The sequence below is a fragment of the Apaloderma vittatum genome, unplaced genomic scaffold, assembly GCF_000703405.1.
Source record: "Apaloderma vittatum isolate BGI_N311 unplaced genomic scaffold, ASM70340v1 scaffold2845, whole genome shotgun sequence".
Classification (NCBI taxonomy): Eukaryota; Metazoa; Chordata; class Aves; order Trogoniformes; family Trogonidae; genus Apaloderma; species Apaloderma vittatum.
In genome coordinates, this window is record NW_009717491.1 from 1 (window position 1) to 70,524 (window position 70,524).

The window sequence follows — 70,524 nt, forward strand, 5'->3', positions numbered from 1 at the left end:
AGAGGGGTGACCGGTGTTTGTGCCGTTGGCAGCTGCCGCCTCACTTTTAAGAGCCATCATTTTATTGGGGAGCGTTTGCGTCGCGGTTATGCATTTCTTCTTAGCGATGGCTCTGAACGGGCCCTCAGGGGTTACTTCAGAATAGGTGTCACACACTCACCAGACCGTGCTAAGAACAGACCCTCTTTTTTTTTTAATTAACACAGGAAGAATTTGCATTGCAGTCACAGAGCTACTGCCCTCCACATCCAGTGCTCAAAACGCATACATTCTCCTGATTTCACTGTGACTTGAAGCTTCCCCTTTAGATTTTGAAGGCAACTGGGAAAAAAAAAAAATTACATGGTGGCAATGTTCTGCTAACAATTTTTAGAGAGCATTACTTCCTTCTGGAAAGGTCCCAGGGTTGTGTGAAGCCTCGCGGCTGAGGCAGCTCAGGCAGGAGTCCCCGGCCCACACGTGTAGGGCAGGGCTGAGGAGGTGTGAACAGTCTGAACAGCCACCCTGAGCACAAATTGGGAACTGGCCAGGAGCTTACTGGTTGTAAATGAGCTGTGGGTTTAAATGCTTTGCTTTTTTCTTTTTTTTTTTTTTTTTTTTTCAATGGGTAGAGAATCAGTGGAGTGAAAGAAGTGGGTGGTATGTTTTGGATAGTTCCTGAAGTGGAAGGAAAAGATCCATTCCCTTCAGATAAGTAGGGAACTAGACTGATAAATTCTGTCACAAGGGAAGTTTGCGTCTGTACAAGAGTGGTTTGGAAGTGGGCTTTTATAAACAGTGTAGATGGGAGACTGGGGCAAATGTAGGTTTGCCTTTACATTTGAAAAAAAAATTACAAGTTTTCCAGATAAATTGAAAATTGGAGGAGACTGCCATCAGAAGGGAATTGCATTTCTTGAGAGATGAAGTGTAAAAATACATGACTGAGGGATTTAGCACAGCAGACGCCGTCGCAGCGGTCAAAGCAGACTGCTTCCGAAAGGTGTGGGTAGGCAGGCAGAGGAGAAGTCTGCTCAGGAGACCACGATGTCAAAGATGGATCCCGAGGAAGGTGGCAGGCAGAGAGGAGTCGGATTGCCACAGATGTGAGCAGTGTGTCCCACTGAAGTTTTCCTGCCCAGGTGGATGACTTCAGTCTTGGTAACATCACGATGAAGAAAATTTCTGTAGGGTCAGATGTTGATGTGTCAGAGGGAGCAGGTACTGAGGGTATCCAAGGAGAAGTGGTAACTGGATTGTTAAGTGTTGCTCTGAAAATAACTTAATAAAATGATATTTGGGGATTCTGTTGTTATTTCAGTTGTTCCATCGATTGCTTCCTCTTAATTTACAGTAAAACAATGTTTTTCCTTCTGCAAATCTCGCCGGTTAACCAGCTATATAAAAGATAGGCTACTGTGTTTCCTTTCCATATATGGTGGGTAATAAAGACATCCTGTAGATTATGCATCACTTTTGATAGGCTTTTGCAGTTCTTGCCAATTGGAAATTGATAAATAGTGATGTTAGTGATGCACGAGAAGGAACGTGTTCCACTGGTTTATGGCTTCTCAGGATGTTTTATGTGTCTGCAGGGGACTAGATACGCTTGTATACAGCTGAAGAGTGTTTTAAGGAGAAATGAGTGTGATCAGCATAAAAGCAGTGTCTGAGTTTCAAAATAACAAGCCAGCCGCAAAGAGCTGGTCACTGAAGGACTGATACAGGGAAAATTTTCTGAACAGTGTTCCGTGTCCAAACCACAAAAGGGGAAAGACTGGGCTTCGACTGGGAGAAGAGAGGTCTAGTTACGGAGGAGTCAACATGATCCCTAAATTTGTTGATGGGTCAAGGGAGCTGCGATCAGTGAAATAACAAAAAGTAGCTTTGCTCACCTGATACAAGCCTGTATTGGGTTTGATCAGAAGGTGAGAAAGTAGAATCTAGTTTTTCAAGAGGCCGTATCAGCTAAAGGAGCAGGTTTAAGTATTGAGGGTGTTGTATGACAAGTAAGGTTTGACATGAAGGAAGGTGAAAGCATGGGAAGCTCTGTGTTAGAAACCAGGGAAGGAGTGGGTCAGGAGCTGGTGGGAACAATGATTTTATCTGAGGGACCTGCTGAGTTCCAGCCCAAACGCCTTCTGCTTCCCCCGGCAGTGGGTGTCCTGGGGCTGTGGAGAGGGAATCCAGGGCTGATCCCTCGTGCCTGCAGTCTGAATCAGGTTCCCTGCGTGTCTGAGCAGTGGTTGGTTATGCGGTAAATGGGTGCTGCCCATGTTGTCTTTTTTTGAGTTTATTACTCTTAAGTAAGGCATTTAAATCAACTGTGCATTTTTGGTAGTCTGAAAAATGTAAACACTTTACGGAGAGAAACATAAGCGTTAAGGTTGGAAATAAAATATACTTGTATCTTTTTAAAGGTTTATCTTTACCCTTAAATATGCTGATTGGGCTTATTCTTTTTTGCTTAGTCTTTGTGGGCTGTTAAAATCAGTTGCTTTTTCCCATCTCAAGGAAATGCATCTTTGACACTTCTCATGACCTGAGTCACGATGCTGTCACAGAGCCAGAAAACATCCTTAACGGTCATGGGTAAAAGAGCAGAGCTGCCGAGGGTGTGTGGTGGGTGGAAGAGGGAGGGAGATTGCTATGGTTTACTTCAGTTCCTATTCTATGGGTGTTTCAGACAAGCCATTTATTATAATTATCCATGGATATTATTATCAAGTTCTCATATGCAGTGGTTCTCAAGGCACTTTTTTTTCACATAACTTGGAATAAGTACTGTGTATTCAACCTGAACTGAATTCAGATGCTGAAATCATTGTGCAAATTATTGCAGCTAGAGCAAGGGTAAATAAAACATAGGTAAAAAGGTGTGGGGGAAAAAAAAGCCAAAAATGTACTAACATATAGTTTATCATCAATACTAAATTCTAATTAGCTAAGCCTGTTGGGTAAGGGGCTGCCGTTACCCTGTCCCTGTCTCCTCACCCAACACAGCTGCATGCAGAGGTGTCTTTCAGAAATTCCCAGTCTAGTAATTTTGCAGTTTCTGAGACAAGCTGACTGGTTTTTCTGACTGTGTTTTCCCAGCACAAAAAGAAAAACCCTCTAAGTTCATAAAGATTATTTTATTCTGTATCATTTGGAAGAGAAGTCTGAGACACCCACATTTTCTGAAATTCACAATGCCGAAGCATCTCGGAGCCATCCCTGAAAGAAGGCTTTGAATTCACAGCTGTGTTGCTATGGATTATGATTGATGGACATGACAAGGGGCAGTAATAGTGCATAGTTGTTTTCTCAAGCGCTTCATCGTTCACAAGCCGGCAGCATTAGTAAAATTCCCATGTGCAAGAAATTGGAGTAACAGTCGCTACACAGTGCCTGGAAGCGGCCTGTATGATAACCTCGTTAGTGGAGTGTGAAGTCTGAGCTCACATAGTCCGTTCCTTGGAAGCGTTTGCAAACTCAGTCCAGTGCTGTGGTAGCTACAGGCGCAGCTTCTGCTCCAGAGCTGGCTTATGGCCACGCTTTGGGGAGAATGAGCAGTGCCCCTTGTAGTTTGTTTGCAAAACATTCCGTAGCTGTGCCCATAGTAGTTACAAGAAACTAATCTTGCAGTCTTAATCTGCGAGAGCTGCAGGTGCACGGTCTGGTACAAATAGGATGGTGGCCTCTGGACCCCTCCCTGCCTGTAGCTGGCATTTGCTGGAGATGACCGAAGAGCAGAAAAAGGCCACTTTGGCTGATTTTGCTGGTAACCACCATCTGGAGCAAACGGGCTGAAGTGTTGCTGCTGCCGCCTGCTTTATGGCTGTGCAAAGCCTGGAGCCAACAGCTGGCAATCAAGCTTTGCTGCTGTTTTTACTTCAAGAAGAGTTTTGCCCATAAATGGACTTGAGCTTTGCGCTAGCAATATTTTTAGTTAAATAAGTCCTGAAAGATGATTATTATGCCAGGCTTGTGTGTGTGGTGGTAGAGGCGTTGTTTTCTAAGGAAATGCTTCAAGACATCTTTACTCTTTGAGGAACATCAGCGCAGCAAGCTTGTATCTGTACAAAATGAGGAGAGGAAATGGCAAGGGAAGAAGCAGACATTTGTGTCAGATTTTTGAAGGAGATAGTTTTTACACAAGGCAGTTAACGCTGTGGATGTCCTCACAGCTGCTGGTGAGAGGTGCCTTGGGGCCCAGGACACTGTTGCTGTTCTGGCAGAAGTGGCTTCCTCTCCTTTTTGATTCCACTGAACTGTCAACGTAATTTCTTTTCCATGCAGGAAAAGAAGAAATACGCGTGGAGGTAGGCGAACTGACCAGCCGTACATCACTAATTGTAGAAGTAAATGACAAGTTCAAATCCCAGCTTGAGGTTTGAACTGTTCTTTCATGACCCATCTTTGGCCAGGTAGAGGTGACGGGTGGCAAAGGGGTCACGGCAATTCCTTCTCTCTCCTAACCTTGGCCAAGGAGGAGATTTTCAGGTATCAGTGGGACGCTTTCTAGCTGAGAGGCACCGTTATTTGAAACTGAAGATAGCAGGAGAGAGAGAAACTTCAGGAGGAGGAGGAAAGGAATATTATAAGGCCGTGTTCTGATTTTGAGTGGATGATGCTGACAAGCAGTTGGAAGAGCTGAAGTTCAAGGAGCTCGGGTGAGAGGGCAGAGGACTCTGTCTCATCACTGACTGAGACACTTGGACTGGCGCTTGCAGGTCTCGGCAGCGTGTTCTGACTTCCAGGCTCGCCTGTCACCATCATGTGCCTTGCCTGGATGGAAACAGAGGGAAAGTTCTACTTTCTTAAGACAATCATGCGATTTAGTGCAGCTGGGTTTCAAAATGCTCGGTATTAAGCAGTTTTAAACATGAGGCAAACAACCGGCTGCATTAATTTCTCCCATCCATTTCATTGAAATCAAGTTAGTGATAGGTTTTGGACTTGCACCAGTTTTGCTGAGAGAAAAATTTGCTCTAAGTTGAGAGATTGTGTGCGTGTACGTGGTGTAGCTAGTACATAATACTCTTCCTTTAATGGGTCTAATTTATTGGAAATATTGAGGGATTAGAGTGTGAGAGGAGTCTAAATTTGGTAGGATACATTTCAAGATGTAACTTCAATTTAGAAGTTATTGTTAGCAAAAATAGTTTCCTGACTTTTTCTAGGACAACATGCAACATTTTACAAAGAAAGATAAAACATGTTTGAGTAAAAAAAACGTAAAAGGAAAAGCCCGCTTTGGCAGTAATTAGCGCTCGTGGCGTTGGGTGTGTTTCTCGGGACACTACTGAGTTTGCCTGTCAGGCTCTTCCAAACGACTCGTGTGAGCCAGCATTGCTTCCGTGGGGTTCTCTGTTCGGGTCACAAGGCAGCGTTTCTCACCAGGGCGCTGCTGTTTCCTCTTCCGACTGTAGTAGATTACAGATTATACTGGAACATGTCTGAGAAAAGGTCAGAAACGAGGGTGAAAGTCTTGGAGCTGAAGCTGGGAAGCTTTCCATTCTCATCCGGGAAACTTTTTGTCTTGAATGAAAGGAAAGCAAAATAAACTGCCCCGTTCTGTTTCTCCGGCCATTTTCTGTCTGCCAGTTAGAAAGGATTTTACTTTCCCCTGCATTATACGATTAGGGAATGTTTAATTGAGGAATCTTCACACTAAACAGAAGTAATGGCCAAACACAGTTCCTTTTGGTATAATTCAGCCTCCACGTGATTGCACAGCCTGGAGTCACTGCGTTTTTATTTACAAAATTAAAGATGTTTACATGTAGTGTTAATGTCAGTAGACTACGTGGTACGCTTTGAAATGTAGTCTGGTAAATACTGTAAGATCTAAAAGCTAATCGAGTGGATTTTGAATTTTAACGACACTGCATTACTAAGCTTTTTGCATTGGAGTAATGGAGGAAAAATGAAAAAAATCAACATTGAATTTTATTATGAAGCTGAGAGGTGCTCAATACCACTCCAGTTTTTCATGTAAAAGTGTATAGAGAAACTAAAATCCTTATGATCATTACTTTCCTACCAGAAGAACTGTCTAGGCCCAGTCCCATTCGCTTCGCTTACTGCCAGGGTGGGATTTCTATTTGCAAAAGAGAATCCCCCGGCGCCTGAGTGGGGAGACGTGCCGTATACAATTAGAGCTGCCAGGGAGAATTTAGTGGGTAAAACGATTTGATTTCAGTTTGGTGGCAAGTTGATGTTTGCATCCCTCAGGTGTTCGGTGTGAGGCTCCGTGATGAATTGCCACGCTCCTTTTCCCTCTGACAGGGCGAGGCGCTTGCCCACGTGGGCGGCTGTGGTACTGATGGACTAGAGCTACGTTTAAATCGGGGAAGAAGTGATTTGATGGCATTAGCGTGGTACTACGCGTGGGCCGAAGGGAAAAAAGAAAGCGATCAGTGGGGCTGCATCAACAGAATTCTTTCAGGATCCAGTACAGTCTCTTTGCATAACACTGGCTGCACTGTGCTCTATCGCAGATGAGCTCCTTGGGGAATGTGTCTGCTGTGCTGCATTTTGATGTGTATTTATGTCATCAGTAGCTGCAAAAATCAGGATGTTTTTCTTCCTCTCTCCTCAGAGATGATCTCTGACAGCAGTGCCCTCAAGTACTCCGTTCAGATGCTGACCAATTTGAAATCTGGCCTGAATTCATCAAGGCTCTTAGTTGATCAGAAGAGGACAAGTTTATTGTATTAATTGCTTTCAGTTGATTGAATGCTTTCCATACAGCATCACAAGCTCTCAAGTCTAGCACGTTTTCCCCTCGGTGTAGCTTTCCTTTCATATCCAAAAATTTCCTTGGAAAACTTAGAAAAGCGTGACTTGGTCACGTGTTGGTATCCGACATTCAGGCCTTAAGAGTATTTGATGGGCTTAACAATGACTGTAAATAAAATAACTGTAAATAAAAACCACAGCCAGCGGTACCCGAGCCCTGTCGGGGGGACGGTGGCTCCCGGCAGCTCCAGGGGGGGGCGAGGCCATGGGGAGGGGACACGGGCCGGCAGGACCCTACCTGGGAGCTGCTCCTGATGGCTTTTCCACAGATGTCCCGCTTTGTCAAAAAAAACCCCCAGTAAATCTTGTGAAGTTTATTTTCCTTATAGCATCTGTGTTTTATAACGGTGCTTTTAATTTGTTTTTTCTTTGTCTGCTGGGATTTCTTTTGTCCGGCACTTCCAGGCCTCCCTTTTTTCCTCGGTGGAAGCGAGCCCGTTAATGATGGCTGGCTTGGGAGTACCGCTCCCTCCGACTGACAACAAAGCCCATTGTTGTTTTCTTTCTTCACTTTTATCCTCAACTTAATCCGTTTTTCCTTTGAGTGTTTGCGGAGTAGAATGCCTGGAGAAGCGTGGCCAAGGTTGTGGGCGGCTGATAGGGAGCCGGTTTTGTCGCAGACTTTCAGCAAAATAGGTACGAAGGCACAACAAAGCTGATCGTATTCTCCACGTCTCAGCAGGCAACATTTCTGCAATATGATGCAGCACTTGTAAATAAACTTCTGCTCTCAGAGCACAACATCCTTGGCTTTTTGCAAGTCCCTTAGTAAAAATAAGAAGAGATTTACCAGCAGCTTAAATTGAGACATGAGAATTTTTTTTTTCTTCTCCTATTTTTCTCCAGTGGAAGTCTTAAAGGCTGAATTAGGATTAACTGTAGTTTTTTTGACTTGAGTTTAGCTGTGATCAGGAATTTGGACCTTGAGTCTGTAATATTTGAATGAAAATAATGCAACGCTTCTTTTTGCCTGTGTCCTGAGCTGTGCCCAAGCTGGAGAGGGAGTGCAGGCAAATGGGCAGATGGACACGGGGAAAATAGACCTTAGCCTAACCTGGCTTTAATGTATTCCCTGCACAGCTCTTGAACTGTCATCTGAAAATCTCTTTTGTGGCAGCCCGTGGAAAGACAAATACTTGCCCAAAAGAACTTGCCTTACACGGGGTCCTGAGCGCTGTTAAGGTCACGCTGTGGGCGATTACCCAAGGAAAGTGCCTCATTGCTTGGGATGCTCTCCTGGAAATGTTGGGACTGATTCTTGAAAGGGCATATTCGACATGAAATTGTGAGGATGATGATTAGTTTTCTCTAAATTAATTGCAATAGAAAGTACTCCTTGAATAGTCGACAGGATGTGATTTGTGTGTAGCTGTCAGTACACACCAAGTTAGCATTTCAAGTTAAATTGTCAGCGCTAACCGAAGCTGTTCAACTGGAGCCATGGTTCCGGGGTTTTAGTTCTTATTAATTTATGTATTTCCTTACAAGAATGAATATGTGGCAAAGTAACTTGAGTGCAGGATTCTGCTGCGTGAAAAACATTTGATATTTTTAGCGGCCTTAAACTTTGGCTTATTTGTGGCTTGTCCTTTGACAGTGAATCAGCAACTGCTTCAGCTGTAGAACTAATGTTGACGCTTGACTGCGTTCTTTGTGCTCCTTTGGCCTGATACGACGGTCCTGCGCACACGCAACTCCCGTTTGCTGCAGGAGAAGTTTCCTACTTGGAAGGGCTGGAGGAATGGAGGGCGATTTTGTCAGATTTCTGGAGGGTTCAACAGCACGCCATAAAATTGTAGCGGTTTAAAATGATTTATTAAACATAATGTGTGACACTGACTTTGTTCCAGTGACATTCAGAATATACAGTGCAGATTTTGCTGAATGCTTGGAAATCAAATGCTTGACCTTGGAATATTTTGGGGTGGTTTTTTTTTCAAAGAATCCCCATCTTAGATTTTGATCCTATTCAGCATCTCTAGTACATGTTTCCAATTCTCTCTGTGTAGTTCACTTTGTTTACTTTGGGTTTTCTTATGTGTGAGCCTAAACATTTGTAGGATGTTGTTGCTACAGTTAAAAAAAAAACTCCGAAGGCGTGACTTCATCCTGCAGTTTGCTGAGTATCCGTAACTGCCGTGGAATTCTTCACCTTTTAGCAGTATAAAGCCGCTTGGCCTTGGGTAGGCGGGGTGTCTGCAAATGCCCCGTTTCTCTGCGTGCAAACATTCTGTGGAATCATCTGAAGGCTTTGCATATGGAAAACTACACAATCTTGGGAGCAGAGAGCACTGAGTAATTAAATGTGCCTTGAGAGGGAGAGAGGGAGGACTGTTACAACACTGTCGTTTGCTTCAGTAGTTCATAGTTAATCATTATATTCCTAACAGGTAAAAGAAAACAAATTACAGCCATTTGGAGCCCCCTCCGTAGATCTCATCGGTGTTTGCTGCGTAGCCTGCGGTTGCTCGTGGTGAATGTGGAAGAGTGAAACACTTTCAGAGAGGCCTTGATTACATGCAACAGCAGCTCATTAGACAATAATGCAGAAAACTATTCATACTCCTTTCTGCAAGAACCAAGAACGCATTATGAAACTAATTGTAAAAAAAAAATTAGTTGTGGCTCAGTCTTAATTTAAAACTGAGCTCGGGTTTTTCTTTCCCCCCTTTCGTGTTTCTTTTTATTCCAAGTCCGTGCAGGAAAATTGCTATTAATGAAATCTGCTCTCGGAGGCTTCAATAGGCTTGTTATTCATTAAAGCCTTGCTATTTCTCTTAAAATGTATTGATCAATGTTCAGGCCAGATACTTAACGCAAAATACACATGGTAATTTCATCATTTTTGTTATTGTGCTTTTCTAAGATGCAGAGGTCTATGGACTTGGTAGAAAAAACAAATAAACCCCCTAAGCTTACAGTTATATAGTATTAAAAGAAGGGTAAAGGAAGCATTGAGTGTCTTTAGGATGATGAGACATTCATTAAGATTTTTCTGCCTTCCTTTTCCTATTTTCAATCCATCTGAAGTACCATTAAAGCTTTTCAAGCAGCTTCCTGTGAGAAACCCTTTTCTGTGCTGTTTTTCTTCCTTGAAAAAAGGTGGCTGCTCTTCAGTCAGATTGTATGGATTTGGCCTGGGATTTGGATAATATCTGTGTAGAATGCATCGGTTGTTTAGGAACCTAATTCCCAATATGGCTCCCTTTTGATTAAGAACAAAGCCAGCGTTTCACAGCATTATAGGAACACAGAAAAACAAGTTAATGATCTAAACCTTTTAATTCATGGTTGCTTGTCTATTTAAAGTACTTTTGATTCTGTTATAAACAGACTGGCCCCTTTTTTGTTTAACTTCTTTCTTTGGTTTCTTCACATTTCTTTCTTTACTGTCCATGAAATTTGTAGCTAGTTTCCTTTTCTAACTGAAGAATGAAAGGTTGTGACTACAGAATGATACAGAAAGTAGGAAAGCGTATCTAAACTGGGCGTATATCCAGCACGGACCTCTTTGAAACAGGCTAAATTTAGGGTTAGGGGATTTTTTTTTTGTTATGTTTTCACCTTCTTTTTTTTAAGTACCCATGTTTTGTTTTCTTCTGCTTCTTTTTGGAATGAATATGAAGTTTGTTGGTTTTTTAATACTTTCTTGATTTTCACACGTAGTTTGGTATGGCTTTATTTTATTGTGATTTTCCTCCGATCTCAGCTCAGCAAATTACTGTTATGTGTGCCTTTATCCGCAGAGACAACAAAAGCGACCTTTTCAGGACTTTCAATTACCAACACTGGATGTGGTACTTTAGGAAAATAATTCCCTTCCAGATATTCTTTCTCTCGTCTTTTTTTCTTTTTTTTTTGTTTTGTTTTTTTTTGTTAATAGAAAATTGGAATCCAGAGCTTGTTCTTGAAATCAAACTTGAGAATTTTTTGGTGAACTCTCAGGCAAGCAGCAGCAGCGCGAATAATTTTCCGTCCATGGAAGGGGACCCTAACCTCATATATAAAAAATAAATATTTTCTGCTTCTGTTATCAATTACTTTTTACTTGAAATGAAGATGACTTTTTTAGATATGTTTCTTCTTATGGAAGTTTACTGGGGTTTTTGTTTGAGGATTATTTTTTTTCCGGCAATGGCTTATTTAAGGCACTTAGAAATTATAAATGAAGCAGAAATTCCAGTAATGTATTTTATGACGTCTCTGTCCCATCAAGGTAAACTGAACAGCCAAGACACTTACAATAACTTCACAAACAATAATCCTGGGAACCCTCGACTCCTGCCTCTTCCAAGCTTGACTGTGGTGTTGCCTCTTGCTCAAATCAAGCAGCCAATGACATTAGGGACCATCACCAAACGCACAGGGTAAGTGGATCTGCACCAACCTTGCTTAATGTTATAATTCATGTAGGAAAAAATTGTGTTCCTAGGGACACTTAGTTTTATTCTTTATTTTGCTTTCAGTGTGTGTAATTTAATGCCAAAAGAAGGGGGGTGGGGGGAAGACGGGCAGCATCAGCTAAGTAAACAAAACTTAAACCCAAATCTCTAAAAGTTCAGGAAGATCCATTTGGGTGGATCGTTTTCTTGCAGCCTACCACATGGAAAATACCGTACACTGACGGCAGGAGAAGTTTCACACCAGGAATTGGTATGAAACTTAAGCAGAGCTGTATTTAATCAGAATAAATTAAGGTTTCACCTTTTTTTTTTTTGTAACGTTTGTTTATTTTGATTTCCAAACTTTTCAAGCAGAAATAATTTTTTACTATCAAAAATGAAAAGACAGTGAGCCAGGTTGAGCATAAAGCCAAAGCTTAATCCTGCCGTTTTCTTGACCTTATTTTTCCTCTGAAGTGACTGTTCTGTACTATGAAGTTCACTTGTGGACTTTTGTTCTGGAGCCAGGAGCACTTCGGTACTTCTCCCTGTGCTCTGATAATGCACTTCAAAATATTTATTGTGAAACCTCTACTAAACAGATGTATGCTATAATAACCAGGAAGACCCTGCGAGCTTCATAAACTGATATTTTTCTCTTGATAAATTTCAAATCTTCAGGTTTTGCGACTAATACATAAAGCTAGTGGGTGATTATATTTTTTTTTCCCCTCTCCCTTTCTGGTTGTTCAAATCCCTAAATATTTTCTCATTAAAAGCCTAATTAATCCGTTAATTTATAGGTGGCTTTGAGATTTTTAGGAAAAATAGATTGAATATTACATGTGGTTGGACAAAACAATTGAAAGTCCTACAGGTTCACAGCATTTTCCTGCATTTTGGCAAATGGGTGCAGGTGCTATCTTGCTCGCTTCAGTGGTTTCTTGCTCAAACCCCACTAGTGAGGTGAATTTTACCTTGTGTCTCGTGAACCGGGAATTATTCTTCAGGTGAGAGCTCACGGATATTCCCTCTCTCCCTGAGTAATTCCCATATTCTGTGCTTGAGTGTTCAGGACGTCCTGTAAAATCTGTTATTGTTCTGTTTAGCACACTGAGTGTGCACGATGACATTCTGAAGCTCGCATACGTGTTCACACATATATATGTGTATTTATATGCGTGTCTATCTACCGAGTCAGTCCTGCCCACACTGCTGTTAAGAGGAATTTCGTGAGGCTTGTCGAGCCAAATCGTGACCTGCAAACACACAATTGCCCTGAGCACAGAGGCCGCCTGCAGATAAGTTCCTGAACTTCAGAGATAATAATAAATGGAACTTAGGAAGCAGCAAAGAAACAGTATGAGGGCAATATTGTGGTTTAACTTCTCCCACACGTACATTTCAGTTGCTTATTTTTGCTTCTTTTCCTGCTTACAATTTAAACACGGGCGAGGGAAAAAGATTGCACTAGCAGTCCCATGAAGTTTGGAATTATAGAAAGGTGTTGTCTTGGATGAGGACAGGAAGGGAGGAAGAATCAGTGAGAGGTTGGTGGTCATGGAGATCAGCAGGGAATTATGGAGCCTCAAAGAGGGAAAATATCAAAAAGGTGACTTGAAGAGTCGTCAGAGAAGGACAGAAATATAATTCTGGACTCTGTTGGTAGGTTCTTAAAATGGAATGGACACTTGCAACTGGGTGGGACGAGACGTAGAAAGAAAATGAAAAGCCATCTGAGGGTCTCCCGAGGGAAGAAGGTGATAGGGGCAGTGGTGGGGATAATGATTTGAAAAAAAGCACTTTGTTTAGGTGGTAGTTCATGCAGTGGCCTTTACAGAGGCTGTTTCTTTAATGCCAGTGACACCGGCAAACTTTTCTACAACTGCTGCAAATGTAATGTCTGCGTTATTCTGTTTAATGTTTTATTTCTAAATATCTTAAACATATTCTCAGAATATTCATATTCGTAGTTTTAGGTAAATTTTACTATTCACAAACTGGCCCTGTTCTATTATCTTGCGTAATTATTAAAGCTAATTTAATTTAAAATATTCACTGAGGCTTATGTAAGGGGGAGAAACAACAGTCGTGGGAAATACCCTGCTCTGTAAATAGAGTTTTCATGAATGAGGATCATAATTTTCAGTGAAGCCCATGCAGTTGTGTAATGCTAATCCGAGAGCTTCCTTCATTTGTTCTGCATCCAAAATATTTGATGAAAGTACGTAAAATTAACATGAAAAGCTGTGTTTATAAAGCAGGGATTTAAGAAGAATGCCTAGGATCCGAGAAGGCTGGCGTGCCTAAAATGACCAAATTGAGACAGCAGCCTTAACTTAAACCTCCAGGGGGCAAAGCGTGTGTTTAACATATTTAACATCTGCCCTCATATTTCTGGAAACACATAGCAATGTAAGTCTGTACAGTGTAATATTTAGACAGGACAGGGACCATCTGCCTCACTCTGAGAAGTGTAGGAGGCGTGTATTACTGCAAATGGCAACAGACAGATGTATTTACACCTACATGGTCAGCACCTCTAAGCACTGCTCCGAGGAAACAAGGCTCTTCTTTGGGAGCAGCTGCTTAACCTTGTGATTGTGCAGCGATCAGAAAAGGAGATGAACTCGCTATCGGTTGGATTTTACAGGCACTGTTCAGATTCCTTTTCTGTTGCTAGACTTTGAAAGAATTAAAAATTTAATCTGTTGCAGTGCATTTCTAAAAATAAAAAGCAAGCCTAGAAGAACACCGTATAATTAGCTGGTCGGGATTCATCCCTTTTACTCGGGTTTAACGTATGAGAAGCCTCTTTAGTGCTGGACGCCTTAATTAAATTTCGCAGGTTTCATTAACCAAAAAGTGGAGCTGGGTTTTGTTCTGCTGGTATCCAGGACAGCAAAATATTTTTCAGGTACTGAAAGGACTGATCGGTGCTCTTAATATCATCTCCCTGAAGCAGAGCTGCAAAGCCTGTCGTTTTACTTGACAGGTGGAATGGCAGTAAATTTTTTAAAAGCCTTCACTGTAGCCCTATGGGAATGAAAGACCAGAATCTGGAGTTCGTGTCGTAACTGCACTCTTCATCACAGATGTTTTTTTCCCATGCAAATTTGTAGATTTTGGAACATTTTCGGATCGGTCGTTAAACTCCCTTACTTTGAATACAATTTGCATTCTCAGCACTGAGCATCTGGGAGCGTCACCCCCCTTCTTGCCATCGCTAGTGTTTCCTTGTTCCCTGCCCTCCGTTTCTTCCCCTGCTATTTCAAGTCTCTCGTCGTAATTGCCGCACCTTCATGAAGCACTTAATTTTTGTCCCTATATTTTGTCATCCCATTGACTTGCTTTCCCGTGGTTTGTACTGTCAGCACATTCTGAGGAGCAGAGAGGCTTTCCCAAAGGGGCTCTAGCACTAATGAGTAAGGAAACGTCTTATGTTTTAAAGATTAGGGGGATGTACGACCGTAAAAGAGCTAGATTTAATAAGTCTTTATAGATATAATTGTGCCTCAGTTTCCCCTCTCAAAATTTTTAACAGTAATGCTGCATTCCTTCTCAAGTCTGATGAATGGGTTAATTCATTGCTCAATTACAAAGAGCGCATAGAAAGGGGAAGAACTGCACGATCCATCTCATGCTCGTCTGGAAAAGGCAGTGAATCAGAATCTGTTAGAAGACAGCTTTGTGCTCTGCAGCAGCTTTATAAGCGCTCCTTGTGTTTGTGGAGCGAGTTGTTGTGAGCTTCCAGCTTGGAAGAACGTGGGGACACAGATGAGCTGCAGTAGGAAGGAGGGAAAGAAAAGATTTGATAATTGCCCCAAAACAAAAACGGTTGTAAAAGTCGCCTTCTCTGACAGCAGCATTTGTTTTCACTTTCTCAAGGGATATGGTCATTATATTTGTATCAAGCTTCACTCTCCAATCCATTAGAGCCGTAGTGAAACACCAGGATGTAACCTGCATTAGCTGGGTCTTGTCAAAACGGAGACATCCAGCGTGCCTCGTAGGAAAAGGAATAAACCTGACTTTCTTTCCATCTGAAAGATGTGGACTGTGTGTTTTTAAACTTGAAACCCTATCCGTTCTTCATCCCATCCCTCATTCCTCCCCTGATGAGGAAGGGGGGAAGTAGGTAAAGTGTCTGACGCAATGTTATCGTTTTTGTGTTTCTCCTTGCTTACATGTTCTGAAAATCTCTGACATCCATTTATTTTGACTCAGAGAAATTAATTTATCCCAGATTCCACTACTGATGCAAACAAAAATAAGGAGTGCAAAGACATGATGTTATGATACAATGAAGGAGGAAAAAGTAACTAAAAATGTCAAGAAAAAAAGATTTAAAAGCAGAGCTAAAGAATTCAGTACAGTAGTTCAGCTTTCCTGCATGCTGAAGCCAGAAATTCTCTTTCTGACACGTTTCTCAGCCGTGTTTTATGTCACCTTTAGCTTTTATAGTGCGCTTTGGTAATAAAGCAACTACTGTAATGGTTTGTAATTGATATGAAATACAGTTATTTGCACTAAATTTTGTTTAAATCTCACTCTTTATGAAAGGATTCTCCCTATGGCAACATACAGTGATGAGGGTTGGATTCTAAGGGGATGTCATGCAGCTTATTAAAAGCTTAAACATTTGTTTTTAAACATGATAACACAAAATCAAAGAATGTTTCCATTTTCAATTTGCTAAAACTCAGAATCAGGTAAGAAATTCAGAAAATTCAGATGGGATTTTGAATTGTAAATCATTTTCATTCCATAATTTTCCTTTGGAATTTTTCACTAGCTATGAGAATGGGGAACCTCAGTGAGTTTTTTGCCTCGGCGTTGCTGTTACTGTCACCGAGTGCAGCCATCTGGTGCTGTCTTTTCAAGGTTGGGTTATCCTGTAATTTGTCCATTCTCTCTCTCAGCATACTATCCATATTATGTGAAGAAAATAGTGAAAAACATTTGCTTATATAAATATCAGAAAAAAAAAAAGGTCATCTTAAAAGAAATTAGATCTCGTGAGGAGAAAGGAAATGCTAAGTTGTCTCTCTCACACGTAAGGCTTTTTATTGAGATTCTGCTGTAGTCTTTGGAAGTGTAATTATATTTACTTTGTGATGCAAGATTTTGTATCCACATTAAAAACAAACCAACGAAACCTTCCATGAAAGCATGTATCCACCTGGCTCAATTTGCAATTAAAACAGAGAGAGTTTGTGAATTTGCAAGTATAATTGGGCATGCACAGCTTAGTATGGTGTTCAAAAAACCCAAAAAGCCTGGTGTGTTCTGAAATGTTCTAATGAGCTCGGCTAAATGTCATTTGCCTGCTTTTTGTGGACAGAGAAACTGAGGCAGAGAGGAAAAAAACCACTTGCCAAAATGTCCATGATCCTAATTTAGACATTCTAAGCTCCCAGTCAGATTCAGCCACCCTCCAATGACTTCACATTCACTCCAGATACATTCTAGGTTTTAAAGATACTGGCTACGGGTTACGCAGAAGGCTTTGCTTTCCATTAAATATTTCGACGGCGAGATAGTTCTGGGCTGAGCTTCTCTTGAGCCGTTAGAGTGGTCTGTGACTCGGGGAGTGAATGTGTGGGTTATGTAGGAGATCAGACAATTCGTACAGGTCCTGCAATTTAACTGGGTTTTATCTCTCTTCAGGGTTGATACCTCATGTCTAGAAAGGCAGCTCGTTCTACCAAATGAGCTCTCTCCCCAGAAATGCATTTATTCAAATGCAAAAAGTTAAAGGCTAGTCCGTTACACAAAGTTCAGAAGACCTTTGGTACGGTTTTGGACTATATTCCTGATTTAAAAGCAGGGCTTTTTCTTCTGCAATATTCTGTTCTTCATTGGATTTTTACATCTTTGCATGTCAAGGTTTGTACGTTCACCTACATAGGTTTTTAAGAGGATGTCTTCATTCAGTGGCCGTGTGCTCATGTCAGATTTAGTTCGGAGTTCTTTTTTATCAGGCTGGTATCTTTTTAATTGTGTAGGCATATGGCTGAGTGCTTGGTACATCTTTCTCTGATAGACCTTTTCTGTTAGCTCATTGCCTGAAAATATTTTGCTTGTTTCGACTAGCCAGAACTTATCGCTGAGTCACAGCATGAAAAGAAAAATGACTTGTTGGCATTTACAAAATCAATTATTCAGCGATTTTGTGGATGATGTAACATCCCAAATGAGAATCAAAGAAGCCTTGAGCATACGAGCAGCTCTAAACTTACCTCCTGTTCCTCCTTTTTCATATTTTATGCAAATGTCGGTATGGCAATGATTTTTTCAAGGGTTATGTAAAAAACAAGGGAGATACCCATTAAAAAAATCACTAAAATTAATGATGTCTGATACCACTTAAAAAAACTGTACACTGTGCAAAATACCTGAACAAAAAATAAAATCCAATCATGGTGCAGATAAATTGTTGAGTGGCCAAAACCATTAAGCTCTGTACCAGGTGATTTTTTTAACGTCAGATACGTTTGAACTAAGTTAGGGTTCTCTCTCCCGCAGTTCCGTGCAAGCTTAGAATTGGAGGAATAAGATTACTGTGTCATACATTTGCTGAAGATTTTGATTTTAATGATGTGTTTCTATCCTAGGGCTGAGTAAATTCTCGCTGAAAGGATGTGCTTGTACCTGTCATTGTTTTCACTTAGAACTTGCCTCTTTTCAGTACATTTGTAAAACCGTCTCGCTCAGACCTTCAGTGTTTCATGGAAAACACCCACCCACGTATTTGTTGCTGATTTACTTTTTCTGTTAGTGTTGACTTGAATGTCTCCTTCAGGCTCTTGACTGCTTCCGTCTCAGATTTGTCAGGAGGTTTCAGGAAGGGGACCTAAACTGTGTCTGAACTTGAATTACAACATGAAAGCCTGCTTGCAAGCGCCGCAGTCCGGTTGTGCATGACAAGCCGGCCCCGTCCACTCCTGCCCCTGCTCCTGGGGGGCTGCCTTGGCGGGGGGACTGTTCACGTGAGCGGTTGTGTTTGTGAGCGCCAGCATGCCCGTTACCTCCGAGGTCTTACACCTCTTGCGGGGCATCATGATCGGTTCGGAAAAATTATTTTGTTTACCTTCGGCATAAATCTGAATAGCATGATATACAGTGTACTTGTTGGTAATTGAGTTTTCATCTAATTTCTGTGCATTTTTCCCCTTTACGTGAAGACCTTACCTGTTTGGAGCAGGATGTTTTTCCATAAAAGCTCCATGGTGAGTTCCCAGTTCAAACCCAGCATGCCTATAATTCATTTGCTGTCCTCACTGAAAATAACGCTGTGCTTAGACTTTTTAATTTTGGATTCTTCTTTTGGTTTTGGTTTTTGTTTAGTTTGTTTACCTGCATGGCTGATCCATAGGTGGAAGTGCTGCATAATTTCACTTTTAAACTATGGATTCGTGTTCACCATCAAGTATTGTCAAAGAGATGCACTCACTTTTTTTTTTCTTTTTTACCTTTGAGATGGCATTTAATTTTTAAGTAGCAGAGAAGTTGAAAAAATAAATTTTTTCCCAGGGGCAAAAATGATTGCAATAGCTTTCCAAAACAAGCCTCTTTTTTTATCGATATAGCTTCTTTCATTATTGTAGCACTAAATTGCTTACAGACGGAAACTATTGATGATGACCTCTCAAAAATAAGCCAGGTTAGCAGTGAGCAGACAGTAAAGTGTTGCAGCGAGAGAGCTTCAGAGAGGAGAAATGGGCACTGAAGGAAAAAAAAGCTCATCACACCTGAGAAAAAAATAAACCACAGTTCCATTAAAATCAGGTTATTTGAAAGAGCAAGGGGTTTTCATTTTAATATGTAAAATTTAAAAAGTACAGAATTAAAACCAGATTCTAACAAGTTTCCCTGTGCTGGGGTTGGTTCAGTATCCATGCAGGGCTTCAGAACTTCCGGTCACCTTATAATGAGATGGGGCTCGGGTGGTTGAAGTTTTAGGCAAGAAGAATGGAAGACGTTTGAACGTCTTCTAACTTCCTTAGGAAATTTAGAAACTTTCAGGTAGGAGATTCGTTGGGTTTTGGATTTTTTAAGTTTAGCTGAGAGTGCCTATTACCTGTGTCGAGCAGTATCTGGTAGAATATTTGTATGTGGCCCTTGTTTCTACTACTAGAAGGTTCTTCCACATCTGTCACCCCCTTATGTCTCTGTCCAAATAATCTCCTCGGCAGAAAGAGCTTCTTAAGAGCTTCGTTAGGATCTTCGTCAGAGAACGGGGAGAGCTGACGAGGGATGTGGGAGCAACTCCAAAGGCAGGGAGAGCAGAGGCACAACTTGTGACACTAAAGGAGAGAAGGTGACACTGCCTTATGCCCAGAGAATAGCTGGTTACTGAAGGAACCAAGAGCCATTTCTAAGTGTAGTTTACGTTGCACCCGAGTATTTCATCTGAGGGTTATCCAAGAGCTGAAAAGGCTCTGGAACAAGAGTTTTGGGGGGGGCTTGTCTTAGCAAACGGACGGGCCCGCTGCCCCCGGCGTGAAACAGCGGAGACGCTTGTCAACAAGAAATGGTTTTAGATTGAGGCAAGATTAAAAGGCTCAGATTAAAGAGAGGAATATATGAAATAGTCTCTGAAATTGTTGCCTGTCTTTCACAAGACTCTTCTGTGGTTTGTTTAATGCCAGTGCTAGCTCAAAAATATGGTCTTCACTAGCCTACAGAGAAATTAGGATAAAAAACACGCTTTGGGTGGGGGGAAAAAATCATGTTGTTTCCATTAAGGTCTTAATGAGACCTAAAATTATGTAAACAAAGTGAACAGAGATTTGACAGCTTACTGCCTGGCGAATAAAGGAGCCTACCATTTATTTTCTTGCTTTTTCTTGCTTTGTTCATGATTTGAAAACTGGAAACATGGCTTTCTTTGGTTTTGTGTTTTGGGCACAATGATAACTTAATTAAAACGTATGTGAGACAGATACACTGTTTCAGTAATTTTACGTGTAATTGCAAATTTCATGCAGTATTTTTTTCCTGATACTTTTGTTGCTGCTTCTATAGTCTAGATAAAACTTTTACCTTCAGAAATCATGTATGTTTCTGTTTCAGTGGGCTCAGCTGTGGGGTTGTGCGTAAGTGCTTGTGTTTTCATGAATCTGATGTGATTGAGCCTATTCGTTGGGCTCAAACGTTCATATTGTGCCACGTAGCCTCTGGTTTTCATAGTTGCCTATGCTTTTCACAAATATTTTAATAGTATTAATTCTTATTAATCCTTTCTTACATAAAGTAGGAAAATAATAAAAAATATAAACTAGTTAAAATATTGTCATGAGTTGTGATTTTTATGAGGAGCTAGAACAATACATTTCCAGAGATTATAGCAGAGTTTAATTCATTGTAAAAGTCAACAAGTGGTAGCACTGAATTGTTTCAGTAGCTCTTAATCTTTTCTTAGTGCATTGTCACCATGAGAAAACTTGCATGCTCTTGCTAAGTCTCTACATTTCTTTCTAAGAGCTGATAAAGTGATGTCCCAGTTTTCCTCTTTAATTTGCTCCTGTCACTTTTTGTGCCATTTCAGTAGAAAATGTTCATGTGTGGCTTTCGTTGGACACGTATGCACCCACATCTCAGTGCTTCTCCATTTAAAATGGAAATAGTACTCCCAAATTATGATAGAAAAGTTAATTATTGTCAACACCAACAGTGTCTCCAAATATTATGGACTTTAGCTGGAGGTTGGGATTGACTTGACCTTGAGTAGGTGGCTTTGTCTTTGACATTCACTGGTTTGGTGAATGTGAACTGGAGGTAACAGGAGTGACACGAATGTGGTCTTCAGCTGAGGCACAGCTCTTACTAGATTTATATCAGAACAAGAAACTACGAAATTTCAAGGTTTTCTTTACTACCGTTGTACTCCTGCTTTAGGTCTCTGCACAGGTACAGCTGGGGGTAGACCCAGGCAGGAAGAAGTACACACACGGCCTTTTTCTCCTCCTCGTGTCTTAACTGTAGTCGTGTTGTCCCTAACGGGGAAGATGGAAATGGCAAGTGTGGATGTGCTGGTCCCCTTTGCTTCACTTGCTTGGTTTTGGTGTCGATTCCCAACAACCTGCACTTCTTCCTGCATCGCAGTACGATCCTTGGAAAGTTAGTGTATTGTGAGGATTCTCTTAAATTAAGTATTTTTAAAAGGGAGGCCAAATGTGCCTTCATTTTAGTCCTTGGAGTGATTTATGGAGTGCCGTCAGGAGCACATAAAGAGCAGGAGTTCGGAGCAGTAACAAGTCATTCGACACCTACCTTCAGCATGACTGTTTTGTTACCGTTTACATAGCTGAGAGGATGTTTGCATCTACATAATAATGAGGATTTATAGTTTCTGAGTTGTTAAAATATCACAGTGATGTGAAAATGTATTTTTCTAACGGCATTACTGTTACAGAAAATAACTGGACTTTTGAGGTTTGCTGAAGGAAAGACGTTTGAGTTGGAATGTCTTGGTGAAAACTCAGGGATAAAGTAAAATTGTGGTAAAATGAAAGATCCCTTAGTTACAATGGTTTTCAGAATAGACTTGTTGACATCCCGGCAATTTTTTCAATTTGTTTAAACAAATACGATGCGCTAGTTCTTCTTTTGTTTGCTTGCGTGTCTTTATTTTTTAGCAGGACTAAGTTGAACCACATGAGTAATCGTGTTTTACAAGGTCTGCTCTTTCTGTCTAGAAACCATCATTCGTGAAGGGAAATGAACACTTAAATGCACGCCTTGAAAGATGGATAAAGACATCATGGCTATAGGACGTAGATCAGACCATTTCCTCTAAGGTGGTTTCTATCAGTATTTGATTGAGCTTAGGTCTTGGGACTAAGAGTGTGGAGAACCCTGCACAAACGTATTGTCAGGGCACGAGGTTCCCTTCGGCTTGAAGAAATTGAAGTCGGTTCTGTCTGTGAAAGTTTACTCCAGTTTGTACTTGAGAAGAGCATTTGCTCTCATTTTTAATTTCTCATTTTAAATTATTTTCATCACCTTAGGTTGCACTGAGTGAAAATTAAGAATGCTAAGAATATTAGGGTAGCATAGAAAGATTCTCTTTTGAAGAGTTTATAAGAGGAAGAGAATATGGCCGAAACATGTCTGTACTTGTAGATTATATCGGCTGATGAGTTACTGTCCTTCTGAACAGTCTTGTTCTGTATTAAAACAATCATTTATTGACTGAAGCATGGCTCAGTAAGTAACAAGACTCTTAATTAGTGGAGACGTTTATATTTTAATTTCTGAAGGAGTATTAGTGTATGAATATTTGGAAGGCAAGCGCTAAAATTAGTTATCAATGCACAGTTTGTTATGGAACTGGTTAAAAATACTGTTTCTGTGACAGATGACTACTTCAAAGTGAAAGAAATCTATTCTGAATTTTTCCAAACAGCTGATAAATACATAATATGTTAATAACAATTTAAATATTCTAATATAGACCGCCAAGGGCCACCGCAAACGAGATGATACATTTATAGTCAGGAACTTTTTGGAACACAGATTTCTGACCCAGTATTCTGTAGCTGCAGTTTTAACAGTTGGACATTAAGTGCTTTGTGGTCGTTCAATATCAGAGTTACTGACTCTAAATTGCAATTGCTCTTTTGAGATGGTCTAGCTCCTCCTGCATGTATGAGAGCTTCAGGACTGATCTAGGTCCATGAAACTTCGTCTGAATCGTTCCATTGACTCTGGTCAGTGTGATGGAATTCCTTTAGAGAAGCCTTTTTTTTTTTTTTTCTTTCTTCCATATGAAACCTGTGACCAGAGGCTTGCGATGTGTGATTTATGGCAGGTAGCTTAGCCCCTTCGTGCTTCAGTGGGTCCTTCTGTAAAACTGGCAGAGTAGTACTGTGCAAGGGCTGGAGAAGCTCGGTTACGCTTTCTGTAAATCCCTTCAGAAACCTGGCTGAAAATTCGGTTTGAGTCCAAACAATTAGTCTTTTCTCCCAGTGTCATAATGACCTCATATCCAGAGTGCTACCCCGAACGTGTTTGCTGCCCTAGGTGCACTCAAGTTGAAGGCAATTTTAGATGTTCCAAGTTAACGGGACTGATGGAGGTTCCATGTTTCTTAACCATATGCCGTATTTTCCCCGTGTCACTTTCTACAGCTGGTTGTTGGAAGGAAAAAAGTTGTTTGAGATCAGTGTGAGTTCTGCCATTTATTTCAGTGAGGCCAGGACTGAGCACTAAGGGACCAGACACGGGGCTTCTGCAGCCAGCTACAGGAGTCTAAAGTTAGAGAAGCCCAGCTTGTAGCATCATTTTGGTTTAACTTGCTTTTCTCATGTTATTTTTACATGATGTTGATCCATAATCTGTTCTTGCTTTAATATCGTTATTGGTTCATTCTGTTGAACCACTTTGCCTGTACACAAATAATTTGTCATTAACAGAAAACAAAGAGTAGTATGAATTAAGTGCCATTATTATTATGCATAGTGTTTGAACTGCTTTCTGCTGTTTTAAAATATTTTTCTGCTGCTTAATTCCGTCACGATACTTGCAAAGATTTGTTTGCACATACCTGTACGCACATACACGCTTCTCAGAATTGAAGATCGTTACTGAAAAAAGACTTGAGTTAATGTGATGGTGTAATCACAGGCTGGTAGAATGTAGAACAAGAAATTAATACAAGACAAAAGAAAAGGAGGGAGAGGCAGCAAGAGAAAGCAGCAGTGAAATAGAGAGGACAAAGAAATACAAAATAATCTGATTAAAAAATGGAAAAAAGGGAAGATGGAAAAGGAGGAATCCTGGGCAAACTTCTCAGACAGCTTTTCCTTTAAGGAAGGCTTGAAATCCTGGTTTAATGAGCTGAGGAAATGGGCAATGCTGTAAACATAGCTTTGAGTTTATACAAAGCCGAATGTTCCATTCCTGTAAGGAGGAACACTAAATGAAGTTTCAGTGAAACGTAATTATAAACCCCTGTATCTGCTACATGCAGATTGTGGAGTTTCAAAGGAGAATGCATCTTGGTCCCTTTTTACATGATATGATTACTGATTTGTTTTAACACGTAGCTCATGAGCGTATGCTTTCTGCTCCTTGTACTCTCCGCACGTTGCTCCCTCTTACCCTTTTGCCCACACCACGTGTGTCGTCGTGGTTTCAGTGGCATCAGGATGGTGCCGAGCTGATCAGTAGTTAGCGTTAGCAGCATTTGTAAGTCTCTTCTGAAAATGCAACACAATACCAACCACCTAGAATGACTGACCCAAAATCGGTATTTTCATTCCCAAAGGACTTAACAATTATAAATTTTTGTATTCACTTTGGAATTTGTTTCTATTCATTGTGAATATTCCATATTTGGTCTTTTAAATGGTCCAACTAGTTCTCCATTATGAGCCAGTGCTGTTCTTCAAGTTAATGAATTCAGTGATCAAGGGGAATTTAGGACCTATTGCTGAGAAACACTTAAGCATCTGTAAATCCTGCTAAATTTTCTGGGAAATGCAGATACTCACCATGTCTGGATTGATATCTTACGGTGACTGTTAAGCATGGGACATTTTAATTTTTGAGAACTAACTTTCATAATTTTATTTTGTTCTTTCTTGAAGCAAATCCAAACCAGCACCACAGATTTCCCCCAGTAAGTCTGTGGGAGGAGAGTTTTGTGTCGCTGCGGTCTTTGGATCATCAAGGTCATGGTTTGCGAACAATCCTGGTCTGAAAAGAGAAAAAGGTTGGTATATTGCAAAAATAGGGCTTGCGTTTAAATTTAAATTCTCTGTTTTATTTTCTCATTGTGGGTGAGAAAAAGACATCTACAGGCAAGTGACCTAAAAGAGTAAGGATCTGCTATTTCTGTAAATGTTTTTTCTGTTTCTTCCATGCTGTTGCAGTAGGATTTTCTTCTTGCCAACAGATCAATCCAAACAGTTTGTGGTGGAGTCATTGTATATTATCAGTTGTTACGGTAGCCTGGTGGAACATGTGTTGGAACCGCGTCCGCTCAGCACTGCTCCCAAGATTAGTGATGACACACCTTTGGAAATGATGACGTGCCCAAGAGCCAGCTGGACTTTGGTTAGGTAGCTCATTCCTTTTCTTTTTTTGTCCAGAAAATAGTCATGATCTTTTTTTTGGAAGGAGCGAATTAACTGCATCGTGATTTTCACCCATATTTTTATCTTAAAGTTTATCTTAAAGACACTTCAAGTTTTCGAGCCTAGCTTTTCGTAGACTTCTGTTGGCGCTTACGTGTCTGAAAGGGAGCCAACCGTTTAAATACTTCTGCAGACATGGAGCTACATAAACGTGTTTGCGGATCGGTAGAGATACTTATCAATTGGTGATTTGAAATGATCAGATTGTAATTTAGCTTTTTATATAAGGACTAGAAACAATTATTTTAATAGTGTTTAAGTACAAAATTCTGCCATGAGGCACGAGTGAGGCTTCCACGATGAAGCATTGCAAAGAATTAGGCGAGTTATCCTGTAAGTAGCTGAAGGTAGCATTTCTTAAGACAGTTGAAGAAATTATTCCTGACATGTGGAAGAAAGTGAACAAAAATTGATGAGAAAGTGTTGTCAGTGCTTTTGACGTTTTAAAATATTTTTCTATTGATTTTTCTTGGCTCCTATATTCCTTAGTGCTGCTTATGGCTGGACTGGATTGATCAATACTTGATTTACCAAGCCATTTAGGAATGGCCCACCCTAATTAAAATTACAACACAGACTTCTAGACCATTATTGTTGAAATGAGTAGGTTGTAATGGAATTGCAAATTCTAATTGGATCGATAGTCCATAACTTTGCACAGCTTTATTTTCACAGTTTGTAAATGCTCGATGACTTTACGGCAGCGAAGCAATGCTAGTTAACAGAACAAAAAAAGTTCCTCATCTTTTGTTGCGTGTTTATATAACGTCAGCACGACATACAGCCGTCCTAAATGGATTTCCCAAGTTAATCTAAACTGCCTTCATCTTTTTTTTTTTGCGCAATACGTGCTGCAGTCAGCAAACAAGTATTGTCTTGGCCTCGCAATCTGCACAATTTGGTCATGCTGCTCAAGTGCCTGTGGTGTGTTTGCAGTGTTTGAACAAGCTAATTTAAATAATTACAAACATTTTGTGAGCTTGTATAGATAATTACATGTGATGACAGAAACACTGATTTACTTCCTCTGTATTAGCTTAAATATTAATAGTCTTGTGTTTTACCTCAGAACTCCTCAGTGGAATGAACTCCAACCACCATTTAATGCAAACCATCCACTGCTCCTGGCTGCAGATGCCGTGCAGTACTACCAGTATCTTCTTGCTGGCTGTGAGTAACTGACAACTTTTTGTCTTGTCTTATGTGCCTTTTAAGCCAAGCGTGACTTTCTGAGTTGGTTTTTCAACCACTGTGTATTTCAGTACAACGTCCTACCCCAGAGCAGGGCTTCACGTAACCGGCGATGTTAGTAACGGTAGAGTAGCGAGGATACGTTCTTTTTACTATGACTCAAAAAGTTGTGAGGCTACTGCGGAGCCAAAATGTGAGGGCTTGGCAGGCCTTGCGAGACCCCCTGAAGCCTTCAGGGATCCTTCACCTCATTTCTGCTCGTGCTTTTAGCCGTTTCCTCTCATGGATTCAATACTCAGTGACAAGCGAGCGCGTCTGTGTTTTCCCTCTTCCCTGGAACTCCTGATTGCTGGGCTACTTCCAGCGGAGGCTCGGACAGCTGCTTCCCTTGGGAGCCTTGGATTTGCTTCCAGGCATGGCTGCCCACCTGCCTCGGCCCGGCTCTTACCCAGGCCCGGCATTCATGGGCAGCCGGTGTGCGTAGTCAGAAACATTTGTCTGTATCTACAACTGTAGATGCATAAGGTATCTGTAGATATTTTATATGCATGTGTATAAACCCAGATATTTTATATTATATTTAGAGATAAATGAGTATTATGTTGCGTTTTATTCTGACCATTCAAAATGAAGAAGAATATTAACAGTGAGTAGCAAATCTCTAGTCTTCATTGAGGTTTTTATCAAGATCAAAGCACTGTAACAGTTGAAGTTTTACAACCGTTGGCCCTATGTAGAGGTGGTCATGGAGAAGCAAGACCCTCTGTTCAGTTGTCCGTGCAGCTGATGTCACTATGTTTTGTGACACGAGCATTTTAAAATACAGCAAGTGGACATCTGGGCCAAAAGGAAGCGTATCTGAATGTGACGTCGGCACCAGGTTAGATCTGTAGCTTCTACCTGTCCATCTGTTGCGTGTGCCCTGAGCTCAAAATGCCATGGAAACCTCCAGGGTTGGGGTCTTCCTTTTTCCCTCAAAATGTGGAGGAAAGATAGTTCTAACACAGCACTGGGATGGACGTGGTTCGCTCTGCCTAATTCATTACCAGTTCAAATGCTGTGCACTTCAAATGGTTTTGCGCTGAAGCCTTTTTTGTGGAAGAAGAATCAGTGGCAGTTAAATTCCAACAAAACGAATTATTTGTACTATTTGAATTACAGTGAAACCTTTTAATTCAGGTTTTAATTCACATAATGGGAACTCATTGAAATGGGAGTGGAATGTAAAGAAAAAATAGAATAATAAACTCTAAAGACAAGAAAGAGTCTGGAGAACATAGCGAAACTTGCGTTAACAGAGAGGTTTGTTCATATCTGATCTTCTTTGAAGTTTTATTTGTCATCTGGGTTTATTCTACCTGCAGCTCCTCAATGGAGCTTCGGAAAAAATGGAGTCAAACCCAGATTCACACAAAAGAATCCAAGGCACCTGTTAGCTTTCCCTCTATTAAATACACACACAAGCGAAGTTGTGTGGCTCTGCTTACCTGTGGTGCTGTGATGGGTTGGCACTGGCTGAAGCCGCCGGTTTGATGCGCTATCGCTTCCGTCAGTAAGTTTAATTGCTGGCAAATGGCTAAATAGGGGGCTAGGGTGAATGTTACAGCTGTCTGCCACGTTAGTGGTAAGAGGAGTTCTGGCGCCGTTTCAGGGTCACTATTTGTATCTGTCTATCAGAGGCAGAATACAGCAGTTTCTCTCAGTTTCTGTATAGCATTTCTGCCGATTGTTTGGCTCCATTAAGTGTGCAGGGGAAATAAAAGCCTGAATGACCAAGTCACAAGGGGGTATGGATAGACCCTTTCTTTGTCCACACTCAGAACATTGCATTAGGTCTCATTATCCATTTATAATAAGTGACCTTTGCCCCCCGGGTCATTGAAAAATACTCAGTGTGCTTTTTAGCACAGAGTACCTCTGTCAGCAGACGGACAGAACAATGAAACGTCTGGCGGTCTGGTTGGAGGGCTGTACTGTGCAGGTTTTCATAACTATGTGGTTTGATGCCAAAACACAGCACCAAAATCTTCCTTAGTCTCTGCAAAGTGTAAAGGAGGCCAGTGAGACAGAATACTCTAAAAATACTGCGCTTTGTTATTTACACACAGTTCAGCTTTTTACGTTTTTAAAGAATCTCCAAGTTCTAGCCACAGCTAATAAGGAAGTAACAAGGAACCATTGTTTGAAGAAATATTTCGTACGACAAGTGTCCAAGACCTTTCTCCCGAGGGTATTTGTAAGTGGATTAGCACAGCTGTTTCATTGCTTTGAGGTCATCTGTGACATCTGCTGCAGAAACCTGGATCAGGGTACGCAATTCGTGTCTACCTGAGCACCTTATCACGGCTGTGGCTGTCACGGAGAGCTGAGAAAGTGCGGAGTGAGCGATTTGGACCTTTCTCTAAGTTCACAGTTTGTAAGGGAACTTGCACGTTAAATTCCACAACATGCCAGGGTTGATATCCTGCTCCTGACCATTTCAGAGTAAAAATAACAAGTTGTGAGAATCTCCTCTCCTTCTGACAGAGCAGATTTCAGACTTTTGTTTTCGTGAGAGTCCATCCTGCAAAGCCCCGGAGGTGTTACAGTCCTCAGGTCTCCAATGCTGGGTGTCAGGTGCTAGATGTTTCTTTCTTACCCTTCTTGGGACTGTAGTTGAAATGTCTGAAACGTGGGCAGTTATTGAAAACAAGCTTGAAATCAGACCAAAAACTGCCCCCCAAAAGTATTGAATAAAACGAGGTGTGATTTCTCTCCTCTAGCTCTGGAAAGGGCACCTTCACATTCCAGGCAAGAGTTTTGGCTCGTCAGGACCAATTTTTTGGAGACGACCTGCAGTTGTCAGAAGCGGGCCAATGACAAGAATTAATATATTAACTGGTATGCAGTACTCTTTGACAAATTGCTTACTAAATACATCAAAATTGATTGGACATTCTGTGTTTAAATTGACAAATGACTGCATTAGGGGAAGGAGGGAAATCCATTAATTACAGCTGCCCTCAACCATAGGAAATGTAATCGTATAAATATAGATTTTGTTAAAACAAAAGTCTCTACTTTACTGTAGTGTTGCTGGTAAGTGTACTTGCACCTCTTTGCTATTAAACCTCCAGTAGGAGGTTTTGAAGACAGATCTTTGCAATTGGCTTTTAGATAATCAAAGACCATTTCTGTTGTGTTAAAAGGAATGATGCAGTGTTTCTTTATCCTGCTCTGACCGCTTCTGGAAATTGTTTCTCTCTCAGAAAAATGGACGCGTGGCCGAGGCTTCTGCCGTCTCATTAATTGTTTATTCTAAATGCAATGTAATTCATGTTCCACAATGTTAGTACTCGAAGCAGCACTCTGTATTCTCGACCTTTGTTCCTGTGCTGGTCTCCAAGTTATACTTGCAGGGCTGTTTCTTATTTCTGAGTAAGAATTTGCACTTGAGTTAGGCCTGAAGTTATAATCAGTTTTATAGACTTCGTTAAGGGATTCTTGAAAAGATTAAGGTCTCTATTTGTAGCTGCCTTTGACTTCTGGCTGTTACAACAGATTTTCATTTCTGGACCAACCGTCGTACGTATCTTGCATTCTGCTGAAAATGGCTTTCATTAGAAGTCAAACTTAGTAACGACTCATCGTCTTCAAAGGGAGGGGTTGGCCTTTCCTCACTCTTTGTTTGGGCTAAATGATAACACAATTTATACAGATAATCTCTGCAAGTCTGACATCATGTTTGCACTTCCTGCTCCCCTCTAATGAAAGCCCTACACCCCGAGCAAGACTTTTTTGTCTCTAAGCAACACTGTGGGGTTTTATGGCCTATTTTATATTCTCTTCCTACATTCCACTGATGGAAGTAAAAATTCCGTACATCGAGCTCGTGGATATTGTGCAGTGGAAAGCAGGACTGAGAGTAAGAGTGGAGAGCGTATTAGATAACCGTGTGAATATGTGCCGTGAAGACGGATACTATGAAAAACAAGCTACGATGCGTGTAATCGTAGCCAAACCGCTGTTGCACCGAGCTGACACAGTGAGGAATCTGGTCATTCTGGTCTGCAGGCCTTTTTCTGTGCGCAGCAGAGCGTGGTGGTGGTCTGGTAATAGGCTAATGAACCAGGACCGATAATTGTATTTAGTCGTCTCTCGTTTCTCAGCCTCCTACCTCTATTTTTCTTCTTGCATTCTTGCATATTTATTAGCGTATACTTTCTCTCTTGCTAGCATGGAAGAAGGTATGTTATGGTATGTCCCCCACCGTACGCATAACCAGAGCGTGTGCCTGTGCAGCGTGTTCCGTGCGGAGAGAGCTCTAGCTCGCCATGTGTATGTTCAGTGTCTGTCACAACAGAGCTCGATTTCAAATAATAAAACTGATCAAAACCAGAGCCGTTCTGTACCAAGCAATTACGCTGTGGTGTAGTTACGAGGTGTTCAAAGCCTTTTTGCTCTGTTTCTGAGGTATCTCTGCCTGGCCACAGGTCGGACGCGAGTTTGGCGTAGTTGTAGTGGTTGGTGCTCTCAGCGGGGCTTCGCCGGTTCTGCAGTGGCCCCGCGAGTCCTTCAGAGCGACGCTGGCCCCTCTGCCAGCCTCCTCAGCCAAAGGGTCTCTACCCAAAGCTCCCTGGCCTTGCCTTGAAGCGGGTGAAGCCCACTCGAGTTTGTGTGAGCTGCCGTGCTGTGGAGCCTGGGGAGGAGTTGGACCGACCAGCAGCGTGTGGGTTAATGTTTCCAACTGCCCTCAGTTTTCTGTGCTCATCATGTAGGTGTTGCCTAAATACTGCCCTTTCAGATGTACCTGCGAGAGCCTTTCCGCAAAATTGGGTTGATGCAAACAGCAGGAAAGCGCCTGCGGTCGGTGAGAAGGCGATGGCGGCGGCGTGGCAGGAAGGCACACGGGGAAGAAGCTGTTTCGTCTGTGCTGAGTGGGCCGGTGTAAAAGCAGCCTTTGGGTGCATCGAGGGACTCCTGCTCAGCCGACTCTGCCAGTTTTCCCTCTCCCTGTTCTCGAGCTGAGCGTGGCAGCTAACCCTTGGGCAGTTGGCAGCGCCACCCACTGAAATACGGGAAGCGGCGTGTTGGTGTTTTGTGTACAACCAGCTCACAGCTGAGATTTCATGTAGTTACTTGAGTACATATGTTTAACTTTATTATCCAGATGGGAATTTTTTTTATATATTTTCTAGACTCTCAGTTTGCCCTTATTATTCTTTCTACTTGAAATGGCCTCTAGCTAGTGTATCATTTCCATGAAATTCTACTTCATTATTGCCATACACGAGAGTAATTCATCCTACTTTTTAAAGAAACTTCCTGGGCCTCTGCATCAGTAGTTTCAAAGGAGTTGTGCAGATGTCCTGTAAAAATCCAGTTCCCTGGGGAAAAGTTTATAATTCTTCAAAATTTTGACGACATTTACATAAAGAAAAAGTAGTTTCAGAATTTCAGAAAATTAATTCTTAAGTGTTTATCTTGATTCAAGTGTTCTGCCCAAATATTACCTGAAAATGTCAGTGCATGTGTATATATGAACATATAACTGCAAGTGATACCAATAAAATATGTTGTGGAAAAATTTTAGCAATTTTAAAAAGATTTCGTATTTGGGGTTTTTTACTGTGTTTAAAACCGTGGCAGATCGTAAGTGTATCTAACTGATCAATAAGTTTCTTTGTAATATATATTTTATTCCTGCAGTTAAAACGTTTCCAATGAAGCTGATTGCAAGCACGCATTTCTCTGACAGAATTGTTACATGTATTCTGGCAGTAGTCGCAAACAGGGAAAATAGAATTTTCAGGTTTGCTTCTTACACTTGGAGGCCTAACAGATTGTGAGCTAGTCTGGATCACCTTCCGGTTCCAGAAAAGATGTTTCTAATGAAATTGTAGTTCGTGGTATTTTTTTAAGGGAAAACTGTTTCACTGAAACTGTAACATGTGCTTCCGGCTCCCTGCAGGAAGCAGGACGGAGCGGTAAAGGGAAGCAAATTTAATTTCTGACTGACCACGGGCCTGGTGGGAGTGAAGAGGAACGGGGCGGATGTCGTTTCATGAAAAGAGCTGCGTCATTGCATATGAACAGTGGAGTAAATGATGAAATATTCTTCAGCTGCAATTGATGTTTGTGAAGTAATATAGACGAGGTGGGTAAGGATTAGCTCTGTACGGTGCACCGGGTGCTGGCAATGCACGTGAGGGCTTTGGTGCGCGCATGTACACCTGGGCACGTGCGTGGCTTCGTCAGATTAATGAGTACTTGCCCGTCTAATCCATATTTTATAAACTAAATGCTGGAAACAGCACTGCATATAGGAATTAAAATACTTTCAGATGTGTACAAACAACAATAATGAACAAGGGCACATGCTGAAATAGTTCTTTGCTGTTCTTACATGGTCATCTGGAACTTCTTAGAGAGGGGTCCATCAACACGAAGGGGTCAGTTTTCAAAGCAGTGTACAGGGATTTAGCCGCGCGACTCCTATTGACGTTAATGGGAGTCAAACGGGTAAATCCCCACGCACCGCTTTGAAAATTTACTACTAAGCCTCTTGACTTCTCACTACATACTTTGATTGTAACAGTAATCCATGGTTAACATAATTTTCCCGACAATAATGTCAAACATACTTTTGAAGTCAGTGAATTATAGAAATAGTTACCTCTTCCATAATTCTTTAAAGATGGCCATCAGATGGATTTCGCCAGAGGTTCGTGCAGTTGAAATTATTTTTTAACTCAGGAAAGAATATATCTGTTATCCCTTGGTACAGAACCAGTGGTCTGCTCACAGTCTGAGCATTTGAAATGTCGAACAGCCGTAAGATGCTCTGCCCTGGGAGTAATATCAGGTTCTAGCTCTGCCCAGCTTTAAATGTTCTTTGACTGGATCCTTATGGGAACATTCGAAATGGAAGCTGGAGTTAAGCACGGTGAGCGTACACTGGTCTTGCAGTGCAACCAGGAGTAACGGTGAAGTCTGGACACCTAATCAGCATCTTTGAAGGGAAAAAGAAAAAAAAAAACAGACAGGCTGTTGACTGTCAGACCAGTATAAAGTAAGGAGCAAGTAAAACAGTCATGAAAGCCTGGAAAATCTGAAGGAGAATTCCTGCCGTGATTGCAGACCTGCCTATTCCTTTAAGATTAAAGTGCTGATACAGAGAAAGGATGGTCTATAAAGCACCTAATAAACGGTGGGCAGCGTACAAATAATGAATGACTAAATCTGTAAGTCAGTTGGTGGTGTGAAATAACCGTTCGACTGGCTCAGCTTCTGGGGTTTTTTAGCTTAATTTTACTATGTTTAGGCACACAAGAATCTCAGAAAGTCCTAACAGGAAAAAAGTGGAGAGAAGTTCTGGGTACAAGCGGGTATTTTAATTTGCGTGGCATGCTCCTGCAGAAGTTTACAAGCTGAAAAATGCATTAAAACCAGAGCTTCGTTGAGTAGCATATAGCCACAAGAAAAAAATACATAGAGCATATCATCAAACTACAAACAGTTTATTTTAAACATGGCTGTAAGCATTCTGTCTGAAATGAAATCTGGTCTTCACTTTATTGTCAAAGTTGAACAGAGGTGGAGCCAGCAGGCTTAGAGCTGGGCGCTCGGGGGGACGATTTAGGAGCGCACGTGCAGGAGAACTCTCTGAGCGGTGGTTGGACTTGAGCTGCGCGGCAGATCTGACCACGCGATACCGAAAGCAACCTCTGACGGAAGTGAGATCACGTCTATAAGATGGAAAAAAAGGTGAACCTGTTGAATTGGAAGTGGCTGCCTCTAGACCTAAACCAGAACTGTCGCGTTCTACTTGTCAGGAGTAGCACAATGTAACTCAGGTGCCGGTGGTTCCAGAAGTAGCACGAAATAAATCATTCCAGTTGGGGAGCTTAATTGTAAGAGAAGTACTCCTGAAGCTTGTTGACAAGCATGCGATTACCTCAGGTCTCTAAACCGCCTATGATTGTTTTATATATAACTTAGGAACCACATAAAAAGCCTCAAAATCAGACATCGGTGTGTGATTTGTAAGAGAGCAAGGGATGTGTATTTTTGATTCTGCGTGCTTGTTTGCCGGGGACGTCCCTGCAGCCTGCATGTGGACACAGGATGGACTTTGGAGATAATGAATTAATTAAGGGTCCACTGTTTCTGTTTCTACTTGATTTTAGAATCTTGTTTCAGATTGTAAATTTGGGGTATTCCGTTAAAATAAAGGGAAGCTCTGGGTGTGTGCAGGCGTGTGTACGGCAGGCAGCACAGCACAAATAGTCTGTGTAGTCTGCAAACGCCTTTGCTCTTAATTTGGGCAAACATACATCCCTTAGAGAAGAGCACCTTGGGAAGCTCATATATAACTCTCAATTAAACTGAATTGTGTAAAGCTTATTTATATAAATGAGCAAACTCAAACCTTTTGGTTCAAGAAGTACAGAGGACTAAGTAAAGCTAATGATTTATTGTTCACAAATTAAAACCAGAAGTGTGCGCACTACAATTGAGCTGTAGTGTTTCTTTGTTCCAACACTTCCATGCTGTTGAAAGATGACAATTTATAATCTTCAAATGAAGAACGATTTGTCTTAGGCCTAGGTATTTGTTGTATAATTAGCCCATCTATGAACAAAACCACTGTTTGTTAATTCCAATATTCATCAAGAATATGCATTTCTCTGGGTCTCGCTCACGTGTAAAAAAGTGCAGATGATTGGAGGTTAATATAAATTGTTTATTTTCCTTATTTGTTGCTAAGTATAATGGCAAATCTCAAAACAATGGGTTTTTTTCATACTTAATCATTGAACTGTGTGAATCACGGCCTGGAGTAGCAGAGGAAGGTGAGCTCAGCTGTATTTCAGCCCTCGGTTTGGCCTGTGTTGGAACTTTTGTCTCCACAGTTACTTCTGTGCAGTTTTCTTCTTGGCACAAACAGTTATCGCACAAATAACTATATTTGTAATGTGGTGGGTTTGTTTTTTGTCCAGATTGTTGCCTCTAATAATCTTTCTGCAGCATAGTAATAAGATTAATCCTGTAAGTGCAGAGAACAGAGTCTGTAAACTTAAAAAATTTACCTTAGGTTATGGCTGAGCGCTTGCAGCTTCGATTCTGAGGGCAGAAAATGAGCTGACGGTGTTCAAGTCATGGCAGAAGATGAAGAAAACCAGGTTTTGCTGAGATTGTTTTTCTTCAGTTAAATGTGGGGTGGTTTGGTAGAACTAGTCAAGATGGAGGGTCAGGAATGGGTTCCAGTTTTAGAGATGATGTAGATTATTCTTCATTTGAAGGAGGACAGAGATTGAAGGTGCTACTGCTGTTCTCAAGCAGCTCAAAATTTGACCCTTGCCAAATATTTATGGCAAAGCTCTGATTTTTGCTGTAGGTAGCACTCCAGTTTTTAAGAAGTGACCTTGAATGCTTGCTTATGGAGTTTTTTGCATTTTTAAGTGGAATTTAGAGACTCATGTCCTGTTATACTGCATAAACAGGAGTTGTACGTTCTTACCTTCACCTTGGATTTTTAATAAACACTCATTTTCTTTGTACCTTTTCACTCCACAGGTAACTACAGTTTTCCACATGTTTGTGTATTTCTAGATTAAAAAACCTCAGTCGCATTCTGATCTTTGATAAATGCTTGTAGCAGATGTTGATGTAAGAATAGCAAAAAGTAGGAAAACTGGCATAGCTCAGGCACAAAGCGCCAATGTGTTAATTTAGGAAGGTGCAAAAAACCTGGAATTGCCAGTAAAATATCTCTGCGCTCCTTGTCTGTGTATGTGCCACTTGTGATATTTTCCCCAATGAAACAGAAATTGCAGGAGCGCAAGAAAAAAGCACTACGTGCTGCAAAGCTTTTGAAGAATTTAAGTGTTATTGTTTGCTATCCTGCGTTGTAGTGAAATTCGTGGAAGTTGAAAAAACTCCTTGTTACAGCATAAGAATAGCCTACCTGATGTGTAAAGGGCTGCCATAATTTCCAGTGTGAATTCTGATTTTCAAAGATTTAAGCTGGAAGATAAAAGATTACTTTTGAGCTCAGATTCCTGGGAATGTCCCTCCAGGCTTAAATTAATCTCGTCCTGGAACTTGATACCGATGCAAGAGGTGCGTGACCCAGAAATGGAGGCAGAATCGCTTCTATGTATTTACAACGTGTTTGTTCCTGTAACTTCAAGGCTGTTTTTAACTTGGGAAAAAACCAAAACAAAACATGTGTATCCATGTAAGAAGCAGCCCAACGATGGCAAAGGGCTAGCAAGGATCACTGCTGGGAGAAGGTCGTGACTCGGTGGGCGTTGAGCTCGCCTTGCCCGCGCTGAGGCTGAGCCCGGCGTTGCCTGCTATCAAAACCAGACTCGCTTGAAATGCCTGCTTTTGTGATAGGTGTGGTACAGAAATGCTGTTTTATTAAATAGCAAAATAAATTACCGAGGTTTGACCTCGGCTGAGGCTTTATCACTGTTGCCCTGCCGGTGAACTCTAAGGCAGAGCTTTCTCGTGGAATTCGGCATGTCGTCACTTTGCGGTAGAAAGAGTTAACGCTGCGCTCCCCAACCGCACTGAGACACCTGGTATTGCCAAACGGATGCAGAGCTGCGCTTCCTCGGGAAGAGGCTTACAGCGTAGGACCAAAACGATTCTTAAATTCGAGTTTCTTACTGTAAAGCCATCCTGAGTCCCTGGTAAGGGTATTCCACGAGGGAGAAATCCCCAAAGCGGGGAGGATGCTGCTCCCTGGGCTGGCGTTTTTGCAGCGAGTCACTGAAGAGTGGTTTCCCTAATCTTGACAGCTCTAGTAGATGCCCCTGGGATAGAAAGAACCAAAAAAAATTCAGAACAGTCCATAAAGTTCCTGTTGGTTTGAAAGCAAAAACATCTGCTGGAGTCATGAACAGTTTGTTAGCGGAGTTCAATAACAGGAAAGCCTGCAGTTGATCAGCTGTGCCCTCAGCAACAGGCATGGCTGCAGTCAGGAGGATTTATTGTGGGGGAGGCGGGAGATATGGGGAAGATTAGGGCAACAGCAAAATGTGTCAAAAGTAATGGCTTTGTTTCGTCGGCTTCAAATATAAACTTTACCCATAAGGAAGAAGTGTGGGCGTTGGGGTTTCGTATTCAGATATTTACTGTGACTCCTCAGCTGTCTGTGATCCAGGAAGGCCACGTGTATTTTCTTACTAGGAGTTTGCTCCAGGCTGGACAGACACGTCTGTAAGTCCCTGAGTGAGATCTGTCGTGGCTGCAGTGAAGGAGATGAACGTTGTCCCTGCGTTCTCCCAAAAACCAATGAACTCGCGCTGCCAAAGTCATGGTTGGGGTTGCGGGGGCGCGTAGGGACACCTGCGTGTAGGCACGAGTTGTACCGATACCGATGAATTGGACAGATGTCTGATATCTCGTGGGAAAAACTTGTAAGAATCCATCCTCACGTGTACAGCACTCTGAATAGTTCTTTGGTAAGTTAGGCCCTGACAGAATTTGGGGTGCTGTGGGTTCCGGGCTAAGGCCGCTCTGCCGTACCAAGGTCTTAGCAGTGGCTCCACAGCTGAGGCTGGGCTTCGATACCCACTTATAGAAACAAGATGAAAATCCCTTTATTTCATATAATGTATAGAATTATGAAAACTCTAGGCTGTTTGTATTAGAGAGGCGCCGTTCTGTATTTATGGTTACAATTGTGTCTGCTTTGCCATTATAAACTCCTAGTATTAGGGGTTTACAACATGGCTGTAAAAAACGGTTGTGGATGGAAACTTGACACATAAAGGTCAACCCTGTAACAATATCATTTTTAAAAATCAATTTTAAAAACTTGGAGTCATTTTTAGATTAGGTGGATATAAAAATATTGGTTCTAATTTTAGGATCGTCCAGTATCTTAACATTATAGCATAAAACTGATTTTACCCAAGTAAAAATGGCGTTGTTGCATTTGCTGCTTCTAATTTGCTTTTGTGGTGTCTGCTCTTCCCTCAAATGGTTTCTTGGTATTGGACCCAGGCCTGCAAGAGGTCCCTGACAGTGAGCAGGTACAAGAAAATGAAGAATTCCTCCTGTCCTGCTGTCTGGGGTGCTTGCCTGCATTTTGCTTTTCCTGAGCACTTTGAGCTTTCTCAAGTGCAAAGTTCTAGTTAGAGCAAGGTAATGCTACCACCGTCGAAAGGCAAGTAGTTAGACTGTAAACTTTACTAATGTATTTAAATGATACAAGGACCAGGCATCATAAAATATTAATCTTCTTTCTCTTTCTTGTGGTTGCATTTGAACACTAAATGGTGATTTTCCCTAAAGCTGTGTGTATATATGGTAATCGTTTTTCAAGTGGGTTTGGGTATCATGGAGTGTATAGAGCTGAAGAACTTGACTTTTTCTGTTGTAGTGAGCCCACATGAAGACAAATTAGAGCAGTGATAGAGGAACGAAATTAACTTTTGTTTTGTGAATTGAGTTTATTTGTTTGTACCAGGTTGAATTCCTCAAGGCAGATGGTTGTCAGCTGTATTGGGCAGTTCAGCGTGTTCATTAAGTACTCAGCTTAAAAGAAGAGCCGGTTAGGTCATCATAGTGGTTGTACGTATACATTCAGCTCAAGGAACGGAAATCTTGTCATCACTTTTGATGTCAGTATTTGAGCTTTTTCCATGCTCTAGCATATTGTCACAGGTTTAGGAAAGTATCTGTGCTGTATCAATAACTTACTGACAAACCTCTTTTAAAAAGCATTTAACAGTAAATGTGACTTTTCAATTTTCTGCTTTTTTCAGTGGTCCCACCAGGGAGCCCTGGACCGATCACTCGACACGAGTCGTACGACAGCTTAGCATCTGACCACAGCGGGCAAGAGGACGAGGAGTGGCTCTCACAGGTACGCCCTGGGCTGGCGCGCTTCAAAGGGAAGCAGTATCTTGCTGGAAGATAAATTCACAACTTTCCTCAGAATGGAAAGTAAACTTCCAGTTGGCCATGGACGTTGCAGTGTGAAAAACTGACTTCACTCCTCACTTAACATGGTACGAATTCGATGGTCTTTACATTTTCTAGAAGCTATAGAGGGTACATTACAAACTATATCAAGCCCCCAGCATTACTGGCACAAATCACACCCTTGGGAAGTTCAGGATGAAGTAGGAAGTTTAAGTTGGCAACAGAAAGTTCCCTGGCTGCCTTTTTCTCCTGACATGGTTCTTTTCAGACCTGGATAAAGGAAGCTGGCTTGGCAAACCGGTGGTATCTTTTCAGTTGCGACCTGCGCTCTGCTCACTGCATTTTAACATCAGAATGGTGGATTAACTGGTTTACTTCCTTCTTTTTCTGGTTATCAGCTGGTGTGTTTCCTGCTCATAGTTCCTTTGAGTTTTGGCTGGATACAAATATTATAGTGTTCTGAAATGATCATGCTTGATGGAATATTTTTATATGAAGTTAAATCTGTGTAGTTTTATCTATTCCTATTCTGTTTCAGTCAAGCTTCTCTTTAAGAACTCAGTACATGCTTGACCATTTGGCTCAAAACATAACTTCAGTTTAAGAATGTACATCTTGAATAATACACTGAGAATTAGTTCTTGTTAGAAATAAAAGGTTAGAGTTAAATAAATAAGTAAAATTTACAAATGCTCTGAATTTACCAGAGCAGTTACGGGGTACCTGATACGTGGAATTCATCCTGACAAGTTAGTTGGGTTTCCTCTGGTAAAGAACAACATTGTTATGGGAGTGATGCATTAAATGTGTTGCTGGGGTGTATGGCATAAACATGAAATATTCATGGATGTGATTTGTTTCTCCCACTGGTGAATAAATCATACACAGCGTTTTCCTAAAATGAGAAGTTAGGTTTCCATGTGTACCGGTCGGGGAGCAGCGTTCATTAGGGAATCTATTCATGTGAATCCACTTACCTGGCCTGAGTTTTCAGATGTGGCTGCACGTTGATCTGTCTTGTTTGCTTATGCTGCCTCTAATTTGCCAGAGCGTAAAGATGATGAAACTACTCCGTCAGTGCAGTCAACAGGAATTTTATCCCTGACCTCACTGGGGCCAAGATTTCACCTGTAGATCTCCACCTGGTCTCTCCAGTGCTGTTTGGATAGTTTATTTTCTTTTACTGTCCTTGTGACTATGCAGTGTAGTGAGCAACCTCAGGAAAAGGAAAGTGAGGTAAACCTATATTACGGGGGGTGGTTTGTTACTAATTCTTGGAAGATACAAGATGTCAAAGGCATGGTAAGACTGCCGAACTTCGTCACATCTATCCCTGTGGAAGAGTAAATATAAGGGAAGAAAAAAAAAATCCCAAGTGGTGTCAGAGAACACAGATAATTCAGAGAATGCTTCCAGAATGTTTCATTTTTGCTAAGTGAAAAGGGCGATGATAGCTCTTTTGAGCATGAAGATGGGAGCGTTCTCTGAGCAAGCCACTTTAGATTAAGCCTAAAGTGCAAGTATGTTTTTCAAAATTAAAGTGTTGTTATCAACAGTAACAGCATGCAGTGAAAGAACACTGCCCTTCACTTCAACTTTTCAATTAGAACAGTGGGTAATGTGTGCTGTCAGTGTGAAGTAGATACAATATGTTTGTCCTGCACACAACAGGAGAGTGAATAGGAACATCTGGCCGTAGCCTCAGTAAAATTGCAAAGGCATCTGTTTACCTCTCGGCTCTGTGACACTGATGGTTTCAAGCTTAAAATATACAGATTACTTTATCTGTGGCCTAATTTACACTGCCACATAAAAGCTACTTGCCTCAGAAACGTCTACAGTCAATGTGAGTTACGCTGAGATAAATGCAGAGATGGAAATAGTGCTAAATAGGCTGCGCATTGTCGTCTTGCATTAGCGGAGAACTTAGAACATTATCCAGTGTTTGAAACTGCTTCTTAAAGAGATAAGAATTGCTACTGCTACACATCTGTCATATATATTAAAATATTTTTTTCATTAATTTCCTCACTAAATTGCTGATCATTGCTTCAGCAGAAATTTATAGGAATTTACTGGTCTCTTTTTCTCATCTTAAAAGTGTGAGTTCACCGGAGCTTAATATTTTTGTTTCATATTTCCTTTTTCTGATCTTTAAAGGCTCTTTTATATTTTAATAATTGTATTACAGAAGATGTATGCTTTGTTTACCCTTTTATTTACAAGGCCCAATTCTCCTGCTCATATGTGTTTCCCGCATGGTTACTGTCTTAAATTTTCGTGGTTGTTTGCATTCCTGTAGCTGGCTTATTTAAGAGTTTGCCAGAGCTGATACTCATCCGGTTTATAGTTATCAGTATGCAAAGACATTTAAAAAATATTTTGGATGCGTCGTTTACTGAAATCACTTATTTTCAGAAGTTCGTATCTAGGCTCTCACTGGGAGCTAATACCTAGAGGAAAATGTCAATATTTCAAATTATTATTTGTTAGGCACACCACCTGTATTCTCTGTGCCTTTTGGCAGTGGTCACAGAAGTGAGAAGTTCCCATGTCGCTGTTTATCTCCACACAAACATACATCTGGACACATATCTCCTGTACATCTATTATATAATACATGTGTGGTCGTTTATTGCAAGCACACACCCTCACCTCCGGTATAATTGCCACAATTTCAGTTAAATGCCTATAAATGTGTGTGTGGCTGCCCTTCTAAACCCCGGGTGTTGCACATCCCTGTCTGTGTGACATCTGCGTGGTACCGCATGTGACCCGGGCTGCTCGGTGTCCCGCAGTGTTGCTCTCTGCTGCGGGTCTTGTTGCTTCCCAGCAAGATGGTCTCTGCCAGCAGAATCCTCAGCTGTGCCAACAGCAATTACGAGCTTTGCTTTGAAACGTGGTTCGCACTGTACACGTGTGGAGCAGCGCCGTTTAATGTGTGAACTTCTAGAAAGCAGCAGTATCGGAGCTGCAACAGCTTGCTTTCCAGAAGGGCATCCTTTGCCCTGCTCAGGACTGAGGTCAGCTGGGAGAGGTCGGCTTTTCCAGTTCCTCTCTCTACTCCGTGTAGATGGAGACAGAAATGTTCCCATTTGCTGCCACCAGAGTAGCCTTTTAGCATTCAGGTTATTGCGTGTGTTTTGCTGTGGCAAGGGGAGCAATGAAGAGGGTCAGGTGAAGTGACAGCCTGGATGGAGTGTCCATCTCAGAACAATTTAACAACTGGGGCTCAGTGCTCTCGAGTTGGTGGCTCACGGGCTTTCAAGGTTCTGCAAGAAGCTCTTGGCTTTGCCTCGAGCATCGCTCTCGAGCAAAGGCATCCCGAGTCTTCCCTGGCTCAGCGCTCCTCTAAAGGGCTGGCACAAACCACTCCTTTTGCTCGAGAACAGCGGGGTGCTGGGGGTTCAGCACGTTGAAGGAACCGTGTTGCGGTTTTGTGTGAAGCATTTTCCCATATTCCCTTCTGACAGGTCGAAATAGTGACCCACACCGGGCCTCACCGGCGCCTGTGGATGGGCCCCCAGTTCCAGTTCAAAACAATCCATCCCTCAGGCCAAACCACCGTCATCTCATCCAGCTCCTCGGTGCTGCAGTCGCACGGGCCAAGCGACACGCCGCAGCCTCTGCTGGACTTCGATACAGATGATCTTGATCTCAACAGTCTCAGGTAAAAGTAAAATCAATTCCCAAGCTGTTTCACATTTGTTGTGTGAATAGCTTGCCTCGTGCTTAAATGAGGCCATCTGTGTAGAACGTGTAATAGTTTTCATCAGGCTTGTCCAGATGAAAGTCTTAGAAGAGCGGGTGACTCGACAACAAGAAGAATTCGGCCAGGCCAGGCAGCTTAGATTCCTCTCTGCTGCCCCTTCTTGGGTAAATTACGGTGAGAGACAGTAGAGTCTGGTGGCCTTGCTCAGCCTTGTCCTGGCTTTCACAGTTTCTGCATTGCTTACGAAATTCATTTTCTCAGGCGGGAGTGGGAGCTTTGTGCTGGAGATTGAGATGCTGACTGTGAAGCGGTCAGTGTGTTGGAACAGTAAGTGAACTTCTGGAATGTTTTATCCCCTCCCTTTCCCGCCCCCCTCCTTGCAATTCTTTTTCATGTATTTAATTCATCTGCTTTGGGCCATTGCCTGATTTGGAATTGGGGGCAGGGGGGTGAGCCTGGGGAAGGGAAGGAAGGAGAGCGAAGGTAAATGTGGGTTTATATTTACTGATAGCTGGTGTTTTTGTAAAAGTGCTTTATGCACCACGTGTTTCTGTGTCCTGCTGGTAGCTCTCCAGATTTAGCAAGTTTCCTTGCTTCTGACTCTGCATGTGATTTGAAGTCCAAAGTTCTGTGGTATGGACTTGGATTGTTTGGGACTCTGTCTGAAAGTCTTATGAGTAAAACAAGAGCGATGGATACTATGACTAAGCCCGTTAAAACTGGGCAGATTGTCCTTGGACTTAAAATACACGGGTTTGAAATGTGTGATTTTTCCTTGCGTGCAATTAATCTCACAAGTAAGGATATAGCTGTCAAAAGCATTATTCTTTTTATTTTATGTATGTATACATATGCGGAAAGAAAGCAGAAACTTTTAAAATATGAATATAGGTATATTTTACAAAAGGAATAGACAGTTACAAATGTGTCTTTTCTCCTAAACCGGTAAAGAAAATGCTGAAATGCTGCAGTTCTGGAGGGCAATAAAGGCTTTTTAACCAGGGTCAGCTTTTTGTTTTGAGGGTCTCTGTGAGCTCCTATCTGAGACAGGATTTGAGGGTACTCACTTTGTGCAGAGCCTCAATCTATCTCTGCTTGGATTATCCAGATCTAGGCTCCACAAAGAGGAGAAGAACAAAAGTTTTCAACAGTTGGCTTTTTAAAACTAAATAGTTGCTTAATTGGTTCAGCTGATTCAGGTTTGTGGTTTAATTATGGCCCTGCTGAGCAGCGGTTTGACACAGGTGGTAACTATAACTTCTTGTACCCAGGATTCAGCCCGTTCGTTCAGAACCTGTGAGCATGCCGGGCTCGTCGCGTCCAGTTTCTGATCGCAGAGGAGTTTCAACAGTGATTGATGCTACCTCAGGTAGAAACATGTTGATTTCACGTTTTCTTTGATATTCGCTGAATTCGTCAATCTTGTCCTTTTTCTGTCCAGTAACACTGGTAACGTGTTTACTAACCATTGTCATGTACTTAAAAGGATATCGCGGTTTTCAGCTGCAGAAAAGGGTAAGTGCTGTCTTATACAAATACTTCCTGAAAGCGATGGTAATGATGACTTTTTTTCCTCTTACCGCTCAAATCTGAGGTCACGGCGTTGTGCTAAGATACGAACACAATATTTACATTATGTTTAACATGAGCTGTAGTATGCTAAAAACTGCCTGAACTAAAAAAGCAGAACATTTTCAAATACTAACATTGAAATGCTTTAATTAATGAATGCCTAAAGCATAGAATGTTGCAGTTCTGTCTCATTTATAAAATAGCTTTCATGGAAATGTAATCATAAACGTAATTGATTTCTGTGAACAGTCAAGACAACAGGGTAGTTTATCTCATGTTTGTGTAATAGGCACATTTTCACTACTCTGCTCTAAAAGAGCGTGTAAATATAATACTGCAGTGGTTTTGTTAATATCAACACAGTAATGTATGTACTATAAAGTTTTCTTCTTTTTTTCTCAGTGGTGGGGTATAGTCTGTATAAAGAAACGAGGACAGCAGAGCTTTATGTTCTAGTGCAGCTGTATAGCATCTGAAGGGTCCACACAGCAGGATTTTGTCAAATAAAATCTCTCACAAGTAGAATTATTAAACACACAGCATTAGTCAAACAGTCAAGTCAGAGAGGATTTTAATCTTTAGTGATTTGAAAATCCCTGGAGACTGCTGATTGGATTGAGGTTAAACTGTAAAACGAGACTGTAACACATACAGCAACTGGTTTCTGAAGGCTGTTTTAAAGAGAGTTAAAATAAAAGCTCCTGTTCCAGACTCCGTTTGGTATTGATAGAAATTCTGAGTCCAAGCTATTGCATTGTTTGCCAAATTAATTTATTTTGGTATTACAGGATGTTTCTTAGATGTGTTGATAACCGAGTTCAATAATAGCTATGTTTACTTTAGATATTCAGGATTGTCATTATAAATTCCATTTTCAAATATTTAAAACTTGCTACATTAATTCACGTTCACCTTAGACAAACATCTGATGCTGGCTATTCAGAGGGAGTTTTATTTGTCTTGTTACATGACCAAGTAATTTTGAAAATAATTGTTTGATACAGAAGGAAACATAAATGCATTGTTTACCACTTTTTGGGACTAGTTCATCTATGCCTGTTACCCCTAAAAGGTTCGAAGCTTGAACTGTGGGAGTGCTTCTGTCTGTATCTGACACTTCAGATTCGGAGTGATTAATGGCCGAGCCGCTGGGCGCTATCAGCAGCGCTGTGCCAGCTGATACAGAGAGAGATCTGGGTTAGCAGGGTGCCTTGGCTTTTTTCCCCTCATGTGTCTCAACGGAGCAGTGCCGTTACCTTATGGCAGGGAGGTGTAACAATTCTGAAATGGAGCCGTAACACATTCTACGGCTCTTATTCCACCTACGATACAGACACTGAACCACCCAGGACCGTGCTCCTTCCGTGCTCAGCAGCCTCTCCTGACACGTGGATGGGGCCTAACGTGAAACGGCTCATAGGAAGGTGCCGAAGCTCTATGGTGATGCCTTTAACACGTGTGTCCCTCTGAAAGTCGCCAAAGTCAACTCTGTACATTGTTACGACACTGGAATTATATTTACTGCACAGCAGTGACTCGGTTTTGTTCTAACACCTCATAAGTCTCTTATAACCAATACGTGGGTTTTGTTAGGGTCGCGCTGATAGCTGTGCTTCATTTAACTTCGCTGCCAGACAGTTTGGAGCTGAATTGATTTTTGATTCGGGGACTTCACCATCTATTTGCAGTTTTCATATCGCCTGATGCCCATCCTTTCCCACCCAGAAATCGTTGATCCCAAGTTCGGGCAGATATGCCGGATTACACGTGATAGTAGAGGGGTGTGAATTCTGCTACAGAGTAAAGGAGACGCGAGGTGGAAAACATAATTTATTTTTTTTTTGAGGTCTCATGCTATTCTCCTAACAGGGCCCAGCGAAGGGCAGGCAAGTATTTCGTGCTTACTTTCGTCTCTTCCCACCTTTGAGATGTGCAGGAAATTACATTAAACTCAACTCTGAATCTGAAAGTTTTATTTTAAAAGCTGTTCATGTACAACAGTGCATTTTTTGTGTTATAGTCCACTACTGTAAGTATCCCCATTTCCTGCTCTTGCCAAGGCATGCCCTAAATGGCTTAAATTCGCCGTGGAAAAGAAATCTATCGGAAAATAACATTTTTAGGTTTGAAGGATTTTTAAGTAGGTCATAAATTTTTACTGCCTAAGCTGAACCAGGAAGTGATTCTTCAGTTATGACCCGTGCGTTGGAGCCTGTCGCGCTTTATGAAGATGCTTATCTGGTTGTTTGATGGCCTGTTGCTTAGAGATACAACCAGCGTGGCGCCTCTTCTTATCTAGCTCCATCACTTGTTCTTCCTATCAAAAGATTTCAAGTACATGTTTATCATCTTCCATTAGTCTTCTGCCATTCTCGAAAGCTTCCTTCCTTCTCCCCCCTTGGTGACGACTCTGTTGTTGCTTTTCATAATAAATTTGCGTAACTTTTTAAATCATGATCTTCACGTGCCTGTGAAACTACGGTATGCTAATAGCAATATTTTCCCACAAGATCGTTTGCCAAAGCCCTCATTTAAAAACTACAAAACTCTTAATAGTGTTATCAATAATGAAAATTTGCAGTGGCATTTTCGAGGTGGATGGTTGTATCTGTAAAGATTACTTGGATTAAAAAAATTGCGTGTTTTTAATGTGGTTATTTCAGCTTAAAATCTTCCTAAGATATTCATGTTGTGGGTTTGGTTTTTTTTAATCAAATCTTTAAGAAAAAGTTGACAAAAATTTAGTCACCTGAAGCTACTGGACATTTGTCCCTCAGTGCACAGGTTTTACTCATATGCGTCGTGGAGAGAATATACCCTCAAGGATTAAATGCACTGTAATTCCAGATGCTATTCCAGATTGGCAGTTAGAAATGTTAAAGGGACATCACCGAGTTTAAATCCTTAAAAAGCAGGAAGCCCTTATAGTAATGCAGCAAAAGACCCACTGCTGCGCACAGAGGCAAGTGCTCGTCTGTCCGTCTGTGTGTCTGTCCTTTCCGAGAAATGCTGAGGTCGTCGGCTGGTTTTGTGAGATTGAACAGAAGTGGAGTAAGTCTCAGTAAGTCAGGTTACATTTAAGATTTTATTAGACACGAGAGACGGGAGAGAAAACTTATAAATGCCCTGTCTGTAGGAGATGCTGCTGCTGAAGGTCACACTCTTTATGCAACAAACCGACCAACCCCGAGACAGAAATCTGTAGTGCAGCAAAAAAAATAAAATAAAAAGAAATTATTGCTGAATGAGCTGGCTCTGTTTCAGAAGACCACTCTACAGGCATGAGTTGGAAACTTTACATTACCTGTATGCACTGAATGCTGGTCCTTTCTTTGATGCAATGAGCATTAGGTACGGTTTTCAGCTAGCTGAGGATATCTACAGACTGATGGAGATGAGGAAACATAAGCATAGGCTGGACTTCAGTACTTCCAGGCACCTTTCTGAATTTTTCTACTCTAACCTGTGGATGAAAGTGCAAGTAATATATATTACATACCTGAAAAATCAAACCTGATAAAATTCTACTAGTAATAAATAATGCAGAAATTAAAGGGTGCAGGAAGGTTAGGGTATCTGTACGGAACAACAGCTCTGAACTTCCAGAAATAGAAAACCTCTAGAGAAAGGGGTTTGCAGCAGTTCCTGATCACAGTAAATTTGCTCACACAGCTGCGTTGAGTCTGTAAGGGCAAGCGTTTCCCTTAAACTGTAACAAATGTGTTGAAGGGCTCAGGTACTCAGGTATGCTCAGTCATAGCTGTTAATTCAATCCTGCTCTGCTAAAAAAAAAAGTGTGTGCATCTGTGTGTGTGTTTATGAAAAGCCTTGTGTATTCCCTCATACAAAGAGGTTTTTGACGTTTATCCATCAGTCAAGTAATGATTTTGTTGCATTGTCAGCAGAGTAGAAGAGTGTTGACAAAGAAGCTCTCTGATCTCTGTTTTGCATCAGCCCTTTCCTTTCCTACTTGGAGGAGATCTCAGTTTCTTTCTTGCTTGGGACAAATACAGAAGTTAGAGTGAGAAGGATTTTACCGAATTAAATTAAATTGCAGAAAAACAAGATCCTAAGGGGTTTTTTTTTCCTTTTTATATGTGAGGTGGGGGTAACCTTTATGTTCTTTTTTAAAACCTGGCGTGTGCTGCCCTTCCTAGGGCTGCGTGCATCATTTTTTAATGAAGATAGTTTATTACTGTTGTATGGGACTCTGACAATGCTAAGCTTTCATCTGGTTACTTCAATCAATGCCCACTTAAAATTGGCTTGTAATTTAGTACTTCCCTTTCTTTTGTGTGTGACTGGCTGGTTGTGGGCAGATAGCTTGTCGCCTGCAGAGGGTTTCATGAACAGAAAAATTGACTGGGTTTTGTTGGGGAGAGAGGCTGCCTCTCCTCCCTTTCTATCCCCCCCAGCCTGTGAAGGATCTTTGGTTGTTCATCCCCACACCTGTGAGGTAGGGACTGCAGGACACTGTCCAGCAATGCTCTCGCTTGGAATTTAATAAACACTTCTGCTGTCACACCTTAAACCATCTGAGCTCTTTTCTGTTGTACGCGCGATCAAATATTTATTCCCAAATGCTGTACAGCAGAAAGTGCTGCCTCGGAGTAGCGGAGATCAGTTATTCAGGTAGTAAAGATGTGTGAATGCAGCTGGCAGATGAAGTCACCAACATTACGAATTCCCAGGCTGTCCTGACTGCCACGGGCAATAACTGACAGGCCTGAGCGGTCGCTGGTTTCCCGTTACGGGCGCTGGTAGGGCCCGGGGAGCCCTGGCGTCACGGATACTCGAGCTGCCCTGCTTGAGTGGAGCCGGCCAGTGCTGGAGGGTCCTTGTTGCAGAGAGATGTAATCAATACGGGCTGGAGTCCTTGACCTGAACCTGTAATTACCTGGCTGGTATAAAGGTAGTTTGTTGTTGCAGATAGAGATTGTGCTCAGATCCTCCAAGCATAATGCTGAGCTTTGAAGCCAAGGGAAGAGATTTGGCCCTTGGTCTGTTCTTCACAGCAATCGAGAGCTTTTAATAATGGTCATATAACAAGCTGTTCTTAGAGGGCATCACCTGTTTAGTAACAGCACAACTACCTACCCAGCACTGCTTGTTTTGTGCTTTTGTATTCTCTCAGCTTAAATTTAAATGAGTTTCGATTATGGTTCTTTCCCGGAATAACTTTCAAGCCAATTCGATGAAAACATCTATTTAAAACATTTGTATTACTTATTTGAAAAATATTTTATGTGTTATTCCTAGAATAGTGATGGAGTGTGGGATACACTCGGGTGGTTTTTCTGTTTTCTCGGAGCACTCGTATACACTCATATTCTCTCCATCCCGTTTGTTTGTCTTGCTAAGTGTGTGTGTGTGTGAGCTGCATAATACAAAATACTCATGCTTAGCATTTTTTCAACTTGATTTATTTCATCTAATTTGAGAATGTTATCTGATGATTTTTGAAGAGAGCCTTAAGACAGAACTGACTTCAAGAGGCTCCAAGATGCCAGTGCAGTGTACATGATTACATCTAGAAACAGCTATGCCCTATAGACTGTGGAGATGTGAAGAGAAATTAAAATGACCTGACACTACTGACTGGGCACTTGCTGCTGGATCGTTGCCTGGCTTGGGAAAAGACTCAGCTGCAGGGTTACATGGAGTAGCATTAATGTTTTGAAACACTGGTGGGTGTTTTCTGTAGGCAGGAGAAGTATACTGGAGAGAACGAGCATGGGAACAGTGACTGAAAGGCAGCAGAAATCGCTGTATCCTGATTTATTTTTCCCTCCCTGTGATGTTTGTTGGGCGGGTTAGTCTGTCATGGTGTTGGTTAGTTTCATAGATGCAAGTGAAAATGAAAATTCAATGATTTCTAAATGCTGCTCTGTTAGGTTCAATTTGACTTTAAGCAACTTAAGTTACTCAAGGTGCTTAAACCCTCAAAGGCTGATCACCTCATTCATCTTGCCAACGTGGTTTTTGATAGTTCACAGGAAACTTGGAAAAACCAGAAACCCACCAACGACTTCCACGTTGATGTCACTGCAAGGTGATAACCACAACTGCAAGGTAAAGGGGGTTTTCTTCAGACGTGAAGATAAGTTGCAGTGAGGCCTGCGGGGGCCGCGTTAATGGTCACTGGTGCCATCTTCTGTTGCTTGAAGACAGTTGTTCTCGTGTCACACAACCCGCTTGACGCATGTACCCGTGGTCCATTAATGCAGACAGTGTCTTACTGCTTACGCCTTATGTACTGGCTTTCGGGTGGGGAAGCCACCTTTGGTTCATATAAGGGTTTGTCGGCTGAAAAAATTGCGGTCTGCTAGAGCACAGGCTGGTCCAAGCCTATTAACACCTTCAGGGGTTTTTTGGGGGGGGGAAAATTCCAAAATGCACAATAAGTGTTTTGTATATCAGTAGTTAGCACAAATTCGTTTGGAATGCAAGATTGCCTTACATACTCCTTAACTTTCTTTCATTAATGGTTGTTAACGTTCTGTGTAGGTAGCTTTAAAGCTCTGAATAAGTGGAAAGTGTTGATTCTAATCATATCTGACACCACAATCTTCTATGGAACAACACATGAGCTGAGATTCCCGATGGGCTCCTGTAGGATACAATATTTATTATAGCTTGAGATCTGAGAGCTCCTAGCTACTGTTAAACTTACAAGAGAGCCAGAAACCTCAGTGTCTGTATTTGTGTTTTGATAGATTGCACAGAAATAACACACCGCACGGTATTTGCAAAGAAGCGCAGTCATTAACATTTCTGCTCTTTTTATACAGCGCTTAAAGGAATCATTTGACCAATCTTTCTGGTTTTATGAGTTTATAGTATATCCTAAGCTCATCTATTAATCTACATTGTTTGAAATGGTCTTAAAATGGTATTAGATGTGCAAGTTGGCCACCAGTGCGATACCAGAAATAACTTTCCATTTGAATCGCTAATTTTTTTCTTTCTTGTATTTCCTGATAGAACAGATAATACGTTGGGGTTTTTTTTTTTCAATAATGCTTTACTGTGTGATAATGAAATGTTTGACACTTCTTCACCTTTCCACTGGTTCTTTTCTAAGTCGGCGTGGGTTTAAGGTCTGATTTCAGAGTTCATCTGGTCCAACCCACTGCTCCTGGAGGAAAAGACTCTACACACACTGTGTCTGGTTCTGTATGGAATTAGCTTTAAACAAGAGCATCAGTTCTCACATGTGGGTTTGGTTTTTTTTAATGTGATGTCAGCATACGCACCTATTTTCACCACCTTATTTAATCAAAATTTGGCAGGTTTTAGCTATTGTTCATTGGAGTGTAATATGAATGAGCGAGCAGAAGTGTGGGTGTAGGTATACACCGCGGAAAACTGGGCTATTTGGCATGAAATTAGCCAGGCGTTTGCTCTGATTTAAGGTGGAGTTTAATACCTGAGGGTGTTACAATCACAACCTCCTCACCCTGTCTTCTCGTTGCTGCAGTAAGGATGTTCTCTGCTGGAAACAAACATTTACATCTAAGTTGAAATATGGTCTTTTGGTACTCACTTGTATATGTTTTATTGCCTCAATGACGTCAGAGGTAAAAAAACAGATGGAAAATATTTTGTTTTTCTTAATTATCCAATGCTGTGAAGTACCCGTCGACTCGCAGTCGGCTGGGCTCCTCCCCCTGCCCTGAGCTCCAGCCCTGGCGTCACCCCAGCCAGTTTTTAATAGCGATTTATCTGCTGCTTCCATGACTTTTAACTTTTGCTTTTTATTAGACCCAAACCGAAATCGGGTGCCGCTGAGGACCCTCGCTACGGGTAGAGTGTCACAAAAAGCCAAAGCTGGTGCCAGCGAGCCGTTGCTGCCGAGAGCAGCCAGTGCATGGGGTGAGCCGGGAAGGGGAGCGTGGGGTGAAAGGAGCCCCTGTTTGTCACCCTCCTCCTCCTCGGCTGGCTCTTGTCTGAGAGCACAGAGGTGCTGGCAGTGCCTCCAGCTGTGGGGGCTCTGCGAAGAGGAGACCTTGTGCAATCCTGACCGCTGCTGGGGACAGCCCGCCCGGGGCTCGCCTCCTTCCAAAAGGAACGCGGAGTCTTAGAGGGAGCACGTAAAGCCAAGCGCTTGGCGTACAGGAACCTCCTGCTGCTGTTCCCCTCGCGAAGGTGAAAACAAGCAGGTCACAGTCAGTAAATGACAGAAAGCAGGCTTGGGATTATTCACATCATTAGCACAGGATTTCTGCAGATAAGAGAAGTGGTGTAGGAGCCTCTGCTGCCCCGAGGCTGCCTCTGGGTTACTGCGCGGGGCGTGGTCCTTAAAAATGGAGGGAGGGCAGGGGAAAGAAAAAGGTGCCAATATGACTAACATATGGGTTTTGCTGGAGTTTGGCCACAGATTTAAGGCCTCCGAGTGGATTCCTGGGGCCTTCGTACGCTCTCCCAAAACCAACACGAAAGCCTTTCCAAATACATTTTATAAGCTGTGTGATTGTAATATTCCTATCGAAAATCCCTTGTCCCTGGGTCAAGTGGGGTGCGGGCCCTCCTCTCCCAAAATCCCGGCCTTGCCAGCTCTCTCTTCCCTGACATTTCCCTCCAGCAAAGCACTTGTGCTCTTGTGCCGGGAGCGCTGCGTTGAATACCTGGAGGGGCGTCCGGCACAGCTGCTTTCGCTTGAGCTCACATCTGCTCGCAGAGAGCGGGACCTCCGCGCACTCGCCTGCCTGGGCTTTTGTCCCAGCCACAGCTGGCCCTGGCTGCACGCAGCCCACCTGTATTGCTGGATAATTCATAGAATTTGCTAGGCTTTGGCAGAGAGGCCAAGTGCTTGCTCCTGAGTGTCTGCATGGGTTGGAGCATTAGTGTAGGTAAGTGGCTCTGTCGTTGGCTTTTGGGGTCCTTTTCCTTTGCCTCAAGGTATGCGGCCGCTGGTGGGAGAAATGCAGCACCAGGACTGGAAACTCTCTGATTTGTAGTCACTTCTGATGGCAGGACCCTGCCAAAAACTCCCCTGTACCACCACAGAAAAGGAGGCCTCTGGAAAGATTGTACCTGGATATTTTTGCCTCGATACAAAAGAGTGGTAGAAGCCACTTGTAGTAAGGAGCTTGCTATCTCTTTGCTGCCAGGGCCATTTCTATTAACTGAATTTGCCCTGTACTGTTTACAGTGTGAATGCTGTGAGCTATACTGTTTGCCCCTCACTTAAAATGTATTTTAAAAGGAAGCATAACATTCTCTGAACTTAATTGTGATGGAATGTCAAATTTACTAACTGACTATATATCGTCTACAAGGTTGTGTTGTTAATGGAGCTTTTAGCAAACAGAAAGTTGCTGTGGAAGAGTTGGGAAAAGAAAGTCTTTTGGTTTTGGTGTTACTATTTAAGCTTAAAAAACCCTGAACAACCAAAACAACAGCAACAAACAGTATCCAGTGAAATGCTTACATGGAAGTACATTTTGCCACTGAAGTCGGATAAAAAATTCACTGTATCATAATTGAACCATTTCCCCCTTGATTTGTGTCCAAAATATGAGGGAAAATCTTGCAGCAGCATTATGCATTTTACAAAAGAACATATGCATGCATTTAAATCATTTACATTTCATCTTTGCCTTCTCTTATTTTTAACCCATATTACAGTGAATGACAGCATGTTTGGAAAACCGAGGCTGAAAGCAAAGTTTAAACTTTCATGCGCAATAAGCTAAACTGTAAGCAGCGCTTCAGTATTTCATGATTTTATTTCAAAGTTTTGCTGATGCCTTTTTCTTTCTCTCCAATGAAACGTGTGACTGAAACTTTGTGAACCTGGCTTGCAAAAAGAAAAAAATACTCTGCGGTAGGTTGTGTGCTATTCCTACAGTGCCTGCAAAGAAAGAGGAGCCATCCTTAGTGAAGCGGGTGCTCAGGAGAACGTGCAGCCGTGTGCTCCAAGGTCAGGGTTCAGTGGGGCTGTCGGTGGTTGATGGTTAGGCAGAATCACGTATTGTCACGCTGTAAAATCCTTTTTGATGGGGCTGAGGAGGGGCAGCAGCCCTGCCTGCTGTAACACCCTGACGTGAGGACTTTCCAGCACTACCCTGCTGTACGTTAAATCCCCAGCTTCTCGCTGATCTGCTTGTAGAGCAGGTGGCTGAAAAAGGAGTTGGATTGTGATACGATTTTTGTTGGTGAATGTCATCGGTAGGCACCGCTTTCCCATTGCTATGAGTGGACAAATAAAATTCAGCTTTATTGGCCTAGTTATAGCCTTTTAATAACACTTCAGTGAAAGATTGTGCATGCCATGAAGTGCTGAACGCCTGCTCTAAAGTGATGTAACGTGACTGAAGTACAGCGATCTGTCACGGGGGTGGCAGCTCTGACGCAGGTGAGGGTGTCCATGAGGGGACGGGCAAGCTGGGCTCTTGAGGGCAGCGATGGAGCCTGAGCGCCCTGCAGACATACCCAAATCGTGCTCGGCAGAGGGGTTTGTCACCTTCTTTCCAGGCTGACTCCCTGCAGAGCTCTCCTGCCGGGGCGGTGACAGCACCGCGGTGCTGAGACCCGAGCGAGCTCTGCATGGAGCCAGCTACGGTTTATTAAAGACAGATCAACGGCCGCCAGCCCACAGTCGGGGCAGCCGAGTTTGGACCCGTTCCTGCGTGCTACCACATGGGGCTTCTGGGATCGTCAGTGAGAGTTCGGCACACATATAGGCCGCAGGATTTGTTTGTAAACGTAGATTTGAAAGGTGGATATTTATGTACGCCTCTTAGATTCAGAGCTCAAAATGCAAGTAACTTTCATCCCTAATAGTTTGTTTTCTTCACCTTCCAGACTGTCTATAAGAGTTAAAGTTCTTCGTTTATTTTGCTAGTGAAGATTGGCTTATAATTGAGGATATTACATGGAGGACCTGAAACTTAATTGTATATCCATCCTTCCATGTTTAAAACCAAGTCAAGAAACTAATGGGGTTACAAAAATATTGCTGATCCTGAAGCAAATACAGTTGGAGAACATATGCTTTGGTTTTACATTTCTGCCTCTAAAAGGTGACATGTCCTGTGTTTGTCATTTAATTTAACATTCTATATATTTTTAAACGGCTGTATGATTTGAAATCTCCAGATGCCGGGCTTTATACTAAATGAGGTTGACAGTTCAGTGATGTGGAAGGCCATTATCTCACCTTTGTGCTTCGAAACTATAGCCACTTGCCTTTGCCTGTTCATAATGCATTTACCGCATTACAGCGGAGGCATTTTTAACACCTATTGAAGGCATGAGGTAGGTGTATGCCGTGCTGATGAGTGCTCCAAGAGAAGCGAAAAACAAGAACCGATCTGTTCTTCAAGTTCATATTTCTACCATTGTTTGCACTGAGGATTCACTAAATGACCAATGAACTCCAGTAGTAAATTCTGGCTGGGTTATTCCGTATCATATATTACTTTACACTCAGATTTCACAGTGAACAACAATTATCTGTATTAGTTCCCTGGTACTTCGGTGTTGTCTTTAATATGCCGCTGGAAAGTGAGTGTAAGGCGGTCGCGTGGCGGTGGGAGCTTGATGAGGTGTTCCTCAGGTGATGGGTGTAATCAAGACAGCATGGACTTCCAGACCACGGAGTGGGAAGACCACTGGATTTTCACACACGCGGCAGAATTGTTTCCCTAAATGCTGTGGTCACTCGCGGTGACTAATGTATCCTAAAGGAATATGATTTCATCAAAAAAAAAAAAAAAAGATTTAAAGATAAAATAGTAGCATTGTAGAGGTTTATCCTGAGGCTGATTTACTCATAAATATTACTCCCATTTTTAAGTGGATTTATTGATGTTATATGTTCTCTCCTCATGTTTAGTCATTAGTGAAAGGGATTTGTGTATTTTCACAGTCTTCTGTTAACATAAAAGCACCAACACAAAGTCTTAGCAGCCAAGAATGCAAGTTTAAAAATGTTCCAAGAGGTTCCATCTTGATGTTTGGGGATCGATATAATCCCCGTCCTGTAAATGGAAATCCCTTTAAGAATGTACAAATTCCATATGTTTTGTCCTTTTAAAGGGAAATCGGTTCCATTTCTTCAGATTATCGTGGTTTCATTTTAGAGGATAAGAAATACTCATAGAAGTACAAGTCCCGATGGTCCCCAGCTCTGTCATTGCCAACTGGTGCTCTCTGTAAACCAATAAACTGAAATTCAGGCTTTTGTATCCTGTTACCATTGTCCTGAGTCAGCAGGTCTCGTATAGAATCATTTTTCTATAAACTTGGAATATGGATAATCATTACTTGGACTGTTAAAGTTCAGTAATACAAGAATAAGTCATAAATATGTCACTTGTATCTTAAAAGCTAACCAACTAGAAACTCCCCCTCTTGTCTAATGTGGCCTCCAGTGCCTTTGATCACCATTTTCTCCTCTTTCTCAGCACCACAGCTAACTTCTTAGTTTTCCACATCTTCCTTTGCCGTTGTGACAGTGTTCTGCTGCAGATTACAGCTGTGCTCGGGCACCATAAGGTTTATATGATTAGTCAGCATTTGGTTTCCATATATAGCAAAAGTACGTCTGGAGAAAATATTCTTATACATATTTCCAGGCAATAGGATCAAAGACCTCTCTAGGTTCTCAATTTTAATTTATCTCTTCTTGCTCGCTCTATAGGGAACATCAAAAAGAATCCACGTTTGCGGGAGGGAAGGGAGCCTTTGGCCGGGGAGCTTTGGGAGCGCCCTTCATCCCGGACAGCTTCAAACCCCGGCCGTTCTTCCTCCGCAGCACCACCGAGCTCTGAACTTTGCTTTTCATGCCTGCGTGTTCCTATCCAGGTGTGACTCCTTTCTTCTCTTGAATCCCGTGATCTCTTCTGTTCTGATGTCCTTGATACTCACAATTACTCCTCACCTCGGTTGGTCCCAATTGCAGCTGCTGAGCACATCTTCTTCCTTTGTCACACCATTTTCTGTAGGTTTTTTTGGTAATAATCACCACAACCAACCTCTCTTCATACTCTTCATTCTCTTCAGTATTTGGTTCAACACGAGAAGCTCATCCAGCTCTCAAAACATGCAGGACACTTCTGAAGCTCCGTGTCTGCCGGCAACGGTGCTTTAAGTTAGATCTGTGCAAAGAGTCCTGTGCACAGGTTTATATTACTCTATTAGGTGCTGTATCTATGTCTGTATTTTTCCTGCAGCTTGGTTAGATCCTTTTTTTCTCTATCTTCCATTATATTCTTACGGCAACAATTCATAAACTTATATTTTTGCGGAACGCGGTAGCGTAGGTGCTGTTGGAGGCAACCGTAGGTTGTTAATAAGTATACTTTAATTACACAGATCTGTACAATGTTTTCATATGAAGAAATTTTCTGAAATATTAGAAAGTGTAGTAAGCCAAGATAATTGAGACCTTTTTGCATCACGTTTTTAGAAAGGCCTTTTTTTTTTCTGCTGATAGAAGATCTGCGTTAGGAAAGCAAAAAAATATAATTAGTTTGATTTCAGTCATCTGCTCAACATTTCTAAGCTCCTTGCCAAATGATCCCAGGTGTGGGATTGCAGCAGGTAATTTCCTGCGCTGTATTTGTGCGGATGATTTTCTGTGTTAGAAGATGATATCAGCTCACCTGGCCTCTCGGTGACAGAGAAATCCTTTGTTTATTCATTTAGTAGGCAGATTAACCCTAATGAATATGGCTTCCTGGAAATAGATACAGGGGACAATGGCAAAGTGAGGAGTGGGGAGAAATGGGGCAAATTCCCTTTTCTTTCTTCACTTTGAAATAAGGGCAGCTTTCAGAGCAGGGGGCTTGAGATCAGAAAGGAACGTGAAATATGTCAGCCAGAAATTCTTGATTTTTTTTGAAACAAAATCTTGTCTTTTATGGTTCGAAAAGGTGCTGGGGCTTCCTCAGTAAGTCTGGTACAATTCTGCCCCATCGAATCTGTTCAAATCCTTTGTCCTGTCAAGAAGCGCGATGAAGTGGGCACCTGGGATACTTGTGTGGCATTTAAATCCTCATGGTTGGAGGACCTGAGAGTGCGTTTTATGTGGTGACTCTGCGCTGTTTTGTGGGATATGGAGGCAGTTTAATGATTATTTCTGTGAACTAGGGGTTCATAACCTAATTTTCCTTGGAAGTAGATTATAAATTGTACTGGGCAGATGGAGAAAAGTGTTGGAGCCCTAATGGCTTCAGTATTTTATTATTTTTGTTTTGTGTGATTCTCTTACCTTGAGCTGAGATAGAAAACTTCAGGAGAACGTTGCAGACGGTGCAATTTCTCGTATTCTTGGTGCACAATGTGCGCACGTGTTCCACTCAAGGTCTGTAGGAGGTTTCTGAAAGGCTGTACCACTATCACGCTTATTTAAATAAACGAGGAGTAATTTCTCCGATGTTGCTGACATGATGTTGGACTGTTGTTCATAACACGGTGTGAGAATCTGCCTGGAGAAGTAGCGGAGGTGAATCCAAAGCCCAAAGAAACCGAGGGAAAGATGGTCATTGACTTTGGGGGTATAAATCAGGCTCGTCGGGGTGTTACACGCAGACTCGCTGCAGTATCGCTCTATTTGTGTTTGAACAGCATGAATAAATTAACTTACTCGGGCTCAAAGAGGGAATAATGTCACGGTGAATTAAGTTGCGTGTATGTTAGTATTTTATGTATTTTTTTAATGTATACGTACATTAAATAGTATTTTAGATTAGGGGAAAGCGTTTTAGTTTGCTAGCTGAGATCACTGCTGTAAGCTTCCAGTCAAAGTGTAGACGTAAGTCCGATGAATGATTTTGATGCGTTTGAGAGAGGAACAATTTCTCGCATTTTTATGTGACTGGTACTGGAGATACATTATTCCCAAGACATGGATGTGTAGACACAGATGTGAAACTCTCTTAACTTCCAACCAAACTTTTCCAGATCTTATCACTATAATTTATTCTTTACTCTCTGTAGACTAGAAAAATGTCTTCTTTCACATAACTTTATACATTGGAGGAAAAGGAAAGTTCTCTTCTGCCACATGGTAAGTGTTGAAGATAGGAGACTGTTGGCTTTAGCACGCTGACTTTTGTAGCTGCCTGTAAAAACTCTAGTTTCAGAAGGGAAATGAAAAAACAGAATTTACCTTTCCACGAAGAACAAAAGTTTCCATTGATTCTTAGTTAGATTGCTGAAAGTATAAATGTGCAGGAACAGATAATTTTTGGGAAGTACACATTTGTACACGGTTATGTGTGTATGTGTACTGGACAGCAATAAATTACAAATGAATTTGTTTGCTTTGTATGGAGATTGTTTTATGCTTCTTAAAGCTACTATTTATATAACCTTTAACCAAACAGAGAGTAGCCAAAGTATTTTTGAGAGTGAGAATTGTTTTTCTGGCTGGTGTGTGTAACAACTTCATTCACTCCAATCGTGCGGTACGGCACACACTCGTGCTGTGCAGGAACTCACCACAGTGATATGCTGACAAGTTGCCAGCATTTTTTTTTTTTTCCCTCCCCTTGCATGTGAAAGCTCAGAATAGATACGTATCACGTTAGGTGTCATTAAAATAGAGCTTGTGATAACTAAATAATAAATTTAGTGGTACCTAATTACTTTCAAAAGATGTTGACACAGTTGCAGAAGAAGAATGTCACAGATTGCCTTTTGAAACAGAGGAGACTTGTCTGTATTAGCAGAGTTTTTTTTTCCATTTAGTGAAAACCAAAGGACAACAGTCATTATACGATTCTGTACTTTAAGTATTTTCATAATCCAACATAAATTGGCCCACCCAAGGATTATGTCTGTCTTATAAGGATGTGTTTATATAGTCGTTGGGTGAAAGATTGCAGAAGTTGAACCACTAGTTTTGAAAGTCGAGCCAGACCAGGAAAAATCAGGATACAATTTGGCACTTATGGAGACTAAATGATTTCCTTTTTAGCTGCTGATTTCTACTGGGAAATGTATCCTTGGACTGAAAATTGCATCCGGAAAAATGTTTATGTAGTGTTTTTCAAATGACTGATTATTCCTCTAACCTTTAACACGCACTGTGTGTGATTTTCTTCCTTATTAACTCTTTCACAACCAAATGAATTATTTCCTAGACTGTAAATAAAATTTATATATATATATTTCAATTCATGCAATATTTTAATACTGTAATAACACGGAAGGAGGCAAGCCAGGATTTTTATTGAGTCAGTAACACAGGGAAATCCAGCTCATCTTTACTTTCAGGCTGTCCTGCTATGACAGTAAGGCAGGCAGAGCACACTTAACTTTTTGTATTGATTGCTGCAGAGGAGAGCAAAAATGTTCTTAACGTGCCGTTGGACACCGTTTTGTGCCAGCCAGGGGAGATTTCCCCAAGACCTGTGTCTGAGGTAGAGGGACTGTGCTGCCAACTACTGGCAATTGCTGCTGAATGCAGTGAATGAATCCGGCGTAGGTTTGGGGTTTGTCTGTGGGGGAATCGGTTGGTGCAGCTAGAACAGAAGAAGCCGTTTTAGAGTCGCTGTAGCGTCGCACGCTCTGCCTGGAGTTAAAACGTTTGTGGTGTTTTCATATAAAGACAGAGCATAGTTCACACCAGTCACGCGGGTTGGTGTCCTTGTGCAGGACGTCTTCGTGGGGTGTCGTCCAGAAAGTCCCAGTTTTCACACAGCCTGTGCCGGTGTCCGTGCAGGAGCCCGACTGTTCGGCGCTTCGCTGCACGAGGAAGCTGCGGGCCACCCCGTAACCATCCCGGGGAGGCCTGAGCCACATGTCTTCAAAAGACATCTGAAGTGATCCTACACGGAGCGGATCACACGCTAACAAATGAGTGGGTCTGAAACCGGAGTTTTGGCAGAGCTGCTGTAAATTGTGGTTGGTGTTTTCCTCTGTAGAAGCATGCAGACATTCCCAAACAACTCATCCCGTTTCTGTAAAAAGTACCACCCGGCCCGTCACGAGTAACATGCTTGGTTCAGATTGCTTGAGTGGAAAAGAGGACTGAAGAAAAACATCGCCAGAATAGTCTTATAATCGCCGCTCTTGATGGCCGTGTCTAAAAGGACGGGTTTGTGTCCTGAGAGAGGAAGCAGAGCTGGAAAGAAATGAAATTCCAGCCCCGCCGCTCCTGATGGATTCGCACAAAGATGTCCACTTCTCTGCCGCTCCCTGGGGCCCCGCGCTGGTCACCGGGGTGATCTGTCTGTCCTCCTGACACCAGCTGGGGGATTTAGACCTTGAAAAAGAAAAGCTGATATTCCTTGTGGCGATAGCATTGGTCATTCTTGGCTTGGTGTGGATAAGGGGAAGTGCCTGGCAGCTACTATTTTCTTTTATCTCTTCTTCCAATTATTTTTGATCGTTTTCTCCTGCAAAGTTTTGTTTTCGTGCAGTTCAGGGAGGATTGGTATTCGTAAGCAAACAGAGCCCTGCTTACCCCAAATAGCTTTTCACCCTGAGCGGTGATTCCCAGGCAGTCCTTTTCATTCGAGGTAATAATGGTTTTAGGAAATTTGTAGAATGTTAACAGTCAAATGTCTTTTAACTACCTATGGCTGGAGTGAAATTTGGCAGATGGCAGAGGAACCTTGAGTTTTACTTCTAAAGCCTAAATAGCTTGACAGCTGCTCAGAGTCCCTTGGATTTATGAGATCTGAATGTTGGGGTTTGGGTTTTTTTTTTTCATGTGGAACCCAGTAGAGTCTCTGACAGAAACCGTTGACCCTTCTTTGTGCTGTTTCTTTACTGTCTCGTCAAACATCTGGAAAACAGCATGTTTGCAGTCATTTCACAACATAATTTTGCATTTACATCATGTGTTATCTGGTAAAAGTTTTCTTGTTTTTTCAAGGAGAAGGGGGGAAAAAAAAAAGGGAAAGAAAAATCAGCAACTTGAAGGCTGCCGTAAGGTCAAGTGGTGATGCTGCCTGTACTAAACATGTGTTTAGCTCAGAAAAGCCAAGGCAGTTCCCAAAAATTTGGTAACCATTATAGTACTTCCTAAGTCAGTTCCGGATGTCAGGCCCGAGGTGGAGGGGGAAGGGGCCGCGCTGTGTTTTCTATGGCTTTCCACGAAAGGGATTTAGCTCTGGCAGCCGATTCGGCCGAGGAGCACGTCACGCAAGGCCGAGCTAGACAGGAAACGCTTCTGCGAGGGCTGTTTTGAGAGAGGATCAGGAGATCAGGCAAGGAGCTGTGAACTTTACGTGCAGCCAGGGGCAGATAGCATTGCACCAGCCACCTGAGGGCTTAGAAATAAGAAAGGAAATTAAAGGATCATTTAAGTGGAGTGGGACCAGACAACTTAAATGACGATTTTCTTCTTTGAGAAAGGAACACTGGACTATATTGAATTCTTTGAAGTACAGAAGCATGATTGAGGCAGAGAATATTTTTGTTACATTCCATGCTCTGGTTTAGCAACTCTTTTAACATAACCTGTCTCTAACATTACTGAACCGCCTATTTATAGCGCTCAAACTGAATACTTTCCATGCTCCTTCTAATCATCTGAAATTAGCTACTTAGATAACTTCTAAATTCAAACGCATATTAATTAGCATAATTAATTAGTAAGCACGATTAATTAGTAAGCAGGTTATTTCCTTGTATCAGGAGTAACATGGAGTAGTAAATGCTTTTACGTTGCTCACAGTAACCCCTTTAAGTGCAATAAAGCTGAGTGTGAGCCTGGAACCCGTCTGAAGTTCATGATAAGTAAGCAGCAAACCCCTCAGTTTGGCCAGAAGCCTTTGGAGGTGCCCTTCTTTACCTCCCAGCTAAAACTTAAGCTGTTCTACAGTTTCTGTAGTCCAAAACTTCATGGGGAAAAAAAATAGGCAAAAGTAAGTAATTCCGGTCTGTTGGTTCAGAACCATAGAAGCTTCTCCTTCAGTAATGCTCAGGGTCGGTGCTGGAGCCTGCTCGCTGGGTGGAAGTGATTTTGGACCTCCCTGAGCTTTGCAAGTAGCAACAGTGGAAGATTCTTCTTTTTCTGTGATCTTTCCATGTATGGCCACAATCACTTTATCTACACGGGCCAGGTTTCCAGGTACCATAGAGATGAATCTTAACGGGGAAAAAACTATGGATGGCTGCAGTTGTGGTTTTGGAAAAGCTTGCACTGGGATTTTTGTTTAACAGCCGTTGGACAGGAGGATGCTTAGTTTGCTGATTTGGGTGCCAATACTTAGTATGGTTTTACAGCTCACAGTTATTTCATAGTGGGACTGGCATCCAAGCTGCTTGGGGAAAAAGGAGAAAGGTTTTGGGTGTGCGTTCATCTTTTTCCTGTGATGTGTTTGGCAAACGTTGACGCGGACTTGGGAATTTGGACAATTTTAAGGAATAATAATGACTATTGAAATATTAATTGTTTCTGCAGTTGGAACATCATGCAGTAGTTTGAAAGGGATCGGACGCAGGGAGTTCACCATGAGTATAGATAACCTATGCAGATGTTTTCCTTTTAAGATGACATCTGTTTAGTTATGTTTATAAATAAACTTTTAAAACAAAAGAAACTGGCAAAATAATTTCCTCTTCTGTTGCAGTAATGCAGGAGGTGTCTCAGGAATGCGTTATCTTCTATCAGTTTCCCTTTCCTCTTTAGGTTTCGTTATAATGCTCATCTTTTTCTCAAGAAATAGCAGGACAGCACCGCTGGGTATCCATTACCAAGTTTGTTTCCTTGAATGCTTTCTCGTCGGAGGTAGAAGCAAAATGCACTGAATTAGTCGACCCACGCTCAAGGGTGACGGCACGTCTCTTCTTGACCAATAAAGCACCCTTCATACAGCGAGAACAATTTGTGTGCGAGAGGCTTTTAAATAATTTCTCCGAATGCAAGTCCTGCTAAGCCTAGAAGGTAGTGATGGTTCACTGACTTCTTATTTTTATGTAGGCTGTTCTTCCTTGAGGCCACTAAGCCTTCAGGTTTCTCCGAGCCTTTAGTGGTCTGCACTTCGCTGTTATTCTTTCCCTGAGAGTGCTGATTAGTGACTTGCGGTATGGATGCTGATTTATCGCAGCCGAGAGTTGCCCCTTGGGGGCTGAGCAGAAACACTCATGAAGGAGCCCTGATTAAAAAGAGTGGTAATGAAGACAAATGGTTCAGAGGGAGTCAAGAGCAAACCAGGCCTTGGCATTCCCACTGCTCCTCTGAGCTTTTGGAGAGGAGGTAACAGTGGCCAAAGGAAATATTTCCCCCTTGTTGTTTATTTCTCATGGCACTGGAAAAATTTTTCTTTTCCTCCTGGGTGTTCTAACTCTCACTTGTTAACTGCTTTTCATGCAGGGTTGCAATTAACCCTTGGCAGATACTTACCATGTTCCCTTTATATTCACTCTATACATAAAGAAGTTTTTATGTTTTGACCTGTTAACCATTTTAAGATTCTTTAAACTTGACAGTTTCATCTAATTTCTCACGTCATTAAATCGTACTTTATTTTCCAACAGTCCATTCACATGAGGTTTGGTGTTTGTTTGATACCTTTAATCATCTTTTTTCCGCACTGCCCTTTTTAATAAGGAAAAAGAAAGACAAAAAGTAATGCTTACGACCAAGCTTTAAATCAGAGAGAGGTCAGAAGATTCCTATCTGATGTTGGACATGTGACTAAAGACAGATTTTAAAAGCATATTGGTAGGACCTAGATGGTCCGATGCTTCTGTTAACTGTGAATTCAAACCAAAAATAAATGTAATGATTTCATCCTATTGTAGGGTTGGTTTTTTTTAATTCTGCAGCCTTTTCCATTTTTTAAGATCTGCATGGGCTATAGTTAGGATATGAGCTAAAAAGCTGAGTACGTGGAAAAACATGCCCAGGCTTTATTGGTCTTTATATTATGCGTGCAGGGATTAGATAGGCCTGTTAAAATCCGTCCTAATCTCTGCAGTTACTTTCCTGTCAGATTTGTCTTCACGTGAGGATGCTGTTGATCCAGGGAGGAGAGAGATATCCACTGTAGGAGTATTTATTAAGCAAGCAGTGACTGGCACCGAGCTGCGCTTCCATGCCCGATGCCCCTTTGCTCTCTGCGCCCTGACCCGGTGTGGAATGAACTTCTGAACAGGAGTTGGGATTGCTCCCCGAGGCTCTTTCTTGCAAGGGACAAGATGTTGCACTTGTCCCGGCTTTCCATCAGCCTGTTCCTCTGAGTCCCCCTGATTAACAGCCCTGCCCTTGAGCTCTTCGACACATCCTCCCAGTTTGTGTCATCTGTAAATGTGACAAGAGTGCTCTCGGTCTCTTCTTCCAAGTCGGAGGTGAGGACGTGGAAGGGGACAGGTCCCAGGACAGCCCTCTGTGGTGCCCCCTGTGCTGGCAGCTACAGTGGGACCAGTTAATCACTACTTGCTGGGCTCAGCTGGCCAAAATCCATAGGCAAACCCAAAAGCAAAGTGCTGGTGGGAAACTGTGACTGCGATCTTGCATCTCAGATGGTGATGTCCGAGGGACAGCACGGAGAGGGGAGCAGGGTGCGTGTGGGAGGCGTTCCTGTGCCATCCTAACGGCTTTGCCCTTCCTTCAGGACGTGAGCAGTGAGCTGAGTGCTTCCCGCGCGGTGAGCGTGAGACTGGGCCTTGGCGTTTCAGGGTGCTGCCCAAATGTTAATCAACTTCCTCATGAAATTTCATCTATTGCTTTGCTGTGGAACCATATTCTGACCTATTGCGCAGAAAGGTTCTTTTTCCTTGTAGAACAGTCCGATAAAAAAACAGTTCATCCAAGAAAAGAACAAGGGGAAGGGCTTTTCTCTGATTGACTGGCCTCGCTCATGATGCACCTAAAAGGTCAAAGATTGTTTTGAGAAAGTATTTTAAAGGGTGGATCTGTGTTTTCTCTCTGTCTGAGAATCTCCTTACAGCTTCCATAGTACTTCTTGCAGTGTTAAATAAACTTACTGTACTAGGACGTCTATTTCGTCAGTCTCATACTTCTCAAGTATTAGAATGTAAGTATTTTTCAGCATTAAGTTTGAAAAAGAAAACAAAAATAAGGTTCTTTAATATCGTTTTATCCAACTGGATTATTTTTGTGGTACTGATGTAGAAAAAAGCAATGTGGGGGACTGCACTTCACAATGGGTGAAGGATTGTTTGTGATTTAATGGCAGCTTTTTAAAGTAATTGCTCAACAACTTACCTTTGAAAATCCAAATGACATCAGAACCTTTCAAAACTGGCTAAGGCATCTCAAAGGCTTCTACAATTTTAGAAGGAACTTTTGAAAATTGTTTTTGAATGTGCTGTCTTGTACACCTTGGTGTTCCATCGCTTTAGCGTGTGTACTTACCTAAATTTACAGTCATACAGAATTCAGGAAACGTTGATTACGTATCACTAAGTGAAAAGATGTTAAAAATAGTTGAGTGTAAAGGAGAGCTAGAGAACGTTACAAGATCACAGCAACTGGTGTAGAAGCTTAGTGGCACCAGCCTTTGTCTCTAAGCCATCGCACTGCTCGGAATTTTGGAAATTTTTGGTTTTAAATCTGATTAACTTGTGGGTGTTGGAGAGCTAGTTTGAGGCTGGCATTGCTGCACTAGTCAGCTTGCATCACCATCAGCTGCCCACTAATTATCAGGAAATTTATAGCTGCATTAGGTAAATGTCACTTCACTGCAGTGGCCTGGAATAAGAGCGTTTTCTGCTCTGAATTAGCACCATCGGCACGTCTCAGTGAGAGTCTATCCAAGCAAGCTAAGGGCTTTATTTATGCACAAGCATATTAGGGTTTTAAGAAAGGGTAGCTGAAAGATGTTGTATTGTTTTTTTGAACCGTAACATCTCTCCATCACAAACGTGTATTTATTTATTCATTAGGCATAATTGCATGTGAAGTGTTTAAAAATAATTTGCTAATTCCAGAGTGGCTAGGTCTGCGTTCAGTAACGTAATATTCTGTGCTTAGTTAATCTGCAGGAGCTCTTCAGAAAGATAATCCAGGCTGTATTCCTTTTGGTAAAATTCTATGTTAGGCAATGTAGAACTTCTGCAGATCTAAGTAAGTATTCTCAAATGTTGCAGAATTAAATAGTATCTCCTGGATTCTTATTTCTGAGTTGTTCAGTAGAACAGGAGCCTCTTTGAAGTTTTGGGTGAATAGTTGTCACTGTCTTTAAATATGGAAGCAAGGGCACACAGCTGTCCATATTGACTCATGAACCTCTCTTGGAAAAAGCTGAAGGATCTCACATCCCTAAAGGCTCGAGACAGAAGAAACTGGAAGGTTTGAAAACCCCAAACAACAAGATGTGTGCAGTAAAACAAGAGCCCACCTTCATTCGGAATGAACTGGAAATAAGGTTCCTAACTCTGCCCAAAGGCTTGTGCAAAAGACCGTCGTGAAATTCATCAGCATCGTAATGATGCCAGAACATCTGAAGAATTTACCACCACAAATTCTTCATAGGTACCAGCGTGAATGATGGCTCCTGTGCTGTGAATGACGTTGCCTCAACAATTAAAACACACTTTAAAAGTAGAAGGCCACTTAAGAAATGTTGGCTAGTTTACCCTTTACATCACTTTTAAGGAACTAAGATAGCTTTAGTGGTCATTTTTTTTTTGTCATGTTTTTCTACTTTACAATCAGCTGTAAACTTTTGAAAATTCATTTTTAGAAAAAATCATACATGCTTCACCTGTGCCAGCTGTAAATTTTTCAGATAACTTCTAAATCCCTGGTTTAAAAAAAAATATGATGAAGAGAATCTTTGGGTGTACGTTTACAGTGTTGTTTGTTTGCTTTGTAATAACGTGCAAATGGATGAAGTGTCGTTTAACTGATCTTCCAGGGTGTGATAACCTGGAATTATGTACCATTCGTATTGGGTTTAACTATCCTCCCAAAACACTTCCTTGATTATGTCTCCTTTCACAAATAATGTTGTAAAGCAGGAAACCAAAATCACAGGTAAATCACTTCCATTCACTGGGCCCCAACGCACTTTCTTGATTTCTGGGTGTTTTTGTGTGCAGGAAAGATACCTGCCCCGCACCGCTGGTGCACAGCAGAGTCACTAAAGTTGATTAGAGAGTAGAAGAGATGTAAAGAAAGTCGGTGTCCAGTGTTAAGCACTTGGCATCCCTTCTGTTCTTACTGTTGCTGCTTTTATGGTTCGAAGTGATAGAGATCAGACAAAGCTTTTGCCTCCTGTGTTCAGTGGCCTCTCTTCTGGGTGAGTAACACAAGCAGTGGCACAGGCCAGCTGAACCACTGACTTCAAAAGGATCTTTTATTAGATAAGAGCAGATACTTACACGTTGTAGTCAGAGGAATATAATTTTTACAAAAGATGATTCTGCCTGCGGGTTTGTTTCAAGGTTGTATTGAAGTTGCTTCCCTTTGTTCTTCATAAGATGCAGAACCCCGTGTCCCTCCCTTCTGCCAGACCTCCCAATTCCACCATGCGACTGAAGGGCTGAAATTTTGGAAGAAAATTCAATCTTAAGGAGGTTTACTGGGGGCATTAAAACCGTCTTGTGAGAGATTTCATCTCTTCCCCCTGCATAGGTAATGGTATAGAGTCCTCCCCAGTACATTCAGTGGGAAAACAGTGATTGCTCTGAGATTTTATGTATACGGTGTGTCTCACTGTTTAACTACCTTGTCTTATATGAGGGATGATTTTACCTGGAAATTTTGAATTTGACTTGGGCGAAGCAAGATCAAAGCGTAAAAGCAGGTGTCAGTCAGGTGTCCCCTGTAAGCAGCTTTCTGTTCACAGATCCAACACGGATCTGATGATCCACCCTACTTACTGGAAAGTCTGTCTTGCTCGTGGTGGTTTGCTGGGCTCCAACAAGCAGCTGGAGGAAACTGGTCTCCTCTGCAAGGCTGTGTTTAACTGTTTGTATGTGATACCTTTGTTATAGTTGGTGAAACTTTGACTTACCACTGTAGCAGTTGGATGTGAAGGGTAGGGAGCAGCTAAATGTGAATCTGCTGTTTCTCTGCACCGTTAATGCCAGACTTGTCAAAGTTTACCTAAGTGCTATGTGCAACAAAATTCTTTTTGCTGACTGAAGAAGTGGCAAAGTTAACATTCCATGCGTGTAGGTGGGTGTCTTCAGACATGTCCAACCCTAAATACTTTTCTTTTTTTTTTTGCTGGAGATATTATTTGATCGTTTAAAGCCACTATTTGGGAGGGGCCTCGAAGCCTTAACGTGACAGGACTAAAGAGTTAAAATAAATTAAACCAAAAGGATGTGAGGCAGAGTGCTCCAGAGATGATAAATATTGTTACTGGATCTATCTCCCTCTATACATTGCCTGGAAACAACAAATGCATCTCCCTGTTTAGCGAATAGCGACCGTTCGGATAATTTGAGCTCAGCCTGAACTGCTTCTCTGAATCCTGACGGATCTCCACCAAAACTTGGCAAAATTAATCGTGTAAATCCTGCAGCCTTTGCAATAAGCTGGCGAGCCAAGCAGAGGGTTTGAACAGCTGCTGGCTCCGTTCCTTCAGTGTCAACTGATGGTTTAGGGCCTTTCCTTAGCCCTTAGCAGTACAGATTGTGAGAAGATAAGACCTGATGGAACAGAAGCGCGATAAGATGTGTGCATGTGATGCAAATAGTTTTTAAAATTACCTCTAGAAATAAGTTTTAAGTCTCTCCTTCATATGTCAGGGCATCACGGTGATATTTAGCTTTGTGGCCGGTGGGAGAAGAGTTGTCGAAGTCTTGGTCGCCGCTGGAAAAATGTACCATTCCCTGTCTCTAGCGATGACCTTTCCCAGGGTGGTTTTCTCCTCTAGGTTCTCCCTCGCTGTAGCTCTGAGCTCGGTCCATCCGAGAGCTGCGTTCAAGTTCTTGTTAAACCAAG

General features: G+C 41.9%; 1 protein-coding gene across 1 annotated transcript; it reads left to right on the plus strand.

The window, feature by feature from the left end:
* Window positions 1-10,899: 10,899 nt before the first annotated feature.
* LOC104274308 (breast carcinoma-amplified sequence 3-like) lies at window positions 10,900-44,636 on the plus strand (the record flags this gene model as incomplete). The annotated part of the gene is made up of 8 exons (XM_009869904.1): window positions 10,900-11,132; window positions 24,746-24,870; window positions 25,054-25,219; window positions 26,364-26,464; window positions 39,250-39,350; window positions 42,883-43,079; window positions 44,393-44,490; window positions 44,563-44,636. Coding segments are annotated over exons 1-8 (1,095 nt in total), but the record flags the coding sequence as incomplete, so codon positions are not given.
* Window positions 44,637-70,524: the final 25,888 nt, after the last annotated feature.